This window comes from Carex rostrata, chromosome 2 (genome assembly GCF_964058835.1).
Source record: "Carex rostrata chromosome 2, lpCarRost1.2, whole genome shotgun sequence".
NCBI classification, from domain to species: Eukaryota; Viridiplantae; Streptophyta; class Magnoliopsida; order Poales; family Cyperaceae; genus Carex; species Carex rostrata.
In genome coordinates, this window is record NC_135919.1 from 17,959,429 (window position 1) to 18,029,771 (window position 70,343).

The 70,343-nt window shown below is 35.4% G+C and overlaps 8 protein-coding genes and 2 long non-coding RNA genes across 12 annotated transcripts; 3 read left to right on the forward strand and 7 right to left on the reverse strand.

The window, feature by feature from the left end:
- Window positions 1–201: 201 nt before the first annotated feature.
- On the forward strand, window positions 202–5,133 carry LOC144550617 (tetraketide alpha-pyrone reductase 2-like). The gene is made up of 6 exons (XM_078298609.1): window positions 202–359; window positions 2,289–2,466; window positions 2,571–2,756; window positions 3,045–3,207; window positions 4,306–4,495; window positions 4,838–5,133. Exons 2-6 carry the CDS (start codon window positions 2,329–2,331, stop codon window positions 4,977–4,979), a joined length of 819 nt encoding a protein of 272 aa, XP_078154735.1. The 5' UTR covers window positions 202–359; window positions 2,289–2,328; the 3' UTR covers window positions 4,980–5,133.
- Window positions 5,134–9,351: 4,218 nt separating this feature from the next.
- Window positions 9,352–10,076, forward strand: LOC144546668 (histone H4). The gene has a single exon (XM_078295205.1). It carries the CDS (start codon window positions 9,475–9,477, stop codon window positions 9,784–9,786), a length of 312 nt encoding a protein of 103 aa, XP_078151331.1. The 5' UTR covers window positions 9,352–9,474; the 3' UTR covers window positions 9,787–10,076.
- A 204-nt stretch (window positions 10,077–10,280) lies between these two features.
- Window positions 10,281–13,614, reverse strand: LOC144550618 (NAC domain-containing protein 54-like). The gene is made up of 3 exons (XM_078298611.1): window positions 13,321–13,614; window positions 12,601–12,878; window positions 10,281–10,734 (listed from the first exon to the last, which is right to left on the reverse strand). Exons 1-3 carry the CDS (start codon window positions 13,475–13,477, stop codon window positions 10,486–10,488), a joined length of 684 nt encoding a protein of 227 aa, XP_078154737.1. The 5' UTR covers window positions 13,478–13,614; the 3' UTR covers window positions 10,281–10,485.
- A 3,023-nt stretch (window positions 13,615–16,637) lies between these two features.
- LOC144550619 (NAC domain-containing protein 54-like) lies at window positions 16,638–19,931 on the reverse strand. The gene is made up of 3 exons (XM_078298612.1): window positions 19,606–19,931; window positions 19,036–19,313; window positions 16,638–17,356 (listed from the first exon to the last, which is right to left on the reverse strand). The coding sequence occupies exons 1-3, from the start codon at window positions 19,760–19,762 to the stop codon at window positions 17,060–17,062; spliced, it is 732 nt and encodes a 243-aa protein (XP_078154738.1). The 5' UTR covers window positions 19,763–19,931; the 3' UTR covers window positions 16,638–17,059.
- Window positions 19,932–23,813: 3,882 nt separating this feature from the next.
- On the reverse strand, window positions 23,814–26,543 carry TBL12 (trichome birefringence-like protein (DUF828)). Its single transcript, XM_078295231.1, has 4 exons — window positions 25,883–26,543; window positions 25,160–25,300; window positions 24,826–25,075; window positions 23,814–24,416 (listed from the first exon to the last, which is right to left on the reverse strand). The coding sequence occupies exons 1-4, from the start codon at window positions 26,464–26,466 to the stop codon at window positions 24,138–24,140; spliced, it is 1,254 nt and encodes a 417-aa protein (XP_078151357.1). The 5' UTR covers window positions 26,467–26,543; the 3' UTR covers window positions 23,814–24,137.
- Window positions 26,544–26,737: 194 nt separating this feature from the next.
- On the reverse strand, window positions 26,738–30,816 carry LOC144546676 (U-box domain-containing protein 44-like). Of its 2 annotated transcripts, none has more exons than XM_078295222.1 (4): window positions 30,585–30,816; window positions 29,556–30,119; window positions 28,997–29,303; window positions 26,738–28,500 (listed from the first exon to the last, which is right to left on the reverse strand). In XM_078295222.1, the coding sequence occupies exons 2-4, from the start codon at window positions 30,108–30,110 to the stop codon at window positions 26,918–26,920; spliced, it is 2,445 nt and encodes an 814-aa protein (XP_078151348.1). In that variant the 5' UTR covers window positions 30,111–30,119; window positions 30,585–30,816; the 3' UTR covers window positions 26,738–26,917. The 2 variants fall into 2 exon arrangements, with proteins under 2 accessions (XP_078151348.1, XP_078151342.1); XM_078295216.1 differs by having other exon boundaries at window positions 29,556–30,128.
- A 208-nt stretch (window positions 30,817–31,024) lies between these two features.
- Window positions 31,025–33,836, forward strand: LOC144546704 (uncharacterized). 2 transcript variants are annotated; one of them, XR_013508864.1, is made up of 4 exons: window positions 31,025–31,229; window positions 31,365–31,699; window positions 31,843–32,410; window positions 33,335–33,836. It is a non-coding gene; the product is annotated as an uncharacterized LOC144546704 (long non-coding RNA). The 2 variants fall into 2 exon arrangements; XR_013508862.1 differs by having other exon boundaries at window positions 31,365–32,410.
- Window positions 33,837–41,088: 7,252 nt separating this feature from the next.
- LOC144550620 (uncharacterized) lies at window positions 41,089–42,850 on the reverse strand. Its single transcript, XR_013510521.1, has 3 exons — window positions 42,613–42,850; window positions 41,828–41,906; window positions 41,089–41,359 (listed from the first exon to the last, which is right to left on the reverse strand). It is a non-coding gene; the product is annotated as an uncharacterized LOC144550620 (long non-coding RNA).
- Window positions 42,851–56,597: 13,747 nt separating this feature from the next.
- On the reverse strand, window positions 56,598–58,176 carry LOC144550621 (cytochrome P450 81Q32-like). Its single transcript, XM_078298613.1, has 2 exons — window positions 57,404–58,176; window positions 56,598–57,290 (listed from the first exon to the last, which is right to left on the reverse strand). Exons 1-2 carry the CDS (start codon window positions 58,034–58,036, stop codon window positions 56,676–56,678), a joined length of 1,248 nt encoding a protein of 415 aa, XP_078154739.1. The 5' UTR covers window positions 58,037–58,176; the 3' UTR covers window positions 56,598–56,675.
- Window positions 58,177–63,721: 5,545 nt separating this feature from the next.
- LOC144550622 (cytochrome P450 81Q32-like) lies at window positions 63,722–65,437 on the reverse strand. The gene is made up of 2 exons (XM_078298614.1): window positions 64,480–65,437; window positions 63,722–64,387 (listed from the first exon to the last, which is right to left on the reverse strand). Exons 1-2 carry the CDS (start codon window positions 65,398–65,400, stop codon window positions 63,773–63,775), a joined length of 1,536 nt encoding a protein of 511 aa, XP_078154740.1. The 5' UTR covers window positions 65,401–65,437; the 3' UTR covers window positions 63,722–63,772.
- Window positions 65,438–70,343: the final 4,906 nt, after the last annotated feature.

Here is a 70,343-nt window from a genome sequence, read left to right on the forward strand (position 1 = left end):
AGACAATTGGAGCATTAATGTGTAATGCATAGTACCGTCAGTATATTCCACAGAAAATCCAAGTCATGACTTTCTAATTGGATCCAACCCCGACAAGATAGTGGATAACCGCCTTCTAATCGGATGGTCCAGACTCTCCTGATTTGTTGAGCTGTCATGAGCACTATGACCCATTATAACCAAGGCATGAACCAATCACACTAAAAGTGGGGAGAGTGACAGAGAGAGAGAACAAAAGAGAGATATAGAGAGATGAAGTACTGTACGTGTGACTGGAGGAACTGGTTTCATTGCCTCTCATATCATTAAGACGCTTCTTGTCAAAGGCCACACTGTCAGGGCCACTGTCAGAGATCCTGGTAACCAGTAATTAAGTCCTTCAAATTAATTTTCTTTAGTTTTAATAGAGGGCTGCAATTATATAAACAAAACCAAGAGAAACAAATGAATGTGCTAATACATTTAATGATAGGGTTATTTTTATTCCTAATTATTATTTTTTCTGTTGGGGTGAATTGAATCGGATCGCGGAATCGGCCGGGAACGAGCAGGAAAATTTCCACTCAGTATCTTGAATCTCAAGCAAAATTATCTTGATTCAATCGGATCATTTTTGCATTTTGGATGATCAGTCGAAATAATTTGGGGAGGAAGAGGGACGTGCGACTCAGAAAGGAGGAGCTGGGGGCATTATATTATTAAATGGACATGGTGTACGTGTGGTGTATTGTTTTGTTTTGGAAATATTACTGGTACACAGTGGACTATGTCTATACAAATAACTGAATACATATGATATGTTGTTTATCACAGAGAATTAAATTTTTGTTTGATACTAGGATAAGAATCATTAATTTGTACCGCGGCTTTGGAAATAAAATTTATTATATTTACTTTAAGCCAGCTTCTAAAATAGAGATTATAGCAGTATAATGGGAAGATAAAAAAAAAAATTATTGCGAATAGTGTAGTTATAGCGAAAGTTATCATATATAGTGTTTTTTTTTTTTTTTTCAAAATTTATATCCTAGATATCTACTAATTATCAACATGATTAATATTGAAGAATTGTAGTAACAACTAAATAGCAACTAATCTAAGTTTATACTTTTTTTAATCATGCAAATAAGAAGAAGAAAAAAAGATCTACAAGATAACATTATTTAATAGTTCATACTTCATAACTTCATAGTATTACAGGTTATAATAGACGGAGATCAATTAATTATACAAGTGAAATGAAGTTAGTATATCTATTTAAACATTTTATATATTATAATAATCAAAATCAGCTTTCAATGAAACGAATGACAATAATTTTACAAGTGAATACTAGACGAACAGCAAGTAAAATGAAGAACTAATATTTCAATATTTTTTGATATAAAATGAGAGACAAAATGACAAATAGGAACATAAGCACGTAGCTCGGTTTAGCATACTTATCATAGCGCGCAGACAATGTAGCATCAGAAATAGAAATAGAAGCACAAAAACCCATGTAAATCGTAAAAAAAACCCATACAACATAGCGATAGCAATAGCGTGTAGTGGTAATAACGGTCAGCTATTACAGCCATAGTGGTCGTAGCTGAATTAGCGCACTTTTGCCTCATAAATTAGCTTTTATGGTCCAAAAAAGCTATAACGTAGTTATAGCTAGCTATTTAAACTACTAATTTTAAGTTGTCTTTTATTTAAGAAATATTTTATTTTCGTTTGTTTATCCAATTTATGTGAAAATTTATCGAGTTATCTGTTCGATTTTTAATGTTTGTATAATATTATATTAATAGATTATATGGGCGAAATTTTTTTTCATAACATTTTTATTGGACTACTTATGTTTTACATTTTACATAACAAGCTTTTTTTTAAAATTCGAGTTTCTCAATTGAGTCGTCCTATTCCAACCAATTCATCCAATTCCGATTTTATAATCTGACTAACCGATTCCACCTCCGATTTCGATTTTCAGAACCGGTCCTGGACCCAATGTTTTGCAAACTATAACCACAACAAATGCTTAAAGTTAACTAAAAGCTAAGCATTTTGGCTTACATGCAAGTCCTGGTATCTTGAATATTATATTATTATTTGATACTTCTATTTATCAAGTATCTTGAATCAGATTATGTATTAAGTCCTGGTAAACTAGATTCAATATAATTTATATACTGAAGGTAAAGGAATGAACTAAGACATTCTATAGTTCTCAACATTATAATGTATTTCAACTTTCATCTTTATTGAATTTTATTTCACCATATTTTTATTGTATATTGAAGATGATGGAAGTAAGGTGCAGTTCTTAATTTCTTATGGGATATGGAAGGACCAAAGGAAAGACTGGGGCTGGTGAAAGCTGATCTAACGATGGAAGGAAGCTTTGATGAGGCAGTCGACGGTGTTGATGGAGTATTCCACACAGCCTCTCCTGTCTTATCAAATCAACAAAACATTCAGGTAGTATTTCTTTCTATTTCCTATTTGAGTCACTAAATTTGTATATGTTGATAATAGTAAATTTTAATTCTCAGGATTATAGGCTTCTTTACATATATATATAGGAAACATTGATCGATCCAGCAATAAAAGGAACTACAAATGTGCTAAAATCCTGCTCTAAGGCGAGCTCAGTGCGGCGTGTTGTGCTGACGTCATCATGCTCGGCAGTGAGGTACCGAGATGATGCAACTATTGCTTCTCCCCTTGGCGAATCCCATTGGAGTGACCCTGACTACTGCAAGAGATATGCAAGAGATACAATGTAAGGTTCTAAAACATTAATTAATACATCCTTATCTAGTAATTGATCGATATTGTTTGAATTTGCAAATAAATGCAGTTGTTAGTTAAAAGTGGTTTGAATATATTTTCCTCACCTTAATAAATGCAAAATTATGTTGTAACGACTATTGGTACCTACTATATGAAGCTGGTCATCTGTTATGCAAAGTGTTTATCACCTCAAGATCTCTATTTTTTTTTTTTTTTTTTTTTGCAAATAATAAATGAAACAACAATCTATCTTGTAAAACCAGTTGTGGTATGCTTACGCGAAAACAATAGCTGAGAATGAAGCGTGGAGGCTAGCGAAAGAGATGGAGATAGAGCTAGTGGTTGTGAGCCCATCCTTTGTTATCGGACCGTTGCTCACCCCAAATCCATCTAGTAGCCTTGCCTTAACTTTAGCTGTGTTAAAAGGTTAGTATTTGCTTCTATTTTATTTGGTACAAAAACTTGTCAGAGTTCAGTACCAGATTATACAGTCCTATTCAAGCTTCTAAATAGCGTTTATAGCGGTGTAGCGGGGAGACAAAAAAAAAAAGCTTTAGCGAAAGCTATTATAAATAGCGTTTTTTTATTTCAAAAATTATATTTTATATTTCTATTAATAGTAAAAAGAGTGATGCTTCTATGGACATAAGGGCCTATTTGTAAAACGAATATATTTTTATTTTCAAAGTTCAAACAGTCGATCCGAACCGTTCATCTTGTTCTCCATATTAATATATCTTTGGAGACCAAATTTTACATTTTTCTGAATTTATTTACTATTTATTAAGATGGGTATAAAAAATATCAAATTCAGACCATTGAATTTTGTACCCATCTTAATAAATAGTAAAAAAAATCAGAAAAATGTAAAATTTGGTCTCCAAGCACATATTAATATGGAGAACAAGATGAACGGTTCGGATCGACTGTTTGAACTTTAAAAAATAAAAATATGTTCATTTTACAAATAGGTCCTTATGTCCATAGAAGGCTTTGCCTAGTAAAAATGTCTCATCAAGAAAAAAAAATATCAAATTAATTAAGAAGTTCTAATATTATTCATATTAAACCAATACAAAGTTCAAATTGTCATTCAAAATATCTCTAATTCAAAACTATCGATATATTTTATATTCAAAATATACCACTACCATATATTAATGCATGATACAAAATTTAATTGATATAGCGGTATAGCCCGCACATGTTCCATTGTATTGATATAGCTTAATAAAGTAAAAAAAAAAAAAAACCAATCTAGATATTAAGGCCCATTAAAATTGCAAAATCATGTTTTCAGAAAAAAAAATTGCAAAATCATAACCCATGTAGCATAGCGGACCGCTATTGCCGCTACGCGCTATAGCGGTCGTAGCTTGATTAGCGCAGTTTTAGCCCGTAGCTTAGCTTTCTGGGTCAAAAACCGCTATAGCGGCGCTATAGCTAGCTATTTAGAAGCTTGGTCCTATTTGATACCAAGAACTATAGACTCATACATCTAATGACATGGAAAGAATTATGTAGGAACAAGACCTAGCTATCCAAACCTGACAATTGGATTTGTGCACATAGATGATGTGGTTGAATGCCACATCATTGCCATGGAAGACAAGAGAGCATCAGGTCGGCTGATTTGTTCCGGTCCAGTTGTACATTGGTCAGAAATAGTGAAGATGCTCAAATCAAAGTACCCCGACTATCCAATTGCTGACAGGTTGGTCCCACACCCCCCCCCCATGTTTATGAATTCGTATCCTCTGCGTTAACTCAAAAGAGAATCTTTTGAGTTTATGCATATCGACCATACGATCTATTTTAAAATTCATGCGGATTAAATCCGCACTAATATTTAAGAGTCCCCTATATATGTTATAGGTAAGAGTCGGATTGGCTCCGTTTAAAATATAACGGTTGAGATTTATAAACTCAAAAGATTTCCTTTTGAGTTAATGCAGAAGATACGCATTCCATATTTATCCCATTTGCATCCTCTTTTGGAATTATGATTTGATTTACATTCGAAGCAAGTTTTATACATATCTAAATATTTTTGAAGGTGTGGGGATCAAAAAGGAGATGACAATCCACATAGCATGGATACCAGCAAGATCAGGGAACTAGGGCTTTCTTGTTTCACCTCAATTGAGCAGATGTTTGATGATTGCATCCAGAGCTTCCAAGAGAACCAGTTGCTTTAAAAATATATTAAATAAAACAATTTGAATAATTTGCCCGTTATAGACATAAAAAATAAGTACTTCAAATGTCAAATCATCCAAAATTTGAATATTGCTCCCAAGACTTTCTCTACTTGTTATGAACTTTTTCTGATAAACGCTCTTTTATATATAATACTCTAGGAGCCTATATAATTTAACAACAATAATTGTTGATTAGTTTTGGACAGCTTATGTTATTTACACGGTACTAAACATATTGTTTCATATTATAGGACCCATTTTAGGCATAATTAACATGCCAATATAGTAATTTCCATCGGATGCAATTTTTAAATAGAACTAACCAATTGATTCTTTAAACGCGGCTATACAAAAAAAAAAGAAAATATGGATACATTTGTATCGAACAAGATTGAAAAGTCTGAGATTAGTCATGTCGTTATCAAATTCATCACAGCATGTGTCACATGTATCGGTCACGTGATGTGCATTCCTTAAGTAGAAAATTGCATGACACGTTATGTCATGTCACACCACTACACCACTCTATGTGATCATTTTTTTCAACATTATTTCTTCATTTTAATTTATTTTGTAATAGTTTTTTATTTAAAAATATTTTTTAATTTTGTGTTTTTGTGAACTAATTTAAAACCTTAAAAAGTATTAAATGTGACCAGTCACGTCATATGTGGTCGTCATGACTACACATGTCGTGGCCATTCGAGAAATGTGACTATCATCTACTATTTCAGTCACGTCACATTAAATTATGATTTTTATTCTCTTACTGAACATACTTTAAACCATTGTTGTAAATAACGGTATGCAGTCGTCGGACGGATATGGTACTGCCAAGCGATTAATCGAGAATAATTGAGAATGATCGACCATAATCGAGAATAATTGGCCAATTAATCGGAAAAATTCATAACGGTTTGATCACCGCCAATGACTAATCGACCGATTAATCGGCCTAAACGAACGTTTTTTACAACACTGCTTTAAACAAAAAAAAGCACTGCCGTACTTTATTGTTATCAGCTAAATATAGGAGCTTCAGCTCTCCATGTACATAACATAAAAGAGTGAGTCTATAGTACTATGTATATCATGGGTTGATTCGTAATACAAATTAATATTTTTGTTTTCAAAATTATAACGGTCGAACCGAACAGGTCAACATGATCCTCATATAAATATGTATTTGCCAACCGAATTTTATATATTTTTTAGAATCTTTTTACTATCTTTTAAGATAGTTAGAAAATCACTTGATCTGAAAATTCTGAACCATCCAAATTAGTGATTTCTATTTATCTTTAAAAAAAAATTCTAAAAAAATATAAAATTCGTTATGCAAGTTGATATTCATATGAACATCATGTTGAATGGTTCGAATCAACCCAATTTTGCTATGCGTAGTACCATCGACTCACTCTAACATAAATCTCTTATTTCGCATTTTGATCCCTACCCTCAAGCACTTCATTAATAACCTTGTTTAATTTCAATATCCAATCAGAATGTGTTATTTTATTTGCTGGTATTTGGTCTGCTGAATCATATAACAGCACCCCCATTCTAAATTATATATTCTGCAAATCTGTGGTACGTACCATGCAGTATTTTTCCCATCATGCGAGCATCAAGTACTACGAGATTATTTCAAATAAGCTCGTAGTTTGTGTTGTTGCTATCTTCTTTTTTGTTCTAAAAATACTGCATAAGGAAATCTTCTGAATGAATCTAGTTATCTTGGAAGATAGGTGCGGATCTAGGATTTTCGTCAAGGGAGATAAAAATTTCAAATTAGATTTAAATAGTTAATCAGATTTAAGCTCATTAACTAATTAGATACTCGATGAAAAAACAATGCTTTAACTTATACTTTTCAATGCCCTAACTTGTAATTTATGATGCTCTAACTTATAATTATAATTACCAATCATAATTTTAAAAAATATTTTTATTTTAATACTAAATTTAACCTGAATTACAAATCAAACATCTAGAAAGAGAAACAAAAATTTAGGAGGGAGGAGGGCGGCTGCCCCTTGGAACCATGTAGGTCTGCTTGGAAGATCAAGTCTTGTGGCACTTTCATGCTCAAGAGAGACATCAGTTGAGATGCGCTTCTGCATTAAATTTTGGACTCGACTAGAGTAGAAAAAAACATATCATGCCGCGTTGTATTGTGACTAACACGCTATGATTTTGGTCTCATACTGTGCCGCGAGTCACGTCATGTTCAAATGTGTCTTTTGTGACCATTTGATCATAATTTAAGTAGTTTATTCAAGATTCACCATTTGATCAATATCTAATGGTCATAATTACATGTGACTCGCGTGACTGCATACTGTACCGTGACGTACCATACCATACTAAAGTTTCAAATAATGATCATGTCACGCAAATAATCACAACACAACACGGAAACCACAACATGTAATTGACACACGTGCCATGCCGTAACGTGCCGTTCCGTGACAAAGCCGACTTCGTTGTGCCATTTTTCAGATCCAGCTTGTTTTGCTGTTATAGAGATGGTACTCAAATAGATTATATTAGATTTGGATCAGTTCGAGTCGTATAACTGATCAGTTTCACTTGAGATAATTGTCCAAGTTTGAATCGTGTCGGATTAAATTTCAAAGTTTAGAATCAGTTTTATATTTAAAATAATCTCAAATTTAATTAAAATTATTTTATTTTTATAATAATTAAATAAGATCGGACGCATCGTTGAGATGCCTCTGATTTTCAGCACGAATTGGACGAATTCACATCCCCTCAGATTACTGGACTGAGTACAATTGAATCGAATGGTCCAATTTTTTTTTTTTTTTTAACTTGACACAAATTTCAAAGCACAAATAATACTGCCTCCTGTGCCATTTCGAGCAAGCACCGGTTGAGACGTGAGAGTAAATCTGAGCCATCCTTTTCAATTAGGTTGAGTCACGTACCTCAGTCCTCAGAGGATACGGATGCCGAATTGGACTTCGTTTACTAGTCTATATATCAAAATGAGGAGGAATCAAATGCTTTTATCAGTGATTTCAAATCTTAGAAATTTCTACAAGTCTACAACTCTTCTAGCGGAGCATTCAATTGAATTATTCTACTTAGCAAATGAGTTTTTGGATAAAAGAAATAACAATGAAAACAATCTGCTAACAATATGTGAATATTTTGTGTCTTCATTATATTTTTATTTTTAAAACTATAATAATTTAAGTTTAAATCATTAAATGTCAAAATAAAACTACCATTACAAATGCGGGCATGCCTCCATTTTACTCAAAAAAAAATATATTTCAATTTTTTATTATTAATATCAAAAACTTGTGAAAATACATTAATGTGGATAAATTCTAAACGTGGAGTTTTTAACTTATTTATACATATAAAATCAAAATAAAAAAATTGATACTATTTTATGTGCATGTAAAAAATAATAATAATATAACTTCTAATTTTCACTTATAAAAATAAAAAATAATAAAAAAACGACGAACACACAAAAGATAAAAAATATAAAAATTTAAATTCTCTTATATAAAGTTTTTTTTGTGTGTAAAATTCCAATGACAATCTAATTAGTTCGGTTTAATCGGTTTTGGACCGAACCGAATTAGTTCGGTTTAAACGGTTCGGATATTTTGATTTATTGGATCGGTTCGGTTTGCTTTTCAAAACCGAATTATAACTTCGGTTCGGTTTGAAAATTTTCAAAACCAAAATAACCGAACCGACCGAACTATCATATAATATGAATTTGATCGGAACCACCCCGGTTTATTTTTTAATAATCCTGTTTATTTCTTAATCAATTGCTTTAAATACTTGGTTTATTTTTAAATAACTTAGTTTATTTCTTAATACTCCGGTTTATTTCTTAATAAACTTCAGTTTATTATAAATCAATTGTTTTAAATAAAAAATAATAATATATTTCGGTTTGAACCGAACAAACCGAAATAAAACTTCGGTTCGGTTCGGTTCGGTTGCAATGCTAATTCGGTTCGGTTCGATTCTATTTTTAAAACCGAATTATAACTTTGGTTTGCCAAGTTCGGTTCGGTTTCAACCGAACCGAACCGAACCGATGAACACCCCTACTGGCAGATCTCGTACAGGGGAGCAATCTGTGCGGCTTGGAACCAAGCCCATGAGAAAACGATTCGATACCTTCAGATTCAATCCCACCCACAACCCTCACAAAACAAACACAAAAGAGCAAACGAACGGGAACATTCCGCGTCATCGATCCGCGTCAACCTTCCGAATGCAATCTGATCCGTCAATTTCATATCCAATTGCTCTTAATTGATAGTCCACGGATCGCTCCCCCGAAAATTTTCCCTCTCCGCGCTCAAAACCCCAAACCTAAATCTCCCTCCCAGCTAATAAATACCTCCTCCATCCCGCCCCTCTTTCTATCGCATTGTAAATTTCAAGCAAAATTGAAATCTCTTCTTCTTTACAGCTACTATAATTTCTTACAATGTCTGGTCGTGGAAAGGGAGGCAAGGGGCTTGGCAAGGGAGGCGCCAAGCGTCACAGGAAGGTGCTCAGGGATAACATCCAGGGTATCACCAAACCAGCGATCCGACGGTTGGCGAGGCGTGGTGGTGTTAAGCGTATCAGTGGGTTGATCTACGAGGAGACCCGTGGCGTGCTTAAGATTTTTCTTGAGAATGTGATCAGAGATGCTGTGACCTACACTGAGCACGCCAGGAGGAAGACTGTGACCGCCATGGATGTGGTGTATGCGCTCAAGCGCCAGGGGAGGACTCTGTACGGGTTTGGCGGTTAGATTTAGAATTAGGTTTAGAGATTCTCTCTATCGATTAAGGAATTTGGGTTAATTAGGAGTAGGTTCCAGCTGGAGTTTGCTTGTATCGGGTTGTTGATGGTGTTTGGGTAGGGTTTTGGTTGAAGCGACAACTGTTGCAACTTGTAAAAAGCTTTGACTCTCATATCTTAATGGAAATTGTGTCGTCTTAAAATTTAGGCTTGGATTCATTTAACGCATATTGTTGAACTGCTTAGATTGTGCTTCGAAGCACTGTTACGTGAATCTAAGTTAGATAGTTTAGATTGAAATTGGCGGAGTTCAGATTTGATTTCAGTTCTGTTGCATGATTCAATAGTTTTGTCTATGTTTATTCTGTGTTGAGTGATTTGAACTCGCTTGAGAGCCTACAATTTCTTACCAGCACACTGTCAAAATCAGCTGGACATGACAAAGGGAAAACCGATTTATCGGAAAACCAGGATACTACTCAATTACACATGAATTTCTGGTTAATTAAGAAAATTGTAAAACCTAAAAATACTGAGAACAAAAGTGACTATCAGTACACTAAAATTCTGACAATATCTAATAGCCTTGCATCAAAACCAACTCAGCAACTGTATATTATCAAAGCATTCCACTATTAATACACTTAAAATAATATAAACATACAATTTGTCCAAACAAAGTACAATATACAAGCGAAACTCATTAACCTTAATCAGCCAGAGCAACACAAGATGCCTCGCCTCCACCGTCATTTATGTACTGCATCCATGCTGTGTCGTCTTTCTCATCCTCGTTAGCACAAGATGAAGATCCAATGTGAACATTGTCTGTGTTCGCCTGAGATGCGGCTGGCATTTCGAGAGCTGCCTCTGCTGTTGTTAAGCTGCAGCTTCCTTGCCTTTTGATTTCAGATATCACAACATTTTTCTTGAAAACTCGGCATAATGCGTAGGAATCCTGTCAAATTTTAATAAAGAAGATATGAAATTCTAGACATAAAGAGAAATAATTACCTTTGCAATTTACAAGAGAGATTAGAGATATCAGTAAACTTTTTGTTGTGAGCTGCTTGAACAGTTTGGTTCAATAGCACAGCTCAGGCTTCATGAATATGGGTAGAGACTAGAGAGGTGGAAAAGGAAAAATAAATAAATAAGAAAACAGAATAAAGTGAAAAGCAGCAGACATAATTTGCTACCATTTAAGCTTTAAGGAAGCATCACCATGTTAGACCTATTAGATTATGTCTGCTGTAGTCATAACTTTTAAAGCAATCTACAATGTGGGGATTGTTATCTAAGCACAATGCTATAAATTTGTCTCAAAGTAGTCTAGATATGTCTTATTTGAATAGTAAAAGCAACACACATGTCACTTTTGAAGTACCCCAAGGGGAGTGAGGGGGGTGTCCGATGGGCATCGGACCAAATAGGGTTCGATGAGGGGTTTAAACCGTCGGATCTGCTTTAAGATTCGCACTCGCAATTTCGCGTCTGCTTTAAAATCCGTACACACGAATCCTAAAGCAGATCCGACGGTTTAAACCCCTCATCGAACCCTATTTGTGTCCGATGCCCATCGGAAACCCCCCTCTCCCCCCCAAGGGACCAGTGGAAGCAAGGAATACTTTATATGATTTTTTTTCTTTTCTTTTTTTTGATGGATAAAGAGAAAAAGAAAGAGACAACTTTTGCTTTTCATGCATACCATGCATTAACAACGTATGAAGTTGTCATTTTCAATCTAAGCCTTCTGGATTTTACTTTGATGAGTTAAGTACAAGGGACAGACTGTTTTAAAAGAAAAAAAGTACAAGGGACTGGATTTAATGTCGGTGCTGTGATGGTGCAATTGAAAAATTAAAAGGATAAATTATTACTGTTCTAAAAAATGATATAAAAAGATAAAGAGTTTAAATAATAGAACATTTAACTATACTATGCATTTAAATTGGTAAAAAAGCTTTCTGAATCAACAGTGCCAATTGAATTTTGATTAATACTTGGTTCTTTGACTCCTATATAATTGGTTTCATAAACAATGCTCTTTCCAATTTTGTAGTTTTGACATTTTGAAGAACATTTTGTATCTTGTTGAATAGAACTTGTCTAGAAAAGCATCAGGTAATCTTTTCAAATTCATAATCAGGTGCATATCATAATCACAGAAGATTGGGGATAAATAACTTGAATTCACAGATTTCCTTGATTATCATCTTTCTGTTCTGGTTTCATCTTAACTAAGTTTAGATAAACTAATTTGAATTGCCAACCATTGCTCTTCAATATCTTAATTTGTTGAAATGGTAAAAGTATAATGGCAAACGGTTAATGAGTAGAAAATGAGTAGAATATAAGGATCTGGAGGAGAAGAAACAGAATTAGGGAAAAAATGTACCAAGACTTCCAAATATTCTTCATTTTGAAAAACCCTAAATAATAAAAACCAAATACAAGAATAGAAGAAACAACACTTAAAATAACCTGTAACCAGCAATTTCCATAACTGGTGACTGGTACAGGACCAAAATGCCCTCACAGCAAGGTCAGTTTAAAATCAACTATTATTAAAAAAACCATCAATCACAAAAAAAATTTAGGAACAATTTCTTGAAAAGAGCACCTGAGCCTAATAGGTAGTTTGGTGTTTTTCACGTAAAATAAATAATCAGGCTTTAAGTTCTTTGTAACTTGCGCCAAGAAAAAGAAAAAAAGAAAAAAAAAATCAACAGATCTATTTGAAGTTGCAACAATCAGCGAGATTTTCTTTTTATAAGTACCCAAAAAAACACATAATCAATTAATCGAACGCGCAAGAAAGTACCTGAATTCCCATGGTATTATCACATTCAGTCTCATCAAGTCTGTACTCATGCATAACCCAGTTGGTTCTTATTCCTTGTGGGGCCCGGCCTTGGTAGTACACTAGTGTCTTCTTCATCCCAATCGGTCGGTTCTGACTATACACCTTCCGATCTTTCCCAGTGGATTTCCAGTACCCGGATCGAGTAGCACGGTTTGTTCGACATCCATTAGGGTATTTCCTGTCTCTCAATCCAAAGAAGTACCACTCTGGATCCCTGCTTGGCAAAAATGATTTATCTACATGCACGAAAACAAAAATGGGGTAAGTTTTGGTCAATAGAAAAGAAACTTCTATATCTGTTTGGAAATTCAGTTCGTATCGGGCAAAACCTTGAGACATGACTAAAAGACACATAAATGGAAGAATTCTACATGCACAAAAACAAAAATGGGGTAAATTAGGGTCAATAGAAAAGAAACTTCTATATCTGTTTGGAAATTCAGTTTGTATCGGGCAAAACTTTGAGACGCGACTAAAAGACACATAAATGGAAGAATATAAGTTCAATAAACATATTTAATCACATGTATGGGAACCAATATAGTTTTTCCGTTTAACATGATTAAAGCAAGCTCATTCATGCACAAGAAAACTATAGCTAATTATACAGGAGAATAGTATTAAATCAATACATGACCAATAAATATGCAAACATATATACTGTTTAATGAAGAGTACCTGATAATTCCCATGGCTCAGACTTGTAAAGCTCTATCTCAGGTATTATATCCAGTTCAATTTTATGGCCATGGATCTTTCTCTTAAGGTAGTAATTTACAAGCTCTTCATCTGTTGGGTGAAACCTAAAGCCTGGCGGGAGACCCACCGGTGCCATTATTTCTCTTCTTTCTCCCTTTCTCTCTTTCTTTCTTCCTCTTTTTTTTTTTCCTCTTCTCCTTTAGGCTTTAGTATTCCACACAAAAGGATTCAAAGCCTCAGCTACAAGTAGCCATCCCTTTCTCTTTTCGAGATTCTTTTCATAGCATGAGGTAGCGACGTACATTGTACTGTGCCGGTTAAATGTAGGAGTTGAGTCATGGGTACCTTTCTCTAACTAGCTATAAAATAAGAGAAGATTTGTGGTAAACCATACACATGTGACTTGTTGTCAAAAGAATGACACAGGAACCACATCTTACTGCTACTGAATTATAAATTTATAACTGTACCGGTCAGATTTGGTACCAAACAAATTTGTCGAAGTAGCATTCTTAAATGGTGCAATATACAAAACACAAATTATCTTTCTTTGAGAACCACTAAAATAACTGATAATTTGCACAGAATTCTCTCAAGCTATTATTCAAACACCTGGTGTGCACATTGAAGCTACCCACTGGCCAATGGTAATAAACGTGTAATAAGGTATCACACATGAATCAAAGCAGTCTTACAAAAGAAAAGTGAAACTGAGGCACATTTTGAGTCGAGCTTTGATTCTCCTGACCATCTCTCAGTAAAACCTTTTACCGAAAGAGGCGACAATTTATTTGGGCATGTTTTTGGATTAGTCAAAATGATGAGAAAGGCTGAAAAGAGTAGCAGTCAGTTATCTGTTCTTCTTTTTATATGATTATATATCTTGCCTAGGGATCGGCATTTAAGAAAAAAAAAAAGGAAAGAAAAGAAAAGTAAAGAGGAAAAAGGAAAAGGTGCATGTCGCTGGTTATTATCACGACACTCGCAATCTGGTGCAACAGTTATACATCATGAGGTTGATTTGATATCTTAATTAGATTTAGAAGAAAGAACTCGGCAGCTTTAGAAGGTAGACCTCAGATTTCATGAGGCTTGTAAGAATACATCAATCTGTGTGGGGGTTTAATTACTGCCAAGTGCCAAGTGCCAAGTGCCAACTGGATCCATAGTAAGTAAAATAATAATAATACCGTAGGCAAAATCCAACTCATACATGAGTTCAGATCGGACCTTTGATGGGCTCAATTACCGTCTCATCTATATTAAGATCGGTGTGCTCTGTTTTAAATTCCGTGTGTATGCTTCAATTTTTATGCGCACAGACAGATCAGACGGTATTGGAGCTCATTGAATTTAAAAGTAGATTCGATGGACATCAGATCTACTCCGTTCTCGTTGTGCAAACTCATAGTAGATCTAATGTCCATCAGACCTATTTTGATTTGATGAGTTCAATTGCCGTCTGATTTGCATTGCTCTCTGTTTTAATATCCGTGCATAGGGGTGTAAACAAGCTAGCTCGGACCGTGCTGGGCCTTAGCTCGGCTCATTTATTTTGGCCCGAGCCTAGACTGAGCGAACTAGACCTAGGTCACCCGAGCCAAAAACCCCTAGCTCGCTTGTGACAAGCCAGCTCGAGCTAGCTCGCGAGCTGACGAGCTGGCTCGCTGGGTTTTATTGAGCTGCTATTATACAAATTCAAAAATATAAAATAAGAAAGCTCATTCAAAAAATTTAAGAAATCGTCCAGTAGGCACATCTTCAAGCAACTGAAGCTCATATCCTTTCTTCCCAGACCAAAAATACATCAATTTTGCATAATTGCGCCTTTAAAAATGAGACTAGACTTAAAATTATACGGGGCTAAACCCTAAATCCACTGTAGCTTAACGAGCCGAGCTGGCCCAGTCCGAGCTGACCCCTGGCTCAGCTCGTTTATTTTGACCCGAGCCTAAGCCGAGCTGGCTCGTTAACAGCTCAGTCTACTACCGAGCGAACTGTTAGCGAGCGAGCTAGAGACGAGTCACGAGCGAACCACGAGCCGCGAGCTTTTTTGACAGCCCTATCCGTGCACATAATTCAGCGGATATGAATTCAATTAAAACGGGGGATTATATATTTTATTCTGTGGGAATTTTCCTTTCTATATATAGCCCTTGAATTCGAATTAAGGGAATTTGGAATGTCTAATGGGCCAAGTTAATCCGGTAGCAAATTTGTTTTTCATTGTAAGTTACCGTGCCATGTTGGTAAGGGCTTAATCCGTAATTAAGGCCTATTATTATAAATTATATAGTAAGGTTAGGAGACTGGTAATTAAAGACATTGACAATACTGTTGACTTCAAACAACTGAGAGATTATATCTCATTTTTTTTTTTTTTAAATTTTATTGTTCGTGTGCTGAAGTAAAAATAACACTATCAATAGATCATATATAGACTATGCTTCGCTGCAAATCGTACTTTTTTAATGTTTATATTCATGGTTTGACATAAAATGCAAAAATTATTAAAACTAGTATCTTGCTTTATGTGAAAATCAGAATATAATAAATATAACAAATGCAAAAAAAATAATATAGATGAATATATATGAGTTTTTTTTTGGCAGCACTATTTTCGCCATATAAGCGACCTACAATATTGTTAAAATTATCACAGATTTTTCAAAGAAAAAAGAGGAGACGTTAATATTTTATTTTTCTAATTATGAATCAAAATCGAAATAAGTATTTCAAATATTTTATACACAATTTTATAACCGTAGTTTTTACTGTCCGACCAAGAATGTGATTTTTTTTTTGTGTCGTATATTTATACGGTGAAATAATCACGAAGATTCACTGTTTTATTAGCCGTGAGATAAAGATTAATTTACATCAGGTAATTATTATGATATTTTTATAATTTAACAAATAATTATAAGGACCAAAAAAATTCGAATTAATCAACCCAAAAAGGAAATACTTCTTTGCAGACTAATTTTGCTAAGTGCATGTAAAGGAATAAATTAATATAAGTGAATATAATATAGGATAACCGGATAAGCCTTTTTGAAGCTAGAAAAGTAATACTCTGGAAATAAGTACCGAAAAAAAAAATCATTTAATTAGAACCCATAACTTTTTTATTTTTATTTTGAATACTTGACTGAGGCTGTCAAGGGGAATTAATTAGAACCCATAAACATCAACAGTCATAACAGTGTTTCATTAAATTATAACTTGAAGCTAGATTAAATTGGAGGACTACTACGTAGAGAAAATAACGAGGTCAAATTTCATTACGTATCAATGTTGTTTAATTAACAAATTAAATCAGCACACATGCATGATTGCATATATATAGTACATTTTTGTCACGAAAAGAAAAGAAGAACATGAAGTTCTACAAAAAGGAAAAAAAAAAAAAACCAAAAACATCAATTACAAAACCAAGACAACTTATTACAGGGTAGTAGAAAAATAAAGAAAACAGAAATAAATTAATATGAAAAAAATTATGGCACCTTTCAAAAGAAACTAAAAAACACACATAGTCCCCCCCCATGCGAACTCCCACAAATTACAGCACCAACGAGCAAAGTGAGTTTCCAAATTAACAAATTTGAGGAAATTTCACATAGCTCCTTATTTTAGAAATTAACAACCTTATATATATTTGGTACCAATGTAGTCCCAAACAAAAATTGAGGGATATGTATAATTTTAAAAGCCCTCAAACGATGCAAGAGGTCTCTTCGGTACCGTCGGTATTACTAGACAAAGTTGAGCACCAGGCATCGTCTGATATGAACTGCATCCACGAGTCGTCCTTGTCATCTTCATCGGCGCATGAAGAGGATCCGACAGTCATGTCTGCTAGAGATTCGTTTTCGTTTTCGTAATCGTTCGATAAGCTCGTGATTTTTGGTGGAATCTCAACCATTGTGATGCTGCATTGTCCGGCCTGGTCTTCAATTTCGGTGCAAACCACGACGTTCTTCTTGAATACTCGACATAGAGCATAGGAATCCTGATAATAATGTTGCATATTAGTAAACAAAAATAAAAATTAATCTGTAGGGTTGCCTATGTAATAAAAATGCAGCTAGCCTAGCTAGCTCTTTGTTTTACAGATCTCAAATGATCATCAATAAAAACACATATATATGAAAAACTTGATATATATATATATAGAGAGAGATATTTACATTAACACAATGCATAAAAGATATATACATTTGATCATATAGTTATCCTAAGAGACTCATCTTAGAATATCCTTCTCATACGGTTTTCTACGCATATTAGATTGAACATTTAACTTTGTCATAAATACTCACTTGACTATATCTGAATGCACACTTGTGATCGAGTACGTATCAAAATGAACAGTTACATATTTTAGTTTAAAACAATACCAACAACAACAGGGTTTGACTGGTCAAAACAACTCACAATTACTATTAACGGTTGTCTACTCGTCTCAAACTTTCAGACTTATATATAACAATACTCCAAAAAAAATGCAAATTTGTCTTAGTTGAAACAAATGAAACCTACATATTTGAACCACAATCAACGCTTCTTTGAAGCTAAATATAAACATCCGTCTAAATAATATTAGTACTTTACCTCTTATTTAGTTTTGTTAAGGATTAATTAAAGGAAAAAATAATTGGAGGTAATTGAGAGATGAGGATTTGGTGTTAAGTGTACATATATATACACATGTGCATGTATTTGTAACAACACATGCTAGATCGAGCTAAGATTTGCAAAAATAATTACTAAAGCTGTTGTTTAAACTTAGCATACTAATCAACACCAGAAAAGATGATAGGTTCTTGAAAATGAATTTCTTTTTGTCTTTAGAGAGAGAAAGAGAGAGAGGTGAGGTGAGGAATAAAGATGAAAAGCCACCGACAGATTGAGACACAATTAGAAGATTATATATGTTGCTTTAGTTAAAGACCAGAAATTAAGCATGCATCACAATGTTGATTGTATCGTGACTATATATATATATATATTTACCTTCAAAAATAATTTGACATGTGTTAACTTGGTCTTGTTATTAGAATAAGTTGTTCTGCAAGACTGCAAATGAACAAGCAAGTACCCAAGAAAGGAATATAATATGTGATACCATGACCATCTAAATGGATAAAAAGAAAAGTATCTGAAAGCCTGAAAACCCTAACTTTGCATGCACCCGTTGTCCAAATAGGACTGTTAAGGGGGGTGTGTGTGTGTCAGTGTATATAACTGGTATTTCTATTAAGGTACAAAACTAGTATATATCTTGTAAATAGCAAAATACGCAATAAATATAATTGAGCAATTCTTGCCTTAGCGATATTACATAATATATATAACCTGCCCTTCTACGATGCATATTTCTATTAGTTCACATAACTAGTATATATATATATATATATCTTGTAAATAGCAAAAGCTTGCTGTATAAATTTTTGCTTCTAGTAAATTAGAATGCATTAAATGAAAGAAAAATAATTAATGACTTTGAATTTGTTAAAGCAAGAGAATAATTTCGTCAAAAAAGAAAAACAAAAAGATATGCAATCAATAGATATCTCATTATTGTGTAGGAGTAGGTGCATGTGTTGATCTTTTCTTCATTTCTTAAAAAGAAAACAAAATATTGAGGGTCTCAATTTTTAATGAACTACATCTAAATTTAGACACTACCTGAATTCCCATAGTATCTTCGCATTCCTTATCATCGAGGCGATATTCGTGCATGACCCAGTCGGTTCTGATTCCTTGCGGGGCCCGACCTTTGTAGTAGACGAGTGTCTTCTTCATGCCAATTGCTCGGCTTTGGCAAATAACTCTGCGGTCTTTTCCGGTGGACTTCCAGTACCCAGCTCGGGTTGCCCGGTTTGTTCGAAAGCCGTTGGGATACTTCCGGTCTCTCGGGCCGAAGAAGTACCATTCCGGATCCCTACTAGGCAAAAATGATTTCTCTGCAAATTATATATACCAAGGGTTAAAATCGTACGGGAAATACTTACAAACAGATTATTTCAAATGTTGGATAAGGGTTTGGATTAGTATTTTTATGGTATATATGGTTAATTTTCGCATATATCAACTATCAAGTTAATTTGATGTTAGACCAGCTTTATGTTTGAACGAAACATGATCACTCTTTGTTGTATATATATCTCAGGAAAGTAAGGTATATATATATATATACGGAGAGGATCATATCATATATACTACTATATAACGAATTAAGCTTGAAATAATATATACCTGCGAGTTCCCATGGCTCACATTTGTAGAGATCGATTTCTGGTATAATATCTAGCTCTATCTTCATGCCATGGATCTTTCTCTTAAGGTAATAGTTGACGAGCTCTTCATCGGTTGGGTGAAACCTAAAGCCCGGTGGTAGACCCACCGGTGCCATATCTCTCTCTTTCTCTCTCTAGATCTCCCTTTGTCCTCTCCAAAGAAACCTTGCTTCTGATAATTGCTTTAGGCACGCTATAAATAAGTTCAAAGTCTGCCCTTCTAAGAAGTTTTAGCTTTATCTTTTTGAGATTCTATCATCACAAGCTTGAACCTTTTCACAAGCTCCTCATGCCATCTCTAGTAAATAATTGGTTCATTTATATTACATAAAAACACTGAGAATAATCTTTTTACACTAAAGAACAAAATTATAATTGACCTCTCCACATCCTGCACATCCTGTTACTTTCTAGGATATGTTTGTAGTGTTTCCTTCGGAACCCACTTTCCATGTCTACTGATCTACTCAACTGATCAGATTAACTAAAATACAAATGACCATGCATCTTTTATGCAGTGGCAGAACTAGAAAATTTAAATTGGGACGACTGAAACATAAAATGTACACAGAAAAATTAACTTGGAGACTGAAACATAAAATGCACAATGAATGTGTAGTCGAGTCAAATTTATACTGACCTGCTTGAGATTCACGAAACCCCCTTAAGATTCATTTCAGATTAAAATGCATAGTAGGAAATATCGGTATCGGGATTGGGATCGGTCCCGGCCGATACTGATCCGGGTCGGGGTATCGGCCGATTCGGATCGAAAAATTGGACTTTTTGGTCATAAACTTGTTTTATACTAAAACAATGGAAAAAATTGATAAAAAATTAATTTATTAATAATTTATGTTTAGATAAATGATTACAATCAAATAATCCACTAATACAATATAACACAAGCATTAAAACTATAAACACACTCTTTCATTGCCAGAAATTATGTCGTGCTGGTTGGAACACTTCATCGTCGTTTGTATTATGATAAAAATTGGGATATTATTGTCCGGAACAAAAAAAAGAAGACATTGTAGATCCAAATGAAAGATTGTTAATATCTTTAATCACGGGATCATATTTCTCTATTTTAGAATAGTTAATACATGATACTCTATTTAATCAATGATTGTGATGAGTTTTCAGCATGTGCATAATTTATACTCTATTTAATCAATCACGGGTTCAAGTTTTCAGACGAATAATGACTAGAATCGGACCATAATAGTAGAAATTGGACGAAAAACACAAAATCCGCGAATATCGGCAAGGTATCGGATCGGTCTCGGCCGATATTTCCTACTATGTTAAAATGAATGGTTCGGATCACACTCAACACCCTACGTACAGTACATATCATTGGACGATCCGCATTCTGAGCAAACTGAATACAACAAAACTAATTGCCAATGATAGGATGGGACTGGTTTCATTTGCTGATTTTGATGTGTTAATAAGAAGCACTTTAGCTTAGAATTCGGGTTCATGTTAATTTCACTTAATTTTGCCGTGTACTTTCCATGAATGGAGAAAGATATATTGATAGTTGATATTGCCCGTGATGTAGATGTAAACGCAATTCGCCAAATCAGGACCACTCTACAACTTTATATTATCTCAAATCTTATATTCACTTGCCCTTCCAACTAGATCTGGATTTAATCAGAGGTGCATAACCAACCAAAAAGAAACCAAATAGCATTGTTGATTTACATGATGTAAAGTGATTTTGTATAGATATATATAAGAGGTCTTTAGTAAATCTTCACGAAGAAGGGGCTTTGCTGTCACATCTGTGCTTTAGGTCCCACACTTTATCTTTAAACCATCTAGTCATCTCCTTTCTAAGCACTATGATTGTAATTTAGAGAAGAGATAAAAGAAGGCAATGCTCAGACAAACGTAATCTTTAGATGTGTCAAAGATATAAAGGCTCAACGATGAAAATGGGACAGTAGTGATAAAAAGGTAACTTGTACTAGATACACATTAGAAAAAAAAAAAAATTAACTTCTTCTGTTTTATCCTCAATCTTTTACCATTACATTAAAATTCCAAGAACCCTCAATGAAAAACTTGTCACGTTATAGAGAAGGGTGCTTTAACAGCGTCCAAATTCCTGCCTTTATAGATTGAAAATTCAGAGCTTCAAATCTGCTACTATAATTTAATGAAAGAAATTTCTTCATTCTAGCCCAAATAAAGTTTATGGGCTTTTTAAGCCTACTGGGCTTAATTCTGTAAAAATCACATAGCTTTCTGGAACCTGGACCACAATTTGCAATATTAGGCTTGATTAACTTATGACCCAATAGTATTGCCAATTATGCTCGAGGCAAAATTATATTTGTATGCAACAAGGTACCATATCTATTGTAAAATAAAAGTTATTACAACATTCCTACTTCACTTAAAAAAAGATTCACTAGATAATGTTAATCATACTCTTTTACCAGAAGCAAATTAGGCCTAAATCAAGAGACGACGGATGCACAAACAGCGTCAGCTAAATTAGAAAGGAAAAAGTTTGGGCCTATCTCTATTATTCCCCCCAAGAAAAAGTCACCAGGGAGGCTCAGACTATCTAAAGGCTTTGGGGAGGTCAAGGAGGCCCAGTGGAAGTTACCCCGATAAGAACCAAAGGTATAATGTACATTTCGTACTGTGAGATGATTAAACCCAAAAAGAACCAAAGGTTTGATTCAGTGCCAAAGGTATAATGTACATTTCATGTGGTTTTGAATATACTGACACATATATGGTTCATACAGACTTGAAAAAAGCTTAAAAATTATTTTGCAGTAAAGGAGATTAAAATTTATAATATTTTTAATATGGTAAAAAACACAAACTACTAGATCAAACAAATATTTAGATATAAATTAGTTTTATTTTATCCATATTTTCTTAAAAAAACATAATAAAACTGCATATGTACTTTCGCATAGGTATGCAATGACCTTTTGCATGCATAAACAAAATCATATTTTAAAACACTAGTTATGAGGCGCTTGTGGTACTTTTACAAGCGTAACTGGAGTGATAACGTACAATGATTTGGTGGTTGGCAAAGTTGAAAGGACATGACAAGAACTTGTATGTATCTAGGTGCTAAGGTTGAAATTATCTTCATTTACTTTGCAAAAAAAGAAAAAAGAAATAAAAAAAATCTTCATTTGATGGTATTTAATGCATTCACCTCAGCTGGTTTAAGATGAATTGCCAAACGTGTATCATTGTATGTATCTGATCTTTTTTGTATCAATCTTGATCGAATGTGCATGTATCTGATCCTTTTTTTTTTTTTTTTTTATTAAAGGTCAAACGTGTATCGGTGTATCTGATCTTCATCGAATGTTTTAGGTAGATCCAAAGAGAACGATTTAATATGTTTAACTCATTATTACCAACGAAGCGCATGATTATTTTTTAAATTATTTTGTGTCTTGATATATATAATTTATTAAACAACGAACGAATTAAGGTCAGATCAAGCCAAACAAGATGAACTATATAAAACATTTATTTATAAGAAGTTTGGCAATTAATTCAGCTTCAAAAATACTAATGGCATAAAAATATATTATTTTAAGGTTTTTCAAGTACAGATCCATATAAACATCACTATTATGGTCATTCCCGTTGTAATTTAAACGTGCAAGTTCAATTTTGCGCCTTTTTTACGCAATCATCTATAATAAATCTTGAATCTTGCAGTTACACTAGATACAATAGTACAGTACAATATATAACCTTAACAGAAATGTAATATTAATATTTATACAGTAAACTATGTAAAAAGAGAGACTAAAACACCCAAACAATGACCAATAAATTACATGTCCGAATACATTTATACCACTTCCTTTATGCAAAATATTATTGCGACAGTAGGCACAGTATTGAAGGTAATAATCAATTCAACAGTAAGCCGATTGTTCAAGTATCCTTGCAAGAAGAACCCCAACTTTTTTAGTAAAGGAAGAACATCAATTTAATTATAAAATAAAAACCAGTACAGATGCCTCAATTCCATAAAAAAATGTATAGAGAAGTACCTCCATGAGCAGAAACCTAAAGTCATAATTTTCATGGAAAAGAAAGTAGAAAACTCGAAATGACATCTTGCTGATGATGTTCTAACCTACGGTTACGAATAATATCTAGTACCCAACATGTGTGATAACAAGGTTAAAAAATAAAACTAACTAAGAATCCAAAAAATGTTTTTGCGGCTAAAATTTCTTCTTAAATACAAGTGAATTTCTCATCACCTTTCTCAAATCGTGGGCAAAGACCCTACCAATCTAAGATAATAACATGATCTAAACAACAGGCAAAATAAAACAAAGAAATAATAACAAGAAAAATGATCTCTTGAGAGTTTCCGTAGGTGTCAGCCTATATATAGGCCAATAAACTAGAAACAAACAACCATAAAAGTCAAAATTCTTCATTACCTTTGCACAAACAAAGGTATAGAAAGCACTATCTACCAAAGTAATGCAAAATTTGTGCCGTTAGGAGGTCAACCCAAGTATCAGGCAGGCCGGGCAGACACCAGTGCAAGCAATCCTGTCCCCAAACCGAGACCGCGTCTTTCTTCCCCAGCCAGATGGCAGGATGCGCATCAGCTCTAAATTCACTCAAATATGTCAGGTTAAAGAGCTCTATTCTCGTGCCAAGTATTGCTTCTCTTATGATCGAGTTAACTTCCCGCGCTTCTCGGTTTATTCCATTGTTCTTCGAATCAAACCATGAATCCAGCTGGATAAAGAGAATGGATCAGAATTGTTCCATACAGGGATAATATAGCAGACTCAGTACTGTGCATTCATAAAATAAGTAGATGATGCATGGCCTTCATGCCAATGGCTTGTGCAAGTTAAAAACTATTCAAAATTTGCCATGTATAAAACAAAAGTCAACATGTCATGCCATTCATGCAATGCCTCGTACATATTAAACATATGATGCTTGCTAGAAGAAAAAAATAATAACAAAACCAAAAAACAGTAGTAGTAATAATAAACCAGTCAATATTTTTTTCTATATTTCAGTGTACTAAGCAGAAACAGCTTCCACAAGTACAACCGTGCAAGCAGATTGTTTAAAATCTACAAAACTTAAAATAAATGAAAAAGTGGTAAATGAAGGCATTTTATTAGTATTTAACCTCATCTACTTTAAGGGGTTTATCAAAAAGACAGCTGCCATTGTGGTCCCACTCGCCCCCAAAGAAATGTCTAGGAGATTGAGTGCGCCACAACTTAAGGGTTCTTCCTGGCACTTCTCTCTCTATATAAGACACCATGCTATTAATTACCGCATTAAGCCCATCACGTATCCCAAGTGGGGGATCTATCGGTTTTCCTTTTGTAAAGAAAACTAGTGGTTTGTCCTTTGGAAATTTATCTGGGCCCCACCTGTGCATAAGAACAATAAAATAATGCAACTTGATCAGAACAGTTAAACTGAAGTAAAGAAGGTAAGTTAATTACATCACTTACCAGTGTCCAGTATTGAAAATCAAGACATCATAAAACTTGGTAACTCTGGTCCAATCATCAGCTGCCACATCAGCATCTACTCTATAAATCCCCTTAATTCCATCTTTTGCAAATTGGATCAATTCTTCCACAGGTATCCACCTTCAAATCATCAGCTATAAAGATATCAGACATCCAATGCCAAATGGCCAATTGTATCAAAGTATAATTTCAACTATAACAATAATATGCAGCCAAAATTAACCAAAGAGTGTAGAGAATCCAATTTTTCCAAACATATGTTAATAACAAAATAGAAGGACAACTTACGTATAGGCATATCAGATGCAAATACTATAGAAATAGTATCTCCATAACATTTATTATATCCTGTCTTTTTCATTATTTCCATAATATTAAGTTCAGGACTTCACTTGCTCTGTACCATTCTGGTCAGATTCAATAACTACCATGCACTGGTAATAATTTGGATGCTAACCATCCTTTGTTAAGCGGTGCATCAATTTCTAACACAACAAGTCAACTTCAAAACCTAGTACTATCCACTTGAGATTCTCTGCCATTATAGTTAATATACTGTTATAAATAACATGCCACTTCAGTGTTTTATCCAAAAATTCTAAACTTCAGTGAACTAGGAAACAAATCTTAATATTTAATTTGATATAACTAAATAAAAAGGGAAGCAAATCATATTATAATATGCAAATAAAGAGAGCTCACGTATAATTAGCAAGAAGCACTGAACGGTGGTAACCCACAATCAAATCGAACTTTGGAAAATAACCACCTCTCCACGCACCTTTCCTCTTCCACTTGCGTGCAGTTTCATCCCCAGACCAAAGTACACATAACAAGGCAGTTAAGAAATTCTCGTTCAATGAATCCCCGACAAACCCAATCTTTCTCCCCCGCATTGCCCTGAGAAATCTAACAGGATCAATCCTCGGTACCGGGTCACCAGCACATCGATCCGGGAACCAGGACCAGGAGTTGATGGAGTCCATATGGGCCCGGCCATTGCGCAAGCAGTTCCAGGCATTGCGGTGGAAGGGACAGGTGGCGCCATAGAGAGGTTGACGAGGCGTTGTGTCATTGGACCAGTGGCCGTTAGTGAGATCGGAAGGGAGGGCACCGCATGGCGGAGGTGAACTGGAGGTGAGAGAAGGGATGTTTGAGATAGGAGATTGGCGAGAGTAGAGTGGGTAGAGTGGGTAGATGAGAGAAAATGTTAGTATTAGGATGAGGGTTAGGAGGAGGAAAAAAGGTTTTCTCCTTCTAGACGAAATAGGAAGGTTGGTGGCCATGGTGGGCTTCGTTCGATCATAGCGGAGAAATGTAACGCAAAGAGAACTGGAGAGGAAGACTAGATCTAGGTAACCAAAAAAAAAAAAATTGATTTAAAGAGTAAAATTAAAAGGCTTGGCCCATATATTAATCGGGCCCAATTGAGAAGCCCGTAGAGCCCGCCTATAACGCGGCCCGGCCTCTTAACAGTAATGTGTGTAGCTTCCCGTCAAATAATACACAAACAAGATGGAAAAAGAAAAACAAAAGGAAAACTGAAACAACCGGATCTATAAAGTAAAATGAATCAAAAGAATCATCCTGCAAATTACAGGGTTTAACATTGAAATTTACACTGGTACCTGCATTTACCCACACTCTCCTGAAACAAATACATGTATGCACACAGATGTAGAAAGAAAGAAATCAATAGTCCTCTTTATATTTCTCTCTCTTTTATTTAAAAACAATCTATCTTGTATAAATATCAGAGAAACTTGGCTGTCTCTTGATATGCTCCAATGCCTTACGAGCAACTTCCCGAGTATCAGAATCACCTAACTGGAAAGCCTGACCTAGAGCAATACCTACACTTGAATAACCAACAGCAGCTTGTTTAGCCATGTCTTCTATCCTCAAAATCCTCTCAACCGCCCAAACCGCCTTTCTCTGAAGTGCCTTGTTCTCGTCTTGAATCAACACATCAAATATGATATCAACACCTCCTTCCTCGAACAATTTCCAGACGCCTTCATTACTATCCACACCATCCTCTAACAGGGTGCACAGTGCACCTAGTGCAGCCTCAGTCACGTTTCTATTATTATGATTCAAACATGAGACTAACTTCTCCACTGCTTTGCATTCGATCAGGCAGAAAGTATCCTTAGCCGAACACAGTCCACGATGGACCTGACAAACTTTGGTGACAACATTAGGTTGTCTACGAGAGAATCTTATCCTAACAAGTCTAGGTGTAGGTTGCTGAGGCGGTTTACTAAGATTCTTAGATTCTGTTGAGAGATTCCCTAATGCAGTAGCAGAGTCAATCAACACTCCGTCATTTCCATTTATTCCAAGCAGATCTGTGAACAAACATGCGAGATTGAGAGAGATGGCAAGTTGGATGTTTTTTGGGTTTTCTTGTAGCACAAAAGTAATTCTAGAGAGAATTTTGACAAGGCCTTCTAAAGCAGGAGCAGCATATTGACTACAGCTAATTTCCCCTTGCCGAATGAGTGCTACATGAGAGACAAAAATCTCAAAAGCACCCAATTCTGCGAGTTGGGTGATTATATTAGAATTTGACTGTGATAAACCACATAATAGCCTAATTCTGGCCACATTCTCTTCAGTGAGAAAACCAGTACTGTCTGATATTTCCTGAACTAAACTGTCAAGCTGGCCAGAGCTCTGACATAGAATATCTGCTAACTCTTGATCCATGTAAGGTGAAATGTTTTGTAGAAGTTTCAATGAAGCAACACGGATCTCCATCCTTGGTGTCTCAATAAGCTGTACGAGAGCGGTTAATGCACCTGATATTTTAATTGCAGTAATAATTGGTTTGACTGTTGATTCAAACCTGGTTAGTCCAGTCAGGGCTTGAAGGAGCTTGAACTGTATAGCAGGACCCGTGTTACTGACAAGATGTAGCAGGTCCTCAACTGTGTTTTCAGAGACCAGAGTATTGTACGTGTCATCAATTGGGACAGTTGTGAAATCTATCCCAGATGATACTAAATTCGATAGACAGGTTGCTGCCAGTTCTTTCATTTTCATTCTATGGCTAGCAAGGTGGTTGGGCCCCACGGCGAAGAGATGGTTCAAGAGAGGAGAAAGAATCCTGGCTTCAATTAGTATCGCAGCGCTCTCCTCATTTGAGGAGATCTGGCAAAGTGCAGAAAGAGATGATTCCTGAGCCACACTATCACCTTCACTCAGCATTTGAACTAGCGTAGGACCTACTTTGTCGGCCATGAGTAACTTTATATTATTGGATAAGACTAGGTATTTCAGGTGTGAGGCCATCTGAGACTGCTTCTCAGGTTTTCCTGCATGATTTGTCAAAAATAAGATAAAATCAGACACAAATCCATGTTTAAATAGGGAAATATATTTCATATATGATCAATAATGTATAGAATTGCAATATGGCATAAGTTCCGTTATCATTCTGGTACGGACTAACTGCTCAACATGCCATAACAGGTAAACAGAAGTTTCCTTTATGAACCACAGAAATTGCAATTTTACAAGCTTAAAGAACGGCCGATCACTCTGTAAAGAGATCCATTCTTAATTGCATTTGACATTTTTTAGATAATAAATGTCAGATTTTTTGGCGACCATTGCAATAGGCTGAGTAGAAATCTGGCCAGATAAAGCAATGAAAGAGCTGACTGTATGTATATACCTATCCAAATTAGCCAAGATTCCAGCCTTGATTTTCCCTAGAGAAGTAAAAATTCTGAATTACCAATACCGTAAATTCACATCACTTTTAAGAATCCAACAATCATCCTACCAAGTTAATAATAAGATTCTTACCATGAAGAAGCATGTCAAAAAGGGGCTGCATCCGACCCACCTCAGCCAACTGCATGATATTACTCTCGCATTTTCCCAAATTCTCCAAAATTTCCTCTGCTCTATCAGCAGCCAAATTGTTCTCTGAATCACTAGCTATCCCGGCCAAAATAATCATCACGCTGTCTACACGGCCGATCCTCTCTGACAATACCATAGCCTTTGACAGTTCATGTAAAAGACAAAGAGCAAGTTCTTTCTCCTGAAAACTCCCTTGGGTCAAGAACTTTATTGGGGCGAGAACTAGGTCCCCTTCTGCCAGCACACCCTAATAAAAAACATATAAAAAAAATGAATTATCAACCAAGACATTACAATTGTATCAATAACTAAGTGAAATATTTGATCCAAGGTGATTCAGTGTGGTACCTTTTAATTCTCTAGTTGGGCTTTTCTAATATTGAGAGTTTAAAATTAGAAAAAGATTAAAAGAACTTTGATAAGAAAAAGCCTAAATGTATCATGTGGTATGAAACCAACAAAAAAATTAATATCAAAGAGCTCAAAATAAAAAAGAAACCTTATTTTCATCATTTTCTTCAACCAAAATTTTAAGGATTTCTAGCGCCCTGAGGCACACTCTCTCATTTCTACTCCTCAACATGCCAGCAATCATTGATACTACACCTTTCTTACGCAACAAAGTCTTGTTAGTATTATTTTTCTTACAAAATTGACCAATGAACTCCATAGACCACAACACATCATAATCTGCACTATCACTTTTCAGACAAGTAACAGCTCTGTCGAGCTGCATGGCATCATTAGTCTCTTTCCATTCCTCGATAGCACTTCTTAGTGCTATGTTGGGTATTAGGCTGGTACTGGAGATCTCCTTTAATGTTATTGGGCAAACATGCTTTCTTCCCCTTCTGGTACAAACTGCAAACCAGTTAATTAAAGCGCCTCTCTCAAAGGTGTACCCGCTCTCTATGAAAACTGGGTCCTGCATGATTTCTCGTGACATTGGACATTTAAATGCTTTATAAGGTGGTCTCAGACCAAAAATTTCATCTTGTTGACTGTTGCATCCTAAGCCAGTGATGCTAGGTTTTCCCTCTGAAATTTCCTCCATGCCTTAAACCTATCAAGTCTAATGAATTAATGAAAGAATATATCAGAAAATGTTCAGTTGTAAGTTTTGGTAGGTACATTTGGTTCCTTGGCAAGATTTTAAATTGACTGAGTAATGGAACATGATTAACTATTATCACTTATCAGTCAGGATGTCTCGAATTAACAAGCATTGTAGTAAGTAGCATAAACAACATAAAGTTCAATTAATGAAATTTAGTAACACTGGTAACCATAACCTTATTTTACCAGGATAAAAAAATATGTCATTTATTGGTTACTGGTACAGTTGTACTTGGTAATCAGATTCCAGAACCAAACAGAATATGGGATGCTAACTAACTAAAAGAAAGGCAATTACCATCAATATCTAAGCAAATAATTACAAACGCAATACTAGCAAATAAAAAGATAATTAAAAAAATATGAAAACGGGAAATGACAAAATGGAGAAAAAATGGGTAATTGCGTGCACCTTTTGCTCCGCTTCGTCTTCTTCTTCGGTGTGATCACTAAGACCACCGGTTGGGTCTGATTGAGACCGCCAGCTCCTCCGTACTAATTAATTTTTCCCCTTTTTCCTTCTTCCCGGTGAGATGAGTCGAAGAGTAAGGGAAGAGGTTGACTTGTGCCCAAACAAGAATACGGTTTGCATTGTCGTGGAGGAGGAGAGAAGGTTAAAGATTTACGAAGTCAAAAGCAAGAAAAAAATAAGGCAAATTCTGGAATGGATCAAAAAAAATTTGGACCGTCCATGTAGTCAAGATCGAACGGTTCAGATATTTTGTAAGTTTGAAAACTCTACGTTAAGTTTGACGGAAATATTTTTCGGAAGGGTAAAATAGTCATAAAAATATAATAGCGATCTTATTCTCTTTTCCTCTTTCTCGAATATATTTCGCCGCTGCCGACTTCTCGAAGAAGCGAAATCCCCATTGGAGCTCGCTCTATTGCTGCTCCGTATCTCTCCGTACTGTCGGTCGCCCCCTCCTTTGCTCCGTATCTTCCCTTCTCGTCGGTCTTCATTTCTCCCTTTGCTCCGTATCTCCCACTCCTTCGTTCTCTCCAGTCGCTTTGTATCTCCTACTCCTTCGTTCTCATTAGAGGGAGGCCAAATCAGGTTTGTACTTCTTTTGCTTCTTACATTTTTTGCAAAGTAGATTTTAATTCAAGTAACCATTCTATTATGCAAACCAAATTGTTAATTCATATATACCCAAATTTTTTCTTCTCCTTTTATATATTTACTTGATAGTGGGACGCTCTGGAGAGGAGGGAGTCAAGTGGGAGTATTTCGGGTCGCCAATAAACTGTGGAGGTTTGGCCTTTCCAAAGCAGCCCTGGAGAGAATTCCAGGCGCTTCGTACACTTTGTGAACCTCTTACTCCCAAACGGAGAGAGCTCACTGTTTGTCGTCGATCTCCATGCCTGAGGCGGATGCTGAAGGCGTCATACTAAGGATAACCCCAGTTCTTGATTGAACCCGCCATAAATGCCAAGCAGATTCTCTTATTTCATCACTGTTATCCTCCATTACAGCTAAAATATGATCATTGTAGGAGTGCTACTGTGTTGCTATTTAATTTGTAGGTAAGTTTGCAGTTATAGATGGAATGTTGCGAGTACACAGGTGCTCACTATTTTACCGTTGTAGCCTTAAAAATTGTTAGTTATTTCCTAGAGCTCAAGGTCTATTGTTTTTGTTTATGCTGTTTTTGTTTTATGTTGAACAGCTGAGATAAATTGAGAGCAAAATGGGCTGACACCTATTTAAGACAATTGTAAAATTCAGGATAAATTGAAGCTTTATTGCACAGCTGAGGGTTAATCCGCAAAGGATTGGATAATGGTGTCTGGTTCTGAACTTCTGGTACATGTTCCTGTGTAACAGTGAAGACTGGTAACAGTTTTGTGGTAGCTAAATTTCAATTTAATGTATATAAATCAAAGCATCTATTCTTAATTTTATAATGCTTACACTTTGTACTGCATATTACTGAGGTCAGGAGATTTTGATGGTGGGATACAGGTGCAGACCTGTTACATGTGTTGATCGTACCTTCCGATTTAATAATTTCTTTGTGCTTGTTTTCTCATTTTAATATGGTTTGTTGTTTAGCTAAGAAATAAGACAAGGGCATCAGTGTAATTTTTCATCATTTTGCAACAAGTATTACACGTCAGAAGATGAATTGAGGAGTACTTTAGTAAAGACGAATCATCTGATAGAGAATCTTTTGAAGAAGAAACCGAGCCCAATTTCTGAGTGCCTTCAAAAAGCACTAGATTTAATTGATCCAGGTACACAATAATGCTCCTATGACATGATTCTATGTTTGCTCTGGCAGTTGATGGATGCTCCACATTAGAGATAGGGGTTGCAATTTGTTGCATGAGTAGTTTAAGAGTTGGTCCTCTCAACCTGACCTGTCTAGGATATAGAAATCTGATATATGACCTGTCACTGTCAATTCTGAGATCCTGACATAGTGGACCCATCTGGTTAGCCCAAACCAGGTTGGTGTAGGATGTATGTAAGAAAGTAGAACACTTATGCTACCTCTCACTGTTTACACTACACATCTTCAGGTTGGTCTAGGATGCACATCAAAATCGATTTATCAGAACATTAAAAAAACCATCAATTTTGAAAACAAACAAAAATTATTGAAAATACTTGGCAATTCTCTACATGGGAGATCCTATTTCAGGAGTACACTTAGCATAGTTGTTAGGTTAACTTTGCACATTTAACCCCATCTTCATTTCCTTTCTTTTTCCTGTTAATTCTAGTGCTTACCTGAATAAAGTTAAAAAGGCAGCTCCTTCTATTTCCATTATAATGCTTAATTCTAATGGGCTCTGAGAGCCATGATTTGTATCCATAGAGAATGTATGGCCTCCACATGACTATGTAGGCTAGTTTGGTAAAACCAATATTGTATTTTAATATATGTATGGACTCCTCTGAATCATCATGCTTTTATGTTTTATTATTTTATTTATTTTCCTATGTTTTGACTTTTGTCGATTGATTTGACTTAGTAAGCTGGTAGGGATCAAGATGATGGAAATTTGAATGTTAATTAGACGGAAAGGGAACATTAAAAAGAAACAAGGGACCAAAGTGGAAAAACAGTAACACTACAGGGATGACTTGTAAATTTACTTCATAGAATAATATTTTATAGTCTAAGGATTAAGAAATGATATTTGGAATTGCAGGCATACTGGAGATGGAGGAGAAGCTGAGCAGTGACAAAGAAGCACTGACAATTGACCACAAGAAATATGAGATTATCAACAAGTCTATGCATGATGGCATCATCCCCAAACTCGCCTCTTGTTATGGCATCAGCCTTACCAAGGAGATTTAATTCCTTCCTTTTTTTCTGGCTGTGTATATTGCTGTCTTTAGAAAAATGATTACTTTCATGGTTGTAGATTTTAGGGGGCTTAACTGCATATATGATGAGAAAGTTTAACCTGTGTATATGATGTTTGCTTAGAATCTCAAGATATCTGTACCTATTGAAACCTGGCTGCAAATGACTAGCGATATTTAGATTGAATGATTTATGATTTACAAAATAGTCTGCTTGTGATCTCAAAATAAGGAGCCAACTCATTGTTAATGAAGATTAGCAATACTAAATTATACTCAACTGAATTAAAATGAACTTTATGTTAGTGCCACGAAAGAAGTACATATTAAAAATAAAAAAAGGCGCATATACACAGGGATATGGCTTGATTTTTGTGTCAATCCTGATATGGAATATAAATTCGTTCCTCTTTTTTCAGTTGATCAAAATACCATTATTGTTTTGTGCAATTTTTTGCTAGTAAATAAAGAAAAAATTGCTATGTTTAATCTTTGTTATTCTTAATATGTTTTTTTTTCTTCATTAATTTGGTCATTCCTCTCTTCATCAATGTAATACTAGCAAAAGCATGTTGCCCATGTTCTAGAATTAATTTCTGAAATATTTTTTTTTTCATTTTGGTAAAAAAAAAAATTATTATGATTTAATAAAACATCATCCAAATTATCTTGTTGTAATTTTGATCTTTTTCGGGGTTAGATTAGTGAGAATTGAGAAGGTTTGCCAGAATGACTACATTTCTCAGGTTTTTGTTTATTGTGGTTAGATTGGATGCAGGGCCGGCCCTGGTGTTGGGCAGCCAGGGCGACCGCTCCGGGTCCTAAGATTTATGGGGCTCCAAAAGAAACAAAAATATTTTTCATATATTTAAAAAAAATAATCTGTATATATTAAAAATAAATAAAATATTAGGGCCCAAACTTGGAATATTCAAAGGGTTCAAATTTTTCTATAAATAGATATGATCTATTTACATATCAATAAAAAATTGTGTATATCAGTATTGTAAATAACGGTATGCGCTTGTCGAACGAACGGGATACTGTCAAGCAATTAATCGATATGCGGCCTATTAATCAGAATTATGCGAACAATATTGTATTTTCATTAAAATTATGTGTATATATTCATAATTATTAAAAAAAAATTATTTAACTCATCAAACTTATCAAATAAACTTAATTTAACTTAGTTTCTATTATTATAATATGAAACTACGCTTAACAATACACACGCACTTTACATGTGTAAGTAACACATTTATTTAATTAAAAAAATAATTCGAGAATTAAGCATTTTCAAACACTAACAATATATTATTTGAAAGACATGAAACATTCCAACATAAAAGCACTAAAGTTAGTTTGTAATAACAACTTAATTTAATATATGAACATGGTGTACTAATTGAAAAAATTACATCAGTAAGTAAGAAAAATATATGGTATATATATAATAGAGGAATTAATCAATTAATTCAAAATAAGCCGACATTTTTATTTTTATCCAATTAAAAAATTATTTTAATAATAATAACCAAAGTTTAGTAATAATTTTAAAAATACCCCACCCGTGGAATTTTTCCACGGGTTGGAATTTTAATTCCATTTTTTTTTATAAAACAAAATTTTGTTTTTATTTTTTATTTTTTGTATTGAAATATTAGAAATGTTGGATATATTTCTTTGAAAATAGATGGAATACAATATAATTTGATTTATTAGAAAGACTGTAACAAATAACCCGGATCAATATTTTTCAGGCCGAATTTTTCGCGGCTGTAAGAAAAATTAATATATTTCTTTATGTGTTATTGGAAAAAAAAATGCTTAGATTCCGAGTTATTGATCCCGGTTCAAAAGTCACTTCTATGTAATCTAGAAAATATTGTGATCATTCTGGGACATTTAATTTATGAAAAGTTGTATCTATTTAAAAAAAAACAAAAACTTTAAGTTATTTAATAATTATTATTCAAAAAGAATTCTCAAAATATATACAACTTTTTATAAATTAAATGTCCTAAAAGGATCACAATATTTTCTAGATTACATAGAAGTGACTTTTGAACTGGGATCAATAACTCAGAATCTAAGCATTTTTATTTTTTTCCAATAACACATAAAGAAATATATTAATTTTTTTTACAGCCGCGAAAAATTCGGCTTGAAAAATATTGATCCGAGTTATTTGTTACAGTCTTTCTAATAAATCAAATTATATTGTATTCCATCTATTTTCAAAGAAATATATCCAACATTTCTAATATTTCAATACAAAAAATAAAAAATAAAAACAAATTTTTGTTTTATAAAAAAAAAATTGGAATTAAAATTCCAACCTGTGGAAAAATTTCACGGGTGGGGTATTTTTAAAATTATTACTAAACTTTGGTTATTATTATTAAAATATTTTTTTAATGGAGTAAAAATAAAAATGTCGGCAAAATAAGTAAAAAGAAAAAACATATATAAAAAAATTGAATGTATAGCCAAGCACAAATAAAATTGCAATACATGTTTATGAAACTTATTATCACACAGTTACAAAAGAAAAAACAATGTAAAAATAAATAATCACTGAAATAAATGAAAATAAATAGGAATAAACAGAAAAAATGGACGATCAAACGAGAATAACAGTACCCGCAGGGGACCATCGAAAATTAAATGCAGAAAAATAACTTCTTGTAGGGACTGCAAAATCTCCACAATTTTTTTTCCTAAACTATTAATACCTACGCAATTTTATCTTTCAAATGAAATCCATGATGACGTATTTTTAGACTCGTCATCGCACAAATATTTATATCTATACTTGCAAGTATTTTTTAACATATAACACTGAAAGTATTAATATCTAAGTATTGAAAGTATTTATACATATGAGGTCAACTATTTTTGTTACAGAAAAGTTGACACGAAAATAATTGGGGAACTTGAAAATGGATAATCATAACAAGTTACACATCAAAGTATTAATATCTTTTTTTTAAGTGTTAATATATTATCTTCTAAGTATTTTTTTTACATATGACACTGAAAATATTAATATTTAAGTATTGAAAGTATTTATACATATGCATTGAAGTATTTATTCCTATGAAGTCAACTATTTATTAAAGTTTAAACTAAGTATTTACCATACTCTCTGTGGTTTGACACCCAAAGTACTACAAGGATAGGTTGTGCGCTTGCAACTAACATTTATTTGGGTATTTAGATTTGTATAAAATAAAGCAGTCAAAATTAGAAGGTTTATAAATTATTTTTCAAGCATTCATTTTTCTTAACGTTTTTTTTACCATTTGATTCTATAAAAAATTTGTTCAAAATTTTAATTTTTTGCACGTAGACACATAACTCATGAATTTTATATGGGTTCCGATTATACTTTTATGAATGATCTAGATTTTTACGATAATATTATGTAATTTTGTAGGCACTTTTTTTATATAAAAAATGTCAAAGACAAATTGATCAAGTACAAAATTGCCTTGTGTTGTACAGTTTTGGGCCGCATCAGATAACTCTTAACCAATGATTTAAATAGCGATTTTAGTGATATAGTAGGACGGTTAAAAAAAAATAAGCGATTACACTAAGTAGCTAGCTATAACGCCAATAGCTAGTTATATAGTTATATATCGCGCATAGCGCCATAGCTTTTATGATCCGAAAAAGCTATAGCTAGCTATTTAGAACACTGCTCTTAAAAAGTAAACCTCCTCATCTTTAATTCAACGAATATACATACACTGACGGTGGGTCCCACCCTTCAGACTCTTCTAAGTCGGGATCCCTCTCTCTAATTTGGATATTCGCTCATTATCCCGCGTGATCCCTCTCTCTAATTTCGATATTCACTCCTAATCCCGCCAAGTTAGGCGGTTATCAGACCCGATCAATTTTATCGCTTCCCCATCGCTCTGCTTTGCCCCCATTCTCCCTCCGCCTGCCTTCTCTTTTCATTTATTTCCTCTCTCTCCCCCTCCCGGTCCGGCCTTAAGACGCAATCAGACCAACTCAGAGTCTAAGGACTACAAAATTCTCAACGTGAGATAGTGAGATCACACCTGTAAGTACAATTCTATCGTTTTTGCTTGTTTTTATCTTTAATGTACGTAACATAAATTATAAGTTCCACTAATAAAGTTTAGATGATAATCACAGGCCTTTCAAGAGAGATAAAGAGGATTCAATCTTGCTGAAATTGGGTTCCTTAGTGTTCATTTGTATTGATATTTAACACCTGAACTGGCTTCCTTCTTCTTTTTTTATTTTACTTTTTTTTATCGGACTCACTGAGGAATTAATGTGCTAATCATCTTTCATTTTGCAAAACTAATCCTAGTGTAAAATACTTTAAGGAATGAAGGAGATTCTGGCCCTAATTAATGTGCTAATCAACTTTGGAGTATACAATTTTCACCAGAATAATTTAAAAATTGATGGTGTTACTGTACACAAGTTTGTTCATTGTTAGTGAAATTATGAAAAAGTAATTTGCAAATCTTATAAACTTATTTGTGTAATTTACAAATCCTTTTCAGTTCCCTATCATTACTAGGTATGTGAAATTCCTTACGGGATTGAATTGGTGTTGGTTAGCAAACTCAACCAATTTGGCCTTTCGAAGGTGTAGTTGTAGGTTTGCTAGATACCATCTGCTTAAGAAGGCAATTCATTAGTTTCTAGATACTTCTTCTTGGCATTTGCATTTACTCCTTTTTTTTTTTGGTAATGAAATTGGCTAGTTCATACCACTATCATGTTTCATTTGTTTCCATCTGTGCCATCTTAATTTTTTTTATAATTATTTTGTTTCAGCAAATAGTCATGCTCCTCAACTAGAGGTTACTTCAAATTACCTTTATTCAACTTGCATACATAGAGATATCAAGAAGACTTCAAACACCACCTCAGGCATTTTAAGGTATTAGCATAACTTTTTTAATATTTTTTTCTATATATTTTGTTAGCCTGCTTCGATCATAGAGGCACACTCGACAAACCAGCTCGAACCTGTGCATTAGAGGCCACAGAAGGAGCACTTTGTGTAATCTTTTTTTATATTTACATACATATATTTTCATTTAATATGCAGTAATGTTCAATTAAGCCCTGACTTAGATATTATTCGTTCAATAAGACTTAAACCTTGAAGAATCCTTAAAAAAATTCAATTATGGCCCGAGTAATGTTCAATTAAGTTTTTTTTTTGTTTTCTTGAAACAGTGGGGGTGGCTTATTGTGTAAGAGGAGATGCTGAAAGGCAAGAAAAAGCCATGCAGGTACTTTGAATTGTATAGTGATGACTTTTGCTGGTAAATGTTACAGTTGGTTCATTGATTTATAGCTCTTGTTATATGAAATATTATATAATTTTGTCCCATAAATATTCTTCTTATGACCAGCAATAATGAGTAAATGGGCAGAAGAGCACCTCCATTTTCACAATTTGCAAAAAGGGTGACATTAGGAATCAATAACTGCAATTATGGATCAGGGAATTACTTTTTGAACAGTACTCTCGCGTAGAAATTTAATTACAAAAGATATAACACTTGAATACATCCATTTGATCAACATAGAGGGAAACAAGCTTTAAAAAGGAGGAAAAAAAGGAATGAAACAGAAAAACAGTTTGGGTGAAATCGAGAACTGATCTTATTACTTTCTTTTTTAGTAACAACCTTTACAAATGACACTATGATTCCGAGAGGTGTGTTCTGCTGCTCGACCCTGTTCTTGGGACAGGTTAGTCCTTTACTCTTTGATTTCGAGATTTGCAACTTAGTCCTTTACTCTTTACAAATGGGTTTTCATAGTGTGAAGCAGAAAGGAAGGTCAACCCTCTTTAGAGCTACAAAGTCGGATATGAAAGAGCCAGCATGAAATCCTCAGGTTGACTGTACAGCCTGCACCATGTCTCAACCTGAACTCATGTTGGTTAGTATCATAAATTGTCCCTAGAGTTCCTGGCAATTCTATCAGTTGGTTCCTTATTTTTTCTTGAAAGTTTGATGAAATTAGGAACATGGTCTCTTTTAATCTATAATTTCGGTCCTGTCACTATGAGCGCAGAACCAAAATTTTGGTCCATCTAGCTGTATACAAATTGAGCAGTAGTTCTGCTTGTTTCTTTGGTTCTTTTGGCTTGGTTATTAAATTGAGACCTCGACAAATTTAATCAGAATTTAAATCTCTCTTGATATCGGTTTTTTCAGTACCATTGAAAAGAATCACAGTACCAGTTCCAGATATGTTACTGAGGTCTCTAATTTGCGCTGGGGTGCTAGACTTGAGCTAGGCATAATATGTAAAGTTTGTAATTTTGTTGTTATGTTTTCCAATGCGCACATCTCTTTGTATTTTTCTTTTTTGGTGTTATAAGGAATAAACAGTACCTCATCTAATCTTTTTCTTGGTACAACTAATCCGCGATATGTCAATCTAAATTTGAATACCGTAAAAAGAAGCATAAATAAATTACCTCAAATGTAGAAGACCAAACATCCTAACAGAACTTACGTCAGATTTTGCTACTCTACAAAAAAATATACAGTTATAACAGACTTATAAGATCATTTTAGAATTTTTTTTATGTCAGTCACTCTACTAAAATATAAAGAATAACTGCTATAATAGACAAACAACTTAAATATAGATCATTCAACTTTTAAACTTGTAACTTCTTTTTTCGATATAAAAGAACTGATTACAATTACATAATTGACTGACCATTCACAGAATATCATCGGAATCCATAGCAACATATCGAACAATTACAAAACTACTATATGACAATAAAAAATTATTTAAAATTCAATGAATTCACGGTCATAATGTAAACATTGAAATTTTATAAATAGATCAAAATTATAATACTACTTTATGGCAATGAAAAATATTTAAAATTCATTGAATTCACGGTCATAATGTAAGCATTGAAAAAAATTATGAACTTCAAAGTTGTAATAATAAAGAAATTGCACTTGTCATATTTTAGGTTTTGAAACCACCATAAAATAAGGCATAGAAATATTAGAATAAACTTATTGTTATGTCAAATTTATACATGTTTATAAACTTATTGGCCTTTGAATTTGCCTTAAAACAAGCTACAAATTTCATCAAATTTGATGCACGAAATTATCTAAAATGACAAACAGTAAAATCTGTAATTAAAACTTTCCATTTCATTGAATCTTGACCCACCATCATCACTAAAGTCATAGGTATTTAATCCAAACCATGCCTGACATGGTGAGATCAATGTACGGTCGATGTCAGAAAATAAATTTATTGCATTATTTATATCTAAATTGTTCATGAGTAATAAATTCAAGAAGTAAATTGTTACTAATGGATAACATTTCTATGTCTAAATTGCTCATATTGGTACCTAGTTACCTACAAGACTGGTATCAACCCAATACCATCTTTTTTATTTTATGATAAGCGCATCATAACAGCAAAACATATACTCATAGGAACATCATTTTTCGGTCTATCACACACAAAACATCTTGTGCACCGAGTTACCTTTTGAAAACACATTTTAAAAAGAAAAGGAGAAAAGGCACCATGCTTAATTAAGAGTTATTTTACAAATGCCCACCTCACTTGGCAGATTTACAAAACAACCATCCAGATCTTAAATTCTTTCCAAGTCAGAACCAAAACAGCACGTCAAAAAAACTAAGAAAAAGAGAGTTCAGGGGCCAAACAGCAATGACCAAAAGAAACTGGTTTCACTCAACATCAAACCCCTTCTCCTGGAGTTCTTGAATGACATCATTTCTTATGCGAAACTAGAGTTTATGTGCCTCTTGCTCAATTTTTTTGTTCTGAAGCTGCTTCTGCATGTTATCAGAATCCATATTAGATTCTACAAATATATTTGACAGATTTAATAATACATCCATGCAAATTATTTAACCAAGGCCATCTACAGTAAAAGAGAACAAATTAATCCAGGTCTCTTTTCTAATACTGGCATGTCCATCCTAATTTGTACTCTAAACTCAAGAATTATTGTTTTGGCTTAATAGTCTATAATATAGTAATTCAACTCTGTTGTTCTGAGTTATGGCTAAGATTTCCAGAGAACATTGATCTGTGCAACTCTGTTATTTGATTTCATTAGAAGGTAAAATTACAGAAAAACTAGTTTCTCAGGCTTGGCTCATTATGTATGATTCAATTGCAAAAGCATATCAGCCTTCGGCACAACGGCATCCAACGCGTAACTTAGGTGCCGCTCGTAATTAATTTGAGAAATCTAAATAATAATTCTCTGTGAGCAATATCGCCTATAAAAGTGCAACCTTTGTAAATATTGGATTATGAATGAAAGTTATCAATTTCACTGAGTTCTTCGAAATAGCTTCTAGCAGCATCATTTTCCTATAAGAAATTGAGAAGATTAATACAAATTTGGTAGGGTGATAAAATATAATTTACCAGTTATTTTATGTGCATAATTGGGGACTGCATTTTTTTCAAATTTCAATAAAATAGGTAAGACCAGGAGCACCATTAATACTATTTGATCGAAGAAATGCAGACGCATATCGGATCTGTTGGTTTAGCATTACCAAATTTTAGTGAGGTCTAAAAAGAAGTAAAATATGATTTGACTGTCATTTTTTTTATTGTGCTTACTAATCAAACAGGTTATGAAACACCCAAGTAGATCACCTTTCTTTCATTTCAACAACAGACTGACAATGGCACTTAACTAGCTAACTTAGCAACATATTTTAATATAAACCAGACCCATGTTGCAAGTAGACAAATTCAAATACAAATCCTTATGATGGATTAATTTAGAACTAATATGTGAAGTTGAATCGAATAAGCTTAAATTGGATTCATGAGAAAATATACAGTTAACTATAATAACACCAAAACTGACTAAAATTTGCACACAAGGACAACTTAACAAGCTTCAAAGATGTCAGGATACAACCCCTGACACTGTTAGATACCTCAATTGAGACATAACTTAAATTCAGAATTAAATAAGAAAAACCAATTTGTAAAACAAAACTTGACATGGTAATGGAAGACCAGAAACCGATTCTTCAAACCCAGAGAAAGAATCAGTTACCTGCTTTGGCCTCCCTCTGATGAGAGGGTCTTGTGTGCGTGAGAGAGAGACCGGCTAGAGGATACAAAGCGATTGGAGAGAACAAGAGATGGGTAATACGGAGCAAAGGGAGAAAGAGCGACCGACGGGAGATACGGAGAAAACGAGAGGGGGAGACCGACAGGAGGGGGAGGTCTCAGAGGATGCGAATTCGCCCAAGGGAGAGGGGCGATCCACGAGAGGAAGAGACGACGAGAGGGAGAGATATCTCAGAGATGTGAATTCGCAAGGGAGGGGTGATTAACGAGAGGAAGAGACGGGAGCAAAGTGACGGAGCTCTAACAGAAAGATTAACGGAAAAAATATTATATGAAGCCATTCCAATTTTACCCTTTTAAAATTAACGGCTGTGATAACTTCGGACAAAAATTTGAAAAAAAATTCTGATCCATGACAGCATCACTCAAAAAATAATATATATTATATAGAGGTGACGAGAGAATGATTAGCGATCCCTTTGTTACAGGCCATAACGATCTTGTGATACGGTATCCTCGACGGAGCTAGCTTTGTTTGTTTCGGATCGGACGGATCGTTTCGGATCGACGGAACAGATCAGATTTTGCAAATTTTAATAATATATATTTTTTTAATTCAGACAAGATCTGATTTGATTCATCTGATTCAAAATGAACGGATCAGATTAAAAACTTCGCACAACTCCACAGAAATTGGCTCCGCGAAGAATACCGGATACCGGTATAGATTTTCATTGATAACTTGTCTCGAATGCACCAATTACACTTTGCAAGTGAGCAGCATATTAAAAAACAAAAAACAAAAAAAATCCGTGTAACCTTGCTAATCACTCAAGAACAAAAGGAATCAATTTTTAGATCGTACGACCCCTTTAGGAGACATTGAAATCCGAGCTTACTCCGGATTCTTTTATTTTCAGATAGCTCGGTGGATAAAGAAAATGTTAATTTAATTTGTTTCGAAAATTTATACATATGGCAATTTTTTAATTTAAATTATAGTAAAAAAAATTATTCAAAACTTGATTAGATGGATTTTTCTTTTTTGAAGATGATAAAATCCACTGTAGCATCTTGTTACAATTCACTGGATTTAATCACACAACATATTTATTGTTGTTTTTTTGAGACAATTTTTTATGAATCACTCATCAATTGCAAATATTTGGATGACTGGATTTGTCAAGTACTTAGTGAAGACATCTTCCAATTACACTTTACTTCTGACAAATGAGATTTTTTATTTCTCAATACTATACTTTTTCTCTGACAAAGTGGCAGTCGACTTCTATATGCTTTGTCCTTTTATGGGACATGATTGGATGCAATATGTCGTATAGATTGGTTGTCACAGTACATTCGCATTGTTCCTGTGAGTTTTGTCTTTATGTCGCTGAGTAGCTGCTTGATCCAAATGAGTTCATTTGAAGTGGATGTCATGGCTCAATATTCTGCTTCTGCATTTTACCAATTGTCACAACACATTATGCTTCTTGCTCTTCCAAGTGACCATGTTGCAGCCTACAAAAGTACAAAAACCTATGATTTTTGTTCTAGCTACCGGCTCTAGGTTCGAAGCCAGACATTCAAGTTAAGAGGTCAAATGTGAATGGGGTCAATCATATAAAAAAAAAATTGTTGTGAATGGAGTCATTTTACACTAATTGTAATATTTTACTGTAAATTATATAGAAAATAAGTTGTAATAAAAAAATTCGAAAAAATATGGAGATCAATTAATTCTCATTCTTACACTATATATATCTGCCTCTGACCGACCCAATTTATATCATAAAAACCAACCACGTCATTAGAATTATTTTTCTTCATCCAAATTTCTCGAGTTAGAGTGCTTTAAAGATATCTCATTATTTTATCAATTGCACTCAAGTAACTGGTGTGCGTAGCATACATAAATTGTCTTGTAACATTAACTGCAAAGACAATTTCAAATCTAATAAGTGTAAGGCAAATTTGTCTACCAACCTTTAATATTAGAAAGTTCAATATAATCACAGAGGAACAAATCTGACTTATTAATTAAATGACCTATTCGTGACAAAGGACTAAATTTAGTGATCTTCGACGAAATTTATCAAAAAATATCATTGACACCTGTAACTGTACACACTTGTTTTTATATTAAAAAGTTCCTAACAAAATATTAAAATCAACAACGTCCATTGGAATATTCAAGTATGCCAACGACTGTGAGATTTGAGAGCCCTCATTATGTGCTAAAAAAAGGTTTTGTCAGGATGTTCGACAAATTTGTTAAAATGATCAACAAAATGATTTGATCATAATCAATAAATTAATCTTACTAACACAAATTAATTTGGTGACTTTCCGGACATCTAAAATATATTTTAGTTCCCTCATTCTTTTCACATTCTGCGTATTATCAGCCGTGGGCGGAGATGTTGATCATCTAATGTCTTTCAAAAATTCTCTCCCAAATTCTAATTTGTTATCCAACTGAAATCGCATGCATGGAGTGTGTGAATTTCAAGGCATAAAATGTAAAGGAAGCCAGTGTCCTCTGTGACCATTCAAGGATTACCACTTGCAGCAAACTTCAGTTCAATCTCAGTTTACATCCTCTCTCTTGAAAACCTAGAAGTGCTCTCTTTCCATTATACCAATCTCAATGGATCCATATCAGCCCTTGCAAATTGCACCATGCTACTCAAAGAACTGGACCTATCTAGTAACAAACTTCAAGGGTCTGTTTATGATACAGCTTCTCTAGCAGCCTCTTGTTATTCTCTTCAGTCGCTCAACCTTTCTAATAACAATATTGGCCAGGCCTTCAATAGTTTCTCTCCAGCTCTCACCCAATTGAAGATGCTAGATCTATCCAACAACAAAACCACAACCAACAAAGATATCATGTTGTTATTCTCTAAACTCAAATTACTCAAACATCTAGACATCTCCAATAACATCATTAAAGGCACCATACCACAAATTACCAATTGCACCTCTTTGCAATATCTTGACCTATATATATTCCAATCAATTTACTGGTACCATACCGGCCAGTACGTTCTCAAGTTGCCTAAATTTAACTTATCTAAACCTCTCATATAACCATTTTACTGGCATGCCCCCGCCCGACATAGAGGCATGTACGAATCTCATCACTCTGAGCCTCTCCAAGAATAATTTTTCTGGTGAATTCCCAATGTGGTCCCTAGTGCCATTGCCAGACTCCAATTTCTAGAGTTGGCATTTAATAAACTTCAATGGTAATTTACCAGAATCTATTACAAAGCTTAGAAGTCTCCACTTATTGGATCTTAGTGCTAACAGGTATTCGAGTTTGATATCATGATCTTTGTGCACCGGTAGTGTGCCTAGATTAAAAGTGTTACAGCTACAAGATAACTATTTTACTGGTCCTATACCTGCTTCCCTAAGCAAGTGCACTGTCTTGATATCACTTGATCTAAGCTTGAACTTGCTGTCTTGGTCCATACTAGGTTTTCTAGGGTCCTTTCGCAACTCTGAGCTCTCATCCCTCAAGTTACTTACAAATCTACTATTGGACTACAACAACCTAAGTAGTACAGTACTAGATAGGTTAGCGAATTGCACCAGCGTCAACTAGATTTCTCTGGCAAGCTACTGATTGACCGGATTGATACCAATTTGGATCAATAATTCATTTACTGGGTCGATACCACCAAGGCTTGGTGATTGTAAGGGCCTGATGTATTTAGATTTGAGCAGCAACTCTCCATTCCACCTGCTTTGGCAAAACATTCTGGTAATATTGTGGCAAACCTTATGGTGGATGGTAGGCTATATTTTAGCAAGAGAATTATAGTGGATGGTAAGTTATGCCACCGTATGAATATTTTTTTGGAGTTTGATGGTATCCCGTATAATGAGCTGATGAGCGTCCCAAGACTACGTTATTGCAATTTCATGCAAGGTTATATGGCTCATATTGACAAAACTAACCACAACCTTATAAATCTCTTATCAATGGTTTTTCTTGATTTGTCATACAATCAGCTCGATGGTCAAATTCCAACTGAGATTTCTACAATGCAATTTTTGACCTCCTTGTATCTCGACCATAATTGGAGAAAAAAAAGTAGGTGAAATAAATCTTTTATTTTTTTGACTTGAATACAAAAATAGTTAGGAGTTAAAATTACTCAGATTTAAGATTTTAAGTGCTTGTAGATAGAGGTTTGAAAGTTTTCCAGTACCATTGTAAATGTTATAAACAAAACTTGAAATGCTTGAATGTGAGCATTGAAAATTAAAGTTAGACATCAAACACTTGGAGGATCCACTCGGAGATTTTATTTGGGGGTCATTTATCAAGCTCATTTTTTATTCCAAGTCCTTTGATTCATTTAACCTTCTATTTTAGTTATTTTAAAGATTAAATTGACATATGAGTTAGGCTGGGGTGCTATGGATAGCATAGTGGCCTCTATGCTACGGCTCAATATTCGAGTTTTCAAAATATAAACGGTCGATCCGAACCGTTCATCTTATTCTCCATATTAATATCTGCTTGGAGACCAAATTTTATAATTTTTTGAATTTTTTTACTATTTATTAAGCCACTTTGAAAATCGCTAATCCAACGGTTTTACTGTTTTGTGCAGCCACCGTTGGATCAACAATTTTGTAAAATACTTAATAAATAGTAAAAAAATTCAGAAAAATGTAAAATTTGGTCTCCAAGCAGATATTAATATGGAGAATAAGATGAACGGTTCGGATCGACCGTTTGGATTTTGAAAACTCGAATATTGAGCCGTAGCATAGAGGCCACTATGCTATCCATAGCACCCCAGCCTAACTCTTGACATATTATAACCCTCCTCTCTCTCAATACTGTTGTGTCAGACTCTCTCTCCGGCAGCTCCAATACTTCTCAACCCTAGTGCAAGCACAACAAATCAGACTTCTTTGTACACTTCTATTATAAACAACCTTCTACCTAAAAAAAGACTTAAATTTGCACCAATTCCTTAAATTTAACAATCATTGGAATAGAGCTGACGTCGTGGGAGAGGAGGGTTAAAATGAAAGGAGTATATTTGTCAATTTAATTTTTAAAATGACTAAATAAAATGTTAAATGAATAAAGAGAGAGAGAAAAAAATATCAAGTTTAATGAGAATATAAGATATTATGGTGCTTTGATGGAATATTAATTTTTTTTTAAAGTTAGTGGTTTTGAAATGTCAACTAATAATTTCTTTAATAAAAAAAAATAGAACTTACAACGAATCAAATAACTCTAATGTTAAATCCACTCTTTTATTCTACAAATCTTCCAAACTACTTAAAATAACTCTAATATTTTAGTCTCACTAATATACACTCATAATTATTCTATTACCTTAATCCCTACCGCTCTCTATGACCAGATCCACTATTTTGACCACCGCCGCGCTCCGATGCCCGAATCTACTCACCCGCGCTTTGATCGAGATGATGTAGAGACTCAACGTAGAAATTCAACAAGGTATGCAGACAAGCAGGGGCGGACGCAGGATTTTTGTCAAGGTGTGGCAATAATCAGATGCAAATAGCTTATCGGGTTCAAACCTAATAGCTTATCGGGTACAATTCAACATAACAAAAAAAATACCAATCAATATAATAAAAATCCTAAATTACTTGAAAAAAATCAACAATTCAACATTTATAGGGAATTTGAAATCAACATTTTGGTTCAACTTGGCAGCCTCTGCCTTTGAATTAAAAAAAAATAAAAAATAAAAACATTTTGGTTCAACTAATTTTCGCTATTTGGGATCAGCGTCTATTTGGGCTCCGCTAATTTGTTTCGCTCAGAGTTTATATGGGCTCCGTTCTGTCTATTAGAATTCCAAAATGGGCTACAGGGGGCAATTTGAATTCCAGGGAAGGGCAGAGGTCCGAAAAACAGATTTTTAGCACTATTTTTGAAAATCTAGCAGGGGGCAGCTGACCCCCTCTGTGCTACAGTAGATCCGCCCCTGCAGACAAGGTCCTGTTACGACCAGGAATGATAAACGAAATACTTTTCAGTAATGGGAACTATGTCTTTACCTTCCCTCAAAGAGCATTTGCTGACCAGTGAGGCCCAGAGGATATCTCCATTATTCCTGTGCAAGCTTGGGACCTTGAAGATACTCAGCTGGCTCCATGGGCTAGAGAAGAAGAAGAATGCAGAAGAAGGATATGTTGTTAAAGACCTCAGTAGTTGTGAATATAGTCACAAAATTGGTGAATTATTTGCGAATAATTTGTCTTTTTAGCGGTGGCAAATCAAATATCAAATTATTCGATTGACTGAACTTTGATCGAATAAATCGTGAAATTTACAATTTTTTTCCCAAATTTTATGAAATTTTCCCAATTTTTTTTGTGCTCTATTGTGGGTCTAAGATATTCGGTCCGGATAATTCCGATTCATTCCCGAATTATACCTGAATTATTTTCGAATCACGAACTTTTGACCCTGCCGAATCGAACCCGAATAATTCATTTGTCATTGCGGTTGTAAAGGACATGACAATACTAAGTAGTTCTAAGTTCTAACATAAGCTCTCATTGTGTGCGGCAGTTTTAACTCGTTTTGTTTTGTATTGAGTCTTCTTTTCCCAGAAATTAATTTCATGCTGATGTACAGTAGGTGGTTATGCTCATGGGAACTGATATCACATTAGCTATATAGAACCTAGGAAGTCAGAATCGTCGAAAAGATGGAGAAAGCGGTGCTCAAGGAGACAGAGGTACTCAAGGAGGCAGATTGGATCAAGGTAGGGCGGCGCAACAAAAACTCCACAACAATCAACCTCTACACTCCTTATAACTACAAACCCCTCTTCTCCCATATTGTCAAATCCTCTCTCCCAAACCCTCAGCCACAAAAACACCTCAAACCTCTCCTTCCAACCATGGCTAATACCTCTCCCCCACAGTCTCCACCACCATCCAGCCCAACCTACTACTTCTCCCCCCACAGTCCTACACAACTCAGGTTCCCTCCTTCCTCTCAATTCACCGAATGGCGAGGTCGGTGTTTTAGATGCTGTCGAACGGGCCACAACGCTGCTGCTTGTCGCAACCCGATGCGGTGTGGGAAGTGTTGGGGAGAAGGCCACATGGGAACCAAATGCCCGGCTAAAACCCTAAACCCTGCCGCAATGCCTTATTGGTCTGACAAACCTAGGCGGCCGGCCTCTCCTCCAAAGCAAACCTCCCCTTTTGAGGAACTGTTTAAGCCTTCTCCCTTGGCTATTCAATCCTTTCCTAACAACCGCCCAAAACGGCTTGCCTACCATGTCAGCAGGGATGCGGCCACAAAAGCAGAGCTTCTCAAACTATCATCTGGGGTGATTTTTAACACCCATGGTCATGAAAATGGCTTCTCTCTATCAGATGTCCTTGGGTTTGCACTGAGAACCAACCTAATCTCAGCTGAAGAAATCTCCATTGGCAGACTAGACAAGGAGCGGTTCCTCATCATCCTCCCACATGGCATGGCTCCTGAAACTTTCATTTTAGCGACAACCCCAGAGTTATGGGATGCTGGTTTTTCATTCCAGCCTTGGTCTGAAATAGACGGAGCACACCTCAGCCTACCGGAGTACAAGGTGCTCCTAGACCTTCATAACATCCCCCCCCACCTGTTCAGAGAGCAAGCGGTCAAGCAGGTGACTTCTACGTTTGGAACCTATCTTGGTTTTATTCCCCCATCTGAGCTATCAGATCTTTCAGTCTGGTCAGCTGTGGTGGCAGTTCACCGCCTTGAAAATGTCCCGGAGGAGCTAACAATGCACGACCTTGGCTCTGAACACATCATCTCAGTCAAACCCAAGAACTGGATCCGCTCCCCTCTTTACAAGGTGGGTGATCTGCCTAAAATCCCACCCAAATTCTCAAAACCGCTTCAGACCTCTCAGTCAAACCGGTCAAAGGAGGTGGAGCGCATATCTGTCTCTCGTCGTGCTCTGATTGAAATTTGCAAGGGCATAGAACCCTCGGCGCTTCCAGAGGAGGTCAGGGCAATTTTGGAAGGCGTCTCCACATCCAACACCATCACCATGGCTCAGGTGGAGACGATGGTCAATGCTCCAATCTTGGAGAATACCCAATTGTGCAATTCCAGGCAGGATTTTGGACCGGGTCAAGCTCAACTCACACAAACAAACCCGCCTCACACACCATTTGGGACACAGTCACAGACCACCCAAGGAGCAATTCTAACATCTACTGAGTTGGGTTCTCAAGTTCATGAAGCGGGTCATGAGCCAACCTCTACTCTTAACCCACTACACCTAACAGCCAATGTCATGCCGCAACAGCTTCCGCCCCCTCTACGTATTTTAAAAAGGAACCTCTCTCAATCAGAAACTGAAAATAATGCAGACATTCTCAGTCCGTGCAGAGTCGTACCGAATGCAGAGGATCAGATGATTCGGGGTCAGGCTGCAAAGGGACAAAAGAAGGATGGGTCCAAGGCGCGGATCCCAACAGAAAGGCCACGTGGTGTAGCCATGACGCAAGTGGATAAGGGAAAGAAGGTTTTGGAAGGTTCTAAGCCGGCCCAAAAGCCTAAAAAGGGGGTTCCTGTGTTAATTCCTCCAAAGCCGGTTCTTTTCAAAAAATTGGCCCAACAAAAATTCACAGGAGGCCCAAAACATGTGAAAAACAAACAGCCAATGACCAGGGCTGCTGAGATAGTTAAAGGGCCTGATGGGTTTTTTGAAGTGGCAGTTCAATATGGGCTATGCAAGGACCTCGCAGAGGGCATTGGGCTGAAGGTCCAAGATGTCACCAATATGCTGGAAATTGATAACCAAGAGCGCAGAATTAAACATCCTGAAGAGACAGCAACAAGAGATATGGAGGTTGAAGAAGAAGGCCTTGACCTTGATTTTGACTCCGATGAGGATCTGCTATCGGAGGAGGAGCAGGGACAGGCCTAATCAGCCTAGTCATAGTGAAGTGTAGAAGTTCTTTTGTTTTTAATGTTTTTAAAAAAATTCTCGTTGCTTTCTTGGAATGTTAGAGGGATGGGAGATGATGAAAAATGTTTAGTCATCAAAAACACAATTAAAAATTCTAGGTGTGACATTTGTGTTCTTCAGGAAACGAAATGCAATCGTTTGGATTTGTCGTATATTTGGAAATTTTTGCCTTCTTTTTTCTGTTATGATGTGGCCTTTAATCTAGCCATGAATTCTGCCGGTGGCATTATAATCGCTTGGAAGCGGTCATTTACAATGATTTCTTCGTGGTCCACTAGACATACAGTCACGGTGTTACTGCAGCAAATTTCTTCTGGCAATTTTGTGATGATTACTAATGCATACGGCCCATGCAATGATTCTCTAAAGCCGGCTTTCATTAAGGAATTACAGTTTGTTGCTTCAAGGGCCTCTCAACATTGGCTACTAGCGGGTGATTTTAACATGGTCTGCTGGTTAGTTGATAGATCGGCCCAACAAAGAAGCTTCTCTCTAATGGAAAGATTCAATGAATTCATCTCACTAAATGGTCTGATAGATGTCCCCTTGAGAAATCGCAACTTCACCTGGACAAGCAACAGACCAGAACCGGTTTTCTCTAAAATTGACCGAGTTTTCGCTTCTGCTAACTGGTCAACGGCCTACCCGGTAATCACCTTGCAAGCTCTAGGAGTCTTGGCTTCAGATCATGCACCGTTAGTGCTAACCTGCAAGGGTCTACAACAGCGGCGACGGCGGTTTCAGCTTGAATCCTTCTGGTTCAGGTATGAGGAGCCGAAACAAATGGTACAGCAAATATGGGGTGGAGTAGTTGAAGTTCAGGCTGATCCTTTGAAGAGTTTCCACTCTAATACCAAACAGTTTCAATTCCACCTGACTGCTTGGAATTCGGAAAATTTTGGGAAAATGGAAAAACAGTTGGATTTATGCAGGAAAACCCTCTTGTTCTTTGATAAAATAGAAGAGCATCGCAACCTACTCATCCATGAATTTCGACTAAGGCTAAAAGTAAGAGAAAGGGCATATCAATTAGCAACAAATATTGAACTCAAATGGAAGCAACGTTCTCGTTGCCTTTGGCTAGCTCAAGGTGATAGGAATTCAAGGTATTTTCATGCTTTGGCTTCTTCAAGGCTGCAAAGAAATTTGGTACTATCCTTGCAACATGAAGGTCATGAAATCACAGATCAGCATATAATCAGAGAGATGTTTGCCACATCCATGAAAGAAATCCTAGGTTCTTCTACTCAGCCACTGCCTTTTGATGCTTCCAGGCTTTATAACCACAACCCCACACTTGACCAGTTGCAGGTCCCTTTCACTCCACAAGAAATTCAAGAGGCGGTTTTTCAGCTTGCTAATTCTAAAGCGTCGGGTCCCGATGGGTTACCCAACGAATTCCTCAAGAATTACTGGTTGGAAATCAAAACTCAAATCTTGGAAATCTTTCACTGCTTCTATCACAACTCTCTTGACCTTACACCTTACAATGAGGCCAAGATAGTCATGATACCAAAGACAGATGCCCCCTCCACAACGAATGAATTCAGACCTATAAGTGTTCTAAACCTAATCCCAAAACTCATCTCAAAAGTTCTCTCTAACAGACTCCGTTTGGTCCTGCCAAGCCTTATTTCCAGAAATCAAACGGCTTTCACCCATGGTCGTCAAATTGCTGAAAATTTCGTTACCACTAGAGAACTACTCCATCACATCAGCCATGAAGGAAAACCAGCAGTTTTTGCCAAAATTGACTTCAAGAAGGCATTCGATTCTATTGAATGGTCATTCTTAACTTCTGTGATGCAAGCTCGGGGATTTCCAAGCAGATGGATAGGGTGGCTGACTGTCATATGGTCTTCCTCTTCTTCAAGGGTACTCATAAATGGAGAATTCTCGGATGCTTTCTTTCACAAACGGGGTCTCCGGCAGGGAGACCCGTTATCTCCAATGCTTTTTAATATTGGAGTCGATGTTTTCCAAAGAATGGTTCAATTGGGAAGTTCTATGCTTAACACACCTTTATCCAGGAAAGTGCAGGATTCGTTACTAGCCTTGCAATACGCGGATGATACCGCAATAATAGCTAATGGGGACGTATCATCACTGATCATTTTCAAGCTGCTATTGCGCCTCTTTTCAGCAATTTCAGGGCTTCAAGTGAATTATGGAAAGAGCACCTTCATCCCTCTGAACTTGCCACATGATGATCTGCCCTGGGTTAAAGCAGTCATGGGGTGTTCACAAACTGACTTCCCAATTGCTTATCTAGGGATGCCGCTGACGATAAGGAAACCAAGCAAACAACTATATATACCGCTAATAGAGAAAATAGAGAAGCGATTACAAGGCTGGCAAACAAAATTGCTTAGTAGAGGTGGGCGTTTGGTGCTAGCACAGTCGGTCCTCTCTACAATTCCTATATACCACATGATCTGTTTCTTATTTCCAAAATGGGTCATTACCCGTATTGACAAAGCAAGAAGAAGGTTTCTATGGTCCAAGTCGGCTAATGCTTCCAATCGTTATGTATCTCTCTGTAATTGGAATCTGGTGTGCATACCTAAGAGATGGGGAGGTTTGGGGATGCCTGACTTGCACATCAGGAATATCTCATTAATTTTGAGATGGTGGTGGAAGCTCTACAATGAACCGGAATCACTCTGGACGGTGTGTGTGACAAGAATAAGATGGCAGGGGGTCTTCTCGTTGGGTCCCATGCTTTGGTCCAAGACAGGCTCTTTCTTCTGGTCACAATTGATTACTCTGAAAGGGTTATTCAACTGGTCAACTACTTGGATCATAGGCAATGGAGATTCTATCTCGTTCTGGTATGACCAATGGGGGCCCTTCCCCTTAAAACAGACTGGTTCCAGACAACAACTACATGCGATCTCTCTGCAAGAGGCCTTTTCGGATTCTTACACAATTTCACTTCCTGAATCACACAACCCACCTACTCTAAATGACTCAGATGATGAACTGATTTGGAGGTGGTCTCCAAACGGAAAATACAGTGCTAGTTCCATTTACACAGTTATGATTGGGGCAGGACTGGTTGCATGGAGATTTATAGGAATCTGGAAATTCTCAATTCCACCGAGCATTAAAATATTTATATATCTGTTGCTAAGAGATAAATTACTGACAAAGGAAGTGATGCTAAGGAGGCAGTTCAATTGCAATGGGAGTTGTGTGCTATGCAATTCTACTCAGTTAGAATCAGCAGTTCATCTTTTTTTCCAATGTGAGTTTGCAATCAAAATTTGGGATGGGATCGCAGTTTACCTGGGTAATCAGATTCGAGTGGATGCAGATTCAGTAGAATTGACATGGATCCGATCAGCTATTCCGTTTAGACACAGAAGAACAGCTAGGTTGAGATGGCAGGTGTTCTTCCCAGCGGTTTGTTGGGCGATTTGGAGGCAGAGAAATCTGAAAATTTTTGAGGAGAAGCTGTTACCGGTTGATGTGATCATACACTGGATTATTCGTGAGGCTTCCTTGTGGGAAAAGCATTGCGATGCTCAGAGATCAGTTGCATCTCCCCACTGATTTTATTTCACTTATTGGGGGTAGTTGTTCTATTAATTACTGTTGCTCTACAGAGTTTGTTTTTATTTCAACTGGTTTTGAGTTGGGAGAGATGGTCTTTAGTTAAGGCCTCTGGATTGGTTGTGACGTTAAACTCTGTAACCTTTTACTTTTCTATTGTATTACCCCTGGCAGCCTCTGCCCGGTATTGATAAAAAAAAAGCTATATAGAACCTAGGAAATAGTTTTTGTAAGTTAACACCGTTTCTACTAATTAATAAAATGGGCAAAAGCTAATTTAAAAAAAAATACCAAGAAATACAAATATCAATGCATTCTACGTCAAACGAATCGCTCAGAATAAAACAACATAAATTGATATATTGACCCAGTTATTGTGCACAAACACTACAAAAATAAAGTAACCTAACACTTAAACAATTACGATAAACAAACCTTACAAGCTTGTATCAAAAATCTGTCACTATCCGCGATAGTACAAGATAGGGGTGCACAAAAAATTCGAGATTCGTGATTCGATTCGAATTCGATTCGAAAAAGTTCGAAAAAAATTCGATTCGAAAGTAATTCGGTTCGAAATTAATTCAAATCAGTTCGATTCGAAATTAATTCAATTTCGAATTCGAATTAGAGCTAATTCGATTCGAAAGATTCGCGAAATTATTTTGGTTCGATTCGTTTGCAGCGCAAGACAAAATGAAATATCTGAGTATAGTTGGAGTCACGCTTCTGCAAAATAAGTACGGTTGGAGAGATGGTTTTAATGTGGAATCGATGGGCATTAATGGAAGTGTGCCTTTTAATATCAGACTCAAATTTACAGCTAGCTAGCATTTTGACTGTTGAGATGCCAGCTGGTTCTCTTCGGGAGTAAGAAAAGAAACAAATTTCTAAAGTTAACAGCTGGTATGAAGTATGAACATGGTCTATCGTAAAACAACTTATGTTCTCCAAATAAAATTGTACAGTTCACGTATACCCAGTCTATCTAGCATTTTATAATGCTTAAAAGCCTTCTCCTCTTCTCAGTCACATCTATTTTGCCCGATTTTTTCTATTCACCATTGATTTTATTGGATTTATGCACGTAGCTCGCACAGCCGAGTCAACTAGGAAAAATCGGCTAAATCAGTTTGAATTGCTCTCAATTTAACTGAATTTCTTTTAATTTCGAACTAATTTCGAATCAAATCGAACTAATTCGAATTATACCGAACCAAATTCGAACTACCCTTTTAGGTTCGAAATCTATTTCAATTTCGAACTGAATTCGGTTCGAAATAATTTCGAATTCGAATTCGAACTAGGGCAGATTCGATTCGATTCGGTTCGTTTGCAGCTCTAGTACAAGATTTTTGCCAATAGTATCTTTGCAGATACTTCTATTAGTAACATCGATACACTTGAAAATAACATATTTCTTTCTTAAAGAAAATGAGCGAACAAAAAACAGACAATAAACCAAATAATAGTTAGATCGATTTTACGGCCACATTTATAAGGTGGAGAGAACATCCGTCATGACTTGGCGCGGTTGATACATTGCTTCGAGTGGAACAGCCTTTGGAAGAGTCAAACTAGAACCTTCACTCGTGTCTATGAGTTCATCTCCAATCTTTTGCCAATCAAAGCACTGAATGAATGTCCCTAATATAAGTCCGATTTGGCGTATCACTAGTCCTTCTCCCGGGCACCTCCTCCTCCCCATTCCAAACGGTATTATCTTCTTGGTTTCTGCATTACGGCTTTCAAATCTCTCAGGTATGAACTTGGTCGGCTTGTCCCACAGACTCGGGTCTCTATGAATTTGATAAGCGTTGACCAAAAGTATTGTACCTTGTGGAATGTCATACCCTCCGATAGACACATTTTCCCTAGATTCATGCGGTATGAGAAACGGGGCACCAGGATAGAGGCGGAACACCTCATTGATGATGCAATGGAGATATGGCAGGTTGGGCATATCAGATTCTTGGACTAGCCGCTTGGTACCGACTTGTGCGTCGATTTCAGCTACTGCCTTCTTGAGTACGTCAGGACTGTTTAATAGAAGAGTGATCGCCCATTCTCCTGTGTTGGCTGAGGTATCAGTTCCTGCTTGCAATAAGCTCTTTAAAAAAAAATAATCAGAATAAATCATATTAATGTTGAGATATTTAATATTTTCAAATTTTAAGTTCTAACTATATATAACAGTTAAAACAACAATCCATTATTACTCACCGCTGCAATTATCAGAATGGTTGTATCTGTGTATTTTTCTGGGTTCTCCTTCTGCAGCTCGAGCATATTCGCGATCATGGTCCCTTTCTTCTGAGCTCCTGGTTTCTTATGTTCGTCAATAAGCTTCTGGATCATTTCTTTGGTCAAATCAGCCAAATGATTCAGCTTCTTGGTCGCTTTTGCCATGCCGAGAAACTTGAGAAAAGGCAGACAGTCCTCTGCATTCGCAGTGCCGGCCAAGGAAAAAAGCTCCTCCACTGCCTCTCTGAACCTTTTTGACTCTTCCAGATCCTCAATGTTGTCTCCGTAGAACCGTTTGCCAGCAATCATTGTCATCATCACATTAAGAGACAGCTCAAATAGCTTTCCTTTAAGGCTAACTTTCTCAAAATAAGTCAACCCCATTGAACCAGCAGAAGCATTCCAGGAATGGAATAGTCGGCGGGCCATATCACGAACCTCCCCGACTCTGACATCTGAGGATGCGTTCCGCCGCTGTGTGGACAGAAGCTCTGTAGCTGCAATCTGGCGAACATTACGCCAATGCGGTCCGTAATTGGCTGCACCGATGCTTTTGTAGTTGAAGGTGGCACGTTTGGCAGAAGGCAAATGTGGTCGGTTGGCGAAAGCCATGTCATTGGTGGTGAAACACTGCTCGGCCAGGGAGAGAGAGAGGAGATAACAAGGACCTTGCGGGAACCGCTTTCAAGAAACGTTATTGGGCCGTATTTTTCAGATATGGAAACCAGACTATGGTGGAGGGGTTTCTTAAAGAGATGGAGGTGACCGATTACCGGAAGTGCCGGTGGGCTTGGTGGGAGCATTAATTTGTTCTTGTTATCTTTAGTGCGAGAAAGAAGCAGTTTGATGAAGAGAAAGACAGAAAGGGAGAGGAGAATGCTTTGGTAAACGAAAATGGTCATGGCTTTCGCTTTTATATAGGCTACCTTAGTAACTGGTTTAAGGTGTAAGTAATTGTCTGTGTTTGATAATAGATTTGTACCAGGAGGGAGTATTTATAGGAAGGGAGAGTAGGGGTAGGATCAAGTGAGACTGGTCATGACTCATGAACCTTCCTTCCTGGAGATTGGAGAGTCAACCTAACTTTTTTTTGTTAACAATTCATTAAATGTTTTTGTAATAATTTGACCATCCGTGGTACGATACGTATAGAATTGATTATGATTGCTCAGAACCCAGCAAATTGGGTCAACGACTCAACGGTGACCTGTATCGAGCGACAGCAAATTAATTGGGTCAAAAGACGTCGTACCTCGTAAAACGAGAGATCGATACGATATGCATATACCATGGTTTTTTTTGGGAAATCATCTAACTGGACAAAACTAATCGATACAGCAATTAATACGATTGAACATATATGCACCTTCCGTGCAAAAAGAGCACTGCTTAAATTAATTTAGAATCCTTGGGATAAAACCAAAACTAATTTAATGTAGTAATGACGTCAACAGATATGAAATAAGCAAAATAAATGAAACATTAAGATGTTATTGCGGGAAGATAAAATTAAATAGAGGTAACTAATTTGAGGATATTTCTTAGTTTTATTTTAATTAATCCCTACTAATATTTTTTTTTAGTTGCACTTGTATGTAAATCAAACATGCGGCTTTTCGTAAAGAAGTTAGCCTAATTATCATTCATGCTAAGTATATGGTTCTACTAACGTCTGATGTAAATTATATTTTAATTAGTATTGTGTCAGCGCGTTGCAATGGAGACATATTATAAGGTACATATTTTGTTAGAGTAGTTTTTAATTCATATATAACATATATAATAGTGTGAAATAGTCCAATGTATATCTTGTGCATGAATTAAAAACTGCCCTGTTAAAATGTGTACTCCATATTATAAGAGAATAAAACATAAATCACATACAAAATGACATATTTTTATAAAAATAAAAATAAAGACTTTTGAAAAGAATAATTATTCAACAATATCCATGAAAGATATTAACATAGATTGGTTCTAAATCCACTTCATTATTTTTGTTGATTTCTTAGATGATATAAAAAATATGACCAATCAATTATCAATTAATCTAAAAATTTCTTAAATAATATTTAAAAAATATAAACAAATCAGGACCTATCAGAAAATTGAATATCTGACAATCAAATAAGGGGCTTTAGTAAAGTTTTAAAAAAAAAAAATGGAGAAAAAGGAAGAAGAGTAGATTCTGTGAGATAGAAGGCGTTGGAGGCGCCGAGTACGTGTCTAATTAAATTTAGATTTGTACACAAAAAACATAAAAAAAAATGCATAGAGTGAAAAATGACAGATTAATTATTTGATTGAATAACTAATATTGAATCCAAAATTTCATCTTTTAATCACAGTCGTTGACGGATCGATCATAATCTATGTGATTAATATTATAATGGAGATATGTATTCTAATTTTTGAATAATACTCTTGAATTTTTAAATAATATAAAATTAAATATCTTCTATAATTTTTTTTATCACAATTCATTACTTATTTAGTCCATAATCTTATTCAAAACAATCAACCACTTATTCTCGCTGCTTGAAGGGGTATCTCTTTCAATGTCTCCCTTACTAAAAAGAAAACGTCTTTGATCCAATCATGATACAAATTTTCGCTGTAAATGAATGGTGTAGATGGGATAAGGAAATAAAAAATAATCAGCTTTAATTTTCCGCAATAAATGTTTGACATTCGGTAACATTGTAACAAAGAAGAACGTATCTGTGAACTTAAATCTTTTGAGTTTTGATATTTAAAACTTCTCATTGAATTTCATACAATTGATTAGAGTAAAGTTTGGGTCTCATTCCCTTATCAATATTTTTCAATTAGAGTGTTGTAATACGGTAGTGAGTAGCACTAAATCAGAATTAGTAGTCTTCAAATTTGCACAGAATATCAGCATATGCCAACAGATTTTTCAACAAAAAAATAATAATTCACTTTGTTCACACAAAAAAGAGAGCTAGAGAGAAGTTGGGCAATGGTGGATTTGAACCACTCTAAAAAAAAATAAAAAAAATCAAAGAATCAGTTTTACATAGCAAGTCATCTTGTTTGACCGAGAGACTTTTTCGACGTAGTAATATCCTTTTCGTCACAATTTCTTTTCTTATACTTCTTTTTTTTATAATTACCCGGTCGAGTAACGAATACGAAATGTACTTTATCTGTATTCTTATCCGATTAGATAACGAATAAAAATCTTAATCTGTACTCGTACTCGATAAATTTACAAAAAAAAACAAAAAAATCTTACACATACCCGTTTTATCAAATACAGTACGGATCAGTTAAATGGATAAAAGGATGCCATTAACACCCTTATTTCCAAGTTGAATGTCCAATTGGAAACAGATGGTTTCCTGTTTTCCAGAGTTCACCAACTTCGACATCGAAAGGTGCAAATGAAAATGAAGCGCATTCTGATTTTGAAATTTTACATCAAAGCCCTTGTAAATTGATTATATTATATACAGGACTTAATACATATAAAATGAAGAAGAATATATGTATATGTGGTAAAAAAAAATTAAAATCTTAGGCGTGGTGCCGTGATTTTTATTAATACCCTCCAAAAAAGAAAAAAATATTAAATCTACCTTCCAAATAAAAAAATTCATAAATACCTCTGGGGCGTTTTTTCTTCTTTTTTTTTCTTTTCTTTTTACATATCTTTAGCAGATCTTCTCACTGTGGGGCAGTCTGCTATAATTTTATTTTTATTTTTACATTTTTTTATCTTTGCTATAATTTTTTTTAGATGTTTGCTATAATTTTTTTTCGAGATGTTTAGCAGATTGCTCCACAATGGGGATGTTTGTTATAATTTTTTTTTTATATGTTTAGTGTGTATAGAACCACCGTTGGATCTCTGCTGGATCCAATAAGGTGTGCCAAGCGAACTTTGCACGGATCCAAGTAATCATTTTTATTGTTAACAGGGTAAACCAGTCCGTTGAGTACCTACATATAGTAGGAAATTAAATGTAATGTATTAGAGGGATATGCATCTACCTCTTTAAGGCCAATTTTCTTTGCTTCTATCTTTTCATTTAAGATCTCTATATGCATATGGATAGATAGAAGGGCATAAAGTGTGGCCAATCTTATCTTTTTTATGTATTTCATATTACTAATTAAGTAGATAATTAATGTTGTAACGGTTAGAAACTATGACAGTGGTTCCAACTCTTCGCTTTATTAACTGTAATGTTTGTTTAGTGTGTAGTTATATTAATTTTTCTTGCATTTTCTTAGTGTTCGTTAAATGTTGCATCTTTAATACATTGAAATGTTTCAAATTGGCTAGTTTAATACATTCATTCTATACACTAAACATATCTAAAAAATAAAAACTTTAGAACAAAATGCCCCACTGTGGGATAGTTTGCTAAACATCTGGAAAAAAAAAATTATAGCAAACATCTAAAAAAAATTATACCAAACATCTAAAAAAAAATATAGCAAATATCTATAAAATAAATGTAAAAAAAAAAATTATAGTAGACCGCCCCACATCTATAAAAACATCTAAAAAATTATAGCAAACATTTGCTAAAGATCTGTAAACAAAAAAAAAACAAAAAAAATGCCCCACAGTGAGGTGGTTAAGGTATTTATGATTTTTTTATTTATTTGAAGGGTAGATTAGATTTTGTTTTCTTTTTCGTAGGGTACTAATAAAAATCATGGGAGGTGGCGCTCCTGTTGTTGCCATTCTTTATAGGGAAAATTGGTAATTTGTCACTCTAAAATTTTCAAATTTGAAAAATGTCATTCCGAAATTTGAAATTGTAATAATGCCACTCTAAATTTCATTAATTTTTAATTTTACCACTCCAAATAATTAATGACTAAAATACCCTCAGACTTTTTCTCTCCATCTGACTCTCTTCCTCTCCTCTCCTCTCCTCACCTGATATAGTGATGTTCATTTTATAAGCTTTCAATCTGATCGGAGTAGTTGCCGTGTTCCCGCTTGAGATTAGAAGTGCTGACATCATCCTTGGTCTCATTTGAAGAGAAAAGCCCCAGCTTTCTCACCATTTGATCACAGCGTTTCAGTAGCTCAATTCCCTTCCTCACAGTATCATTTCCAACCAAATACACAACTTACATATTAGATAAGAAAGTATTATGTTCTAACATGCATCCAAATACAAAACATTTTAAATCCATCAGCAAATTTCCCTTCAAGAGCACGAGGCACGTATATCCTAAATTTCAACAGATAGAACTCAAATTATGCAATACTAGGAGAAAAAGGATGGGAAGAAGCACCTGATTAATGAAGGATTCAGGGGCGGCATAATGGATCTGTTGAGCCTGCTCAAAAACAAAGTGGGCAGAGGCAGCTTTGGAGTGGAGAGGAAGAGCCCGAAGGTATTTTAGTCATAATTATTTGGTGTGGCAAAATTAAAAATATATTAATGAAGTTTAGAGTGGCATTATTACAATTTTAAATTTTGGAATGATATTTTTCAAATTTGAAGGTTTTAGAGTGACAAATAACCAATTTTCCTTTCTTTATAACCATCTTCAGTCTTTTCTTTACTGAAGATAAAGATCTATATAGGCATTACGTCGATAATTTTCTTTGTATGTTCCAAGCCGCTGTATCACAATCACAACAAAGCAAAGAGAACTCGAAAGTATCAATCAATAATAAAAAAATTAAAATAAAAACTTGGAAGGAGAAGACTGTAAAATTCATAAATTTAGGAGATCCTTCCACACCACTACACCAGCTAGCTAATACATTATCGTAACCCAAGGATCACATCTCTCAAAGGACCAAGTGGTACAGCTGTAACAGTAATAGGTGTCCGTGCGAAAATGGCACTTCCAAAGGTTTGTGCACTTCCTATTACGACCAAATATGCAATCCATTCGAAAATGGCACTTCCAAAGGTTTGTGCACTTCCTATTCCAAAAGTTAACACCGTTTCTACTAATTAATAAAATGGGCAAAAGCTTATTTTTTTTAAAAAAAATCCCAAGAAATATACAAATATGCAATCCATTCTACATCAAACGAATCGCTCAGAATAAAACAACATAAATTGATTGACCCGGTTATTGTGCACAAACACAACAAAAATAAAGTAACCTAACACTTAAACATATTACAATTACACACAATCCTTACAAGTTTGTAACAAAAATCTGTCATTATATATCCGCGAGAGTACAAGTGTTTTTTGCCAACTATATCGATCTTTGTGGATATTCTTGTCGGTAATACCGATACACTTGAAAATAACATATTTCTTTCTTAAAAAAATATGAGCGAACAAAAACCGGATCAATAAACCAAATAATAGGTAGATCGATTTACGGCTACATTTATAAGGTGGAGAGAACATCCATCATGACTTGGCGCGGTCGATACATGGCTTCGAGTGGAACAGCCTTTGGAAGAGTCAAACTAGAACCTTCACTAGTGTCTATGAGTTCATCTCCAATCCTTTGCCAGTCAAAGCACTGAATGAATGTCCCTAATATAAGTCCAATTTTGCGTATCACTAATCCTTCTCCCGGGCACCTCCTCCTCCCCATTCCAAACGGTATTATCTTCTTGGTTTCTGCATTACCGTTTTCAAATCTCTCAGGGATGAACTTGGTCGGCTTGTCCCACAGACTCGGGTCTCTGTGAATTTGATAAGCATTGACCAAAAGTATTGTACCTTGTGGAATGTCATACCCTCCGATAGAAGCATTTTCCCGAGATTCATGCGGTATGAGAAACGGGCCACCGGGATAGAGGCGGAACACCTCATTGATGATGCAATTGAGATATGGCAGGTTGGACATATCAGATTCTTGAACAAGCCGCTTAGTACCGACCTGTGCGTCGATTTCAGCTAATGCCTTCTTGAGTACGTCAGGATTGTTTAATAAAAGAGTGATCGCCCATTCTCCTGTATTGGCTGAGGTATCAGTGCCTCCTTGCATTAAGCTCTTTAAAAGAGGTGGAAAAGTCATTTAGGAAAAAATAGCAAAAATAATCAGAATAAATCATATTAATGTTCTAGACATCCATTATTACTCACAGCTGCAATTATCAGGATAATTGTATCAGTGTATTTTTCTGGGTTCTCCTTTTGCAGCTCGAGCATATTTGCCATCATGGTCCCTTTCTTCTGAGCTCCGGGTTTCTTATGTTCGTCGATGAGCTTCTGGATACTTTCTTTGGTAAACTCAGCCAAATGATTCAGCTTCTTGGTCGCTTTTGCCATGCCGAGAAACTTGAGAAAAGGCAGGGAGTCCTCTGGATTCGCAGAGCCAGCCAAGGAAAAAAGCTCCTCCACTGCCTCTCTGAACCTTTTTGACTCTTCCAGATCCTCAATGTTGTCTCCGTAGAACCTTTTGCCGGCAATCATTGTCATCATCACATTAAGGGACAGCTCAAAGAGCTTTGCCTTAAGGCTTACTTTCTCAAAATAACTTAACCCCATTGAACCAGCAGAAGAATTCCAGGAATGGAATAGTCGGCGGGCCATGTCACGAACCTCCCCAACTCTGACATCTGAGGATGCATTCAGCCGCTGTGTGGAGAGAAGCTCTGTAGCTGCAATCTGGCGAACATTACGCCAATGTGGTCCGTAATTGGCTGTACCGATGTTTTTGTAGTCGAAGGTGGCACGTTTGACAGAAGGCAAATGTGGTCGGTTGGCGAAAGCGATGTCATTGGTGGTGAAACACTGCTCGGCCAGGGATAGAGAGGAGATAACAAGGACCTTGCGGGAACCGGTTTTAAGAAACATTATTGGACCGTATTTTTCAGATATGGAAACCAGACTATGGTGGAGGGGTTTCTTTAAGAGATGGAGGTGACCGATTACCGGAAGTGCCGGTGGGCTGGGTGGGAGCATTAATTTATTCTTGTTATCTTTAGTGCGAGAAAGAAGCAGTTTGATGAAGAGAAAGACAGAAAGGGAGAGGAGAATGCTTTGGTAAACGAAAATGGTCATGGCTTTCGCTTTTATATAGGCTACCTTAGTAACTGGTTTAAGGTGCAAGTAATTGTCTGTGTTTGATAATAGATTTGCACCAGGAGGGAGTATTTATAGGAAGGGAGAGTAGGGGTAGGATCAAGTGAGACTGGTCATGACTCATGACTCATGAACCTTCAATTAGAATAAACGTCACTTCTCGGTACTTGGCTACTCTAATCTAAAGTCATTAAGTTCTTACTGTCCCAATTGATCTAGAAAACTATCTTTCACCTCCCGGTACTTGGCACAATTTTCTAAACTATTAGGTAAAGCCCGTATAAGACAAGCGTCACCTCTCGGTACTTAGCCTATCAAATACTCTATTCCTTATGGTCTGGACCTAATATTCAATTTCTCAATTACAAATACCAAATCCTAGGGTTTCATGTGATTTCGATTAAGTCTTCACAATCAATTAAAATAAAGAATAGATAATAACAAAGAACAAGAATATATAAAATAAAACCAACTAAATCATAACAAAAGTTTCAAGTACAGCCCTAATCAACCCTAGAAAATCCTTTAGCCAGTCATGGCTAAAGCACAAATGAAATCAAAAGAATAAAAGAGTTCCAAAGGAAAGAAATTAATAAAACCGGTTAATCAATGATGTTCTCTCCTTCCTTCTTCTCTCTTCCTTGCTTTTCCTTGTTTTTCCTTGTTCAAAACTATAAATTCTGCCTAAAAAACCGTCCTTAATCTGTTCTACAGATCCCCTTTTATAACCCCTTGCAAAACCTAGAAATAACTAACTAAAAATAGCAAATTCGGGCTCTGAACCGCCTTATTGCGGGCCGCAATACATTCATTGCGGACCGCAATAAGTGGAGGTAGTTAACAGACTGCGCAGAAAAATCTAGAGAGGTCATAGTGGGCCGCAATAAAAGTCCTTGCGGGCCACAATAAAGGTCCTTGCGGGCCGCAATAAAAGTTCGGAAAATGCTGTCTAGAAGCTGGCTCTGTCTGATAATGTTGCGGCCCGCAATAACTTCATTTCGGTCCGCAATAAATGTGAAAGATTCTCCAAATTTCGTGTTGACTTGCTACAAATCACCCGTTTTGCTCCGTTAAGCTCCAAGCACTTGATTACCTGCAAAATAAACATAAGTAGGGAAGTAACTTGAACTTTTGGACATTTCTAACCTAATCAAACCTAATTTAATCAAAACTTGGCTTAATTTACATAACAAACCCTAGGTTTCAATAGATACAATTTCGGCTTATCAAATTCCCCCAAGCCTAGTCCTTGCTTGTCCCAAGCAAGTCTAAACTTGGACTACAATTCAATCTCTATTTTAACATCATATCAAGTATACATTCTTCAATCGAAAAATTTGTATGATCTTGCCAAAATTTAAAAATCTCAACGTAAATTTTGTACAAATTTAAAGTGCAACCCTTGGCTAATCATGCTTCACCCCACAATTCAATTACTCTAACTTTTATTTCCTTAAAAGTTTAGAATTTGTAAACTTCGGATATCTAAATTTGTTACAAAAAATGCATTCTTATTTGCGAAAATTCTTTTAAAAATCCCCCAAGCTTGAATCAAACTTAGGTTAGAAAGTCGCGGACTTTGTGTGTTGATATATGACACTATAAATCTTTATCTTTAAAACAAAACCGGCAAGTTATAGGTAGCTAATCCATACCTAACCGTTTTAATTGAAAAGTGCATTTGCATGCTCTTGGTTCAACCCTTCCATGACACGAACTCACAAGGTTAGTGCAAACTCGGTCACTTTATCGGGCAAACTAGCGGAGCAAAGTATATAGGACTCATTGCTATAAGTACGTCATGCCGCCGTAGCATAAGCAAGCGGAGTCTTTCTTGAAAATTTTCAACTTGACTATTTTTCAATATTTTTGCAAAAATATCATGAATACACACATCCTTAGGCATTAATTCATACATATGGATATCCCAATCTTTCTAAATTTGTTTTTCACAAAAAAGTTGCATTTTCAAAAAAATAAATTTAAATCCCTAAATTTCCAATTTCTTAAACTTTTATTTCCACAAAGTTTTTCGCCAAAGTATGTGGTTATTTCAAATTATTCCAAAGGTATTCCTAAAAACTCGTTAAAATTTGTATCAAAATTTCTAATATTTTTTGACAATCACTCAAATTTATCAAGGGTTTTATTTTTGCCAACTTTTAACACAAAAAAATTAAATATGATTTTATACTTTATGCATTTTCAAACAATTAAGTCCAATTATGCAAGACTCTATTTTTCATAACCTCGTAAAACATATTGACAAATTTGCAATTTCAAGCAATTAAGTTTAAAATCACAAATCCTATTCATGGTCAAGTAAAAAACAAGGTTATAAATCCTAAAAATTTTGAAAACAATTTTGAAAACATGCATGCAAAGATACAATTTCTTCCCATCCCCCAAGCTTAAATTAAGCATTGTCCCCAATACGTAAAAATAAACAAAAGTAAATAAAAAGAAACATGGACTACTCTATTGGCGGAAGGTGGTGGTGGTGTGCCTTAATGCTTGGGTGGAGGATCGGGAGGGCGGCCTCCCCATTGCTCTGTTTTGTATCGATTTTCTCGAGATTTGTCGGTTTCAGATGTTTCCACCGACTCCTTTTGCACAAATTCTCTATTAACCTGTGAAATTTCTATCATGCAAACTGAATTTTTGTTAGGAGGTATCAATGGCTTATGAAAATAAAATGTTTCTTTCTTCTTCCCAACGGAGAAAGAAAGCTCCCCCTCTTTGACTTTGATGTTTGCACCTGCCGTTGCTAAGAAAGCTCGACCTAAGAGAACGGCCGAATGATCATCCGTTTCAATGACAACAAAATCGACATGAATTTTAATCTTACCAATTTTGACAACCACATTTCTCAAGATACCAAGTGGAGATCGTGTCGTCCCGTCAGCAAGAGTTAGTGTCATATTGGTTGGTTCTAAATTACCCGACTCAAGTTTGTCATAAACCGATTTAGGCATAAGACTGACACTTGCCCCTAAATCATGTTAGTTTGTAATAATCTAGAAGTCAATAATACGATAAATTATCATAAAGCTTTGTTCATGAATTGGATGATTAATATCATTTTGTTGCCTTGAGTATTATTGAATTTATGGATCATTTCGAGTTCATGACTGAAATTGTGAAACTCCATAATATAGATAATATATACTCTTAAAAGGTCACTGACCAAGGTAATTAGCAGGAACACTAATTACCGCTATAAGGTTAGTATGTGGATTAAAAGATGGTTAAGTTTTACAAACCACCTGACACGAGATGTCATTTTAATCACATAGATACATGTTCTAGGAACATGGTATTTGACAGACCCCGAATGAAACATTAAATAGAATTGTGTTCGTGTCATTTATGTTTTTCATTCAGTGTCAAAGTTCTACAGTATGAGGTATTTATCGTTCCCAGTAAGAAATATATATGAGTGAGTGTTATCTAACGCTGTCCGTAAAAAGCAGCCATAACGGTAGCATTTCCATATATATAACTTAGCTGAGGAAGTGATAGTCTACCAAGAATACTATTTGTCCCTCGTATCTCTATACGAGCTATGGCATCACTGGGCCCCTTGATAGAGTAAGATTATCTGCTAGCGGTATAATTACAAGAGTAATTATATTTGATAATCTGCTCAAGATCAAGAAAAGATTCAGTTAGCAAGGATGACACACATCTACCTTGAAACTAATCTGATAGCTATGAGACAGAAGAACAGACACAAGTAAATTGTTTACTGGATCGTGATATTGTACAGTACAGCATCATCTGTGTAATTGGATGGTCATGATGTGTTGCCAGACGCCACCCATGATTATAGAAGTTAAAACGGTTTTAACTCTATTTACCAACATAACACAGATCCTATTGGGTCACACCATATAGGAGTTAATCGGAGAATCTTATTTTGATTGATTATAAATTGGTTATGATCAATGATAAGATGGTTATAATTAATTATACATGTTATAATTAAATTATAAATGTTATGTAAAAATAACAAGCAAAAACATTGGTTAATTTATAAACGTGTATGACACGTTGTATAAAAGTTAACCGGTTAATTTATAAATGTGCAGGACACATTGTATAAATTACCGAAACAACAACCGCAAGAAAAATATATATAATTATTCAGAATAATTATACGAATATTATTTGTGTTCGGGCCGAGGGCATTCGGATCTTTTCAGATTCGTCCTTATCCGCATGACATGTCATCGATCCTATCCAGATGACACGTCATCGACACCGAAACAAATAACCGAAAGAAAAATATATATATAATTGTTCAGAATAATTATACGAATATTATTTGTGTTCGGGCCGAGGGCATTCGGGTCTTTTCAGATTCGACCTTATCCGCATGACACGTCATTGATCCTATCCAGATGACATGTCATCAATCCTATCCACAAGGGCAAAATGGTCATTTCACACCTATGCCACCTTGCATGTGTAGAAGCATGGAGAAGAATGTGGAAGGGTGTGGAAGGGGTATTTTGGTCATTTCACATATAAAAGGATGAGGTGTCAATGGCATATCTTGTAAATAGGCCGAACTTGGAGGGCATTTTGGTCTTTTGCAACCGAATCTAAACACTATAAATAGGGGTGGAGGGGTAGAGAGAAAAAGATATATATATGCACATTCACATGTATCTTTTCGTGCAGAAACGAATCGGTATTTTCTCTCTTTCTCGGTTTCTCTCCCAAATAGTGTTTCGGTTGAGAAAAGAAAGTTATACGTAGTTGACGTATAATCTTGCGAGTTGTTGTGGAGTATATTTACGGGATCGATGAATAGTGTTTTACCGAATTTAGCGGTATGTCAGTTTTGCATATTGATGAAACTGAGCAACCGAAAATTCGTGTTTACGGGTTTTCGTCTTATTCTCGTGAATAGTGTT

What these genes read in the sequence shown, in the direction of transcription:
- LOC144550617 (XM_078298609.1), top strand. Translation starts at nt 2,329, where the DNA reads ATGGAAGGACCAAAGGAAAGACTGGGGCTGGTGAAAGCTGATCTAACG. An exon ending in CAAATCAACAAAACATTCAG is followed by an intron (nt 2,467 to 2,570) that starts GTAGTATTTCTT and finishes ATATATATATAG; the next exon opens with GAAACATTGATCGATCCAGC. An exon ending in CTGACTACTGCAAGAGATAT is followed by an intron (nt 2,757 to 3,044) that starts GCAAGAGATACA and finishes TTGTAAAACCAG; the next exon opens with TTGTGGTATGCTTACGCGAA.
- LOC144546668 (XM_078295205.1), top strand. Translation starts at nt 9,475, where the DNA reads ATGTCTGGTCGTGGAAAGGGAGGCAAGGGGCTTGGCAAGGGAGGCGCC.
- LOC144550618 (XM_078298611.1), bottom strand. Translation starts at nt 13,477, where the DNA reads ATGGCACCGGTGGGTCTCCCGCCAGGCTTTAGGTTTCACCCAACAGAT. An exon ending in TGAGCCATGGGAATTATCAG is followed by an intron (nt 12,879 to 13,320) that starts GTACTCTTCATT and finishes TCGTGCATGTAG; the next exon opens with ATAAATCATTTTTGCCAAGC. An exon ending in ATAATACCATGGGAATTCAG is followed by an intron (nt 10,735 to 12,600) that starts GTACTTTCTTGC and finishes AAAATTTGACAG; the next exon opens with GATTCCTACGCATTATGCCG.
- LOC144550619 (XM_078298612.1), bottom strand. Translation starts at nt 19,762, where the DNA reads ATGGCACCGGTGGGTCTACCACCGGGCTTTAGGTTTCACCCAACCGAT. An exon ending in TGAGCCATGGGAACTCGCAG is followed by an intron (nt 19,314 to 19,605) that starts GTATATATTATT and finishes TATAATTTGCAG; the next exon opens with AGAAATCATTTTTGCCTAGT. An exon ending in AAGATACTATGGGAATTCAG is followed by an intron (nt 17,357 to 19,035) that starts GTAGTGTCTAAA and finishes CATTATTATCAG; the next exon opens with GATTCCTATGCTCTATGTCG.
- TBL12 (XM_078295231.1), bottom strand. Translation starts at nt 26,466, where the DNA reads ATGGCCACCAACCTTCCTATTTCGTCTAGAAGGAGAAAACCTTTTTTC. An exon ending in ATTTTCAATACTGGACACTG is followed by an intron (nt 25,076 to 25,159) that starts GTAAGTGATGTA and finishes TCTTATGCACAG; the next exon opens with GTGGGGCCCAGATAAATTTC. An exon ending in AACCCCTTAAAGTAGATGAG is followed by an intron (nt 24,417 to 24,825) that starts GTTAAATACTAA and finishes CTCTTTATCCAG; the next exon opens with CTGGATTCATGGTTTGATTC.
- LOC144546676 (XM_078295222.1), bottom strand. Translation starts at nt 30,110, where the DNA reads ATGGAGGAAATTTCAGAGGGAAAACCTAGCATCACTGGCTTAGGATGC. An exon ending in AAGAAAATGATGAAAATAAG is followed by an intron (nt 29,304 to 29,555) that starts GTTTCTTTTTTA and finishes GTTTTTTATTAG; the next exon opens with GGTGTGCTGGCAGAAGGGGA. An exon ending in TTTTGACATGCTTCTTCATG is followed by an intron (nt 28,501 to 28,996) that starts GTAAGAATCTTA and finishes CAAATCATGCAG; the next exon opens with GAAAACCTGAGAAGCAGTCT.
- LOC144550621 (XM_078298613.1), bottom strand. Translation starts at nt 58,036, where the DNA reads ATGGCTTTCGCCAACCGACCACATTTGCCTTCTGCCAAACGTGCCACC. An exon ending in CCATTCTGATAATTGCAGCG is followed by an intron (nt 57,291 to 57,403) that starts GTGAGTAATAAT and finishes TTTTTTTTAAAG; the next exon opens with AGCTTATTGCAAGCAGGAAC.
- LOC144550622 (XM_078298614.1), bottom strand. Translation starts at nt 65,400, where the DNA reads ATGACCATTTTCGTTTACCAAAGCATTCTCCTCTCCCTTTCTGTCTTT. An exon ending in TTATCCTGATAATTGCAGCT is followed by an intron (nt 64,388 to 64,479) that starts GTGAGTAATAAT and finishes CCTCTTTTAAAG; the next exon opens with AGCTTAATGCAAGGAGGCAC.